Source organism: Eschrichtius robustus, chromosome 2 (genome assembly GCF_028021215.1).
Source record: "Eschrichtius robustus isolate mEscRob2 chromosome 2, mEscRob2.pri, whole genome shotgun sequence".
NCBI lineage: Eukaryota > Metazoa > Chordata > Mammalia > Artiodactyla > Eschrichtiidae > Eschrichtius > Eschrichtius robustus.
Window position 1 is genome coordinate 166,813,714 of NC_090825.1, and position 68,387 is coordinate 166,882,100.

The 68,387-nt window shown below is 56.2% G+C and overlaps 3 protein-coding genes and 1 non-coding gene across 9 annotated transcripts in view; 1 reads left to right on the forward strand and 3 right to left on the reverse strand.

Moving 5' to 3' along the window:
• Positions 1-14,225: 14,225 nt before the first annotated feature.
• ARRDC2 (arrestin domain containing 2) lies at positions 14,226-21,489 on the reverse strand. 3 transcript variants are annotated; one of them, XM_068536749.1, is made up of 8 exons: positions 20,971-21,489; positions 17,750-17,816; positions 17,376-17,523; positions 16,745-16,847; positions 16,400-16,656; positions 16,093-16,255; positions 15,667-15,824; positions 14,226-15,397 (listed from the first exon to the last, which is right to left on the reverse strand). In XM_068536749.1, the coding sequence occupies exons 1-8, from the start codon at positions 21,227-21,229 to the stop codon at positions 15,344-15,346; spliced, it is 1,209 nt and encodes a 402-aa protein (XP_068392850.1). In that variant the 5' UTR covers positions 21,230-21,489; the 3' UTR covers positions 14,226-15,343. The 3 variants fall into 3 exon arrangements, with proteins under 3 accessions (XP_068392850.1, XP_068392849.1, XP_068392848.1); XM_068536748.1 differs by lacking the exon at positions 20,971-21,489 and adding an exon at positions 17,908-18,624; XM_068536747.1 differs by lacking the exon at positions 20,971-21,489 and adding an exon at positions 17,908-18,624 and having other exon boundaries at positions 16,093-16,656.
• A 1,555-nt stretch (positions 21,490-23,044) lies between these two features.
• KCNN1 (potassium calcium-activated channel subfamily N member 1) lies at positions 23,045-47,822 on the reverse strand. Of its 3 annotated transcripts, none has more exons than XM_068534732.1 (10): positions 47,750-47,797; positions 42,836-43,318; positions 42,056-42,151; positions 39,349-39,767; positions 36,153-36,294; positions 32,014-32,124; positions 31,314-31,441; positions 26,674-26,682; positions 26,364-26,433; positions 23,045-23,494 (listed from the first exon to the last, which is right to left on the reverse strand). In XM_068534732.1, exons 2-10 carry the CDS (start codon positions 43,235-43,237, stop codon positions 23,240-23,242), a joined length of 1,632 nt encoding a protein of 543 aa, XP_068390833.1. In that variant the 5' UTR covers positions 43,238-43,318; positions 47,750-47,797; the 3' UTR covers positions 23,045-23,239. The 3 variants fall into 3 exon arrangements, with proteins under 3 accessions (XP_068390833.1, XP_068390832.1, XP_068390831.1); XM_068534731.1 differs by lacking the exon at positions 47,750-47,797 and adding an exon at positions 38,764-38,772 and having other exon boundaries at positions 42,836-43,290; XM_068534730.1 differs by lacking the exon at positions 26,674-26,682 and having other exon boundaries at positions 47,750-47,822.
• TRNAD-GUC (transfer RNA aspartic acid (anticodon GUC)) lies at positions 33,615-33,687 on the forward strand. Its single transcript has one exon. It is a non-coding gene; the product is annotated as a tRNA-Asp (tRNA).
• A 14,443-nt stretch (positions 47,823-62,265) lies between the features above and the next one.
• CCDC124 (coiled-coil domain containing 124) overlaps positions 62,266-68,387 on the reverse strand; it is a 10,290-nt gene continuing 4,168 nt past the window's right edge. For both annotated transcript variants that reach the window (XM_068536750.1, XM_068536751.1), the window contains exons 2-5: positions 67,386-67,555; positions 63,499-63,688; positions 62,838-62,952; positions 62,266-62,717 (exon numbers count right to left, since the gene is read on the reverse strand). In XM_068536750.1, coding sequence (XP_068392851.1) covers positions 62,510-62,717; positions 62,838-62,952; positions 63,499-63,688; positions 67,386-67,544 — 672 coding nt within the window. In that variant the 5' untranslated portion in view covers positions 67,545-67,555 and the 3' untranslated portion in view covers positions 62,266-62,509. The remainder of the gene's footprint in view (positions 62,718-62,837; positions 62,953-63,498; positions 63,689-67,385; positions 67,556-68,387) is intronic.

Here is a 68,387-nt window from a genome sequence, read left to right on the forward strand (position 1 = left end):
CACCAGGGAAGCCCCTGTGTTTTATTTTGAAAGGAGAAAAAGAATATTCACTGGCACGCCTGGACAGCTTGAGTATATAGTAAGATATTGAGTACAAACGCAGGTTACTGGAAATGCCTTTGAAATTAAGAGACCAGCAACTTAAAACAATCATGTATATATATAGACTGCTGTATCAAAATCACATGGTAACTGCAAATGAAAAAAAATCTAGAATAGATTTGCACACATAAAAGGAAAAAGAATCCAAACACAACACGAAAGATAGTCATCAAATCACAAGAGAAAACAATGACGAAAGAGGAAAGGAAGAAAAAAGACCTACAAAAACAAATCCAAAACATTTAACAAAATGGCAATAAGAACATACATATCGATAATTACCTTAAATGTAAACGGATTAAATGCTCCAACCAAAAGACACAGACTGGCAGAATAGAAACAAAAACAAGACCCGTATATATGCTGTCTACAAGAGACCCACTTCAGATCTAGAGACACATACAGACTGAAAGTGAGAGGATGGAAAAAGGTATTCCATGCAAGTGGAAATCAAAAGAAAGCTGGAGTAGCAATACTCATATCAGACAAAATAGACTTTAAAATAAAGACTGTTACAAGAGATATAATTAAGATATCACTTTTCTTCCTTGCACAAGTTTCCAAAACAGGGGACCTTGTATAATGCATTTAGATTTTGTTCTTATTTGCCTTTTCCCCGCAATCTCGAAATAAAATATCATATACCTATTTTTAAGGTCAGCTTGGTTAGGTTATAATTCACATACAATAGAGTACAGTTGGATGAGTTTTAACAAATGCATAGTCTTGGAACTGTCAATCTGGATATAGTATTTCCATCACCCCCAAAATTCCATCAGTCCCCCTTTACAGCCATTCCCTCCCGACTGCAGGTATGCAGTTAATGATAAATCCTGGGTGAGCACATTTGTTTTTTCCCACTGGATACAGTAAGTTAGAGTTACAGATTCAACTGGAGGGGAGATGGGGGTTCCTCCTGCCACAATCCCAATCCCCTTGAGCTGAGCCCAGAGTGGGCCCAGGGCCTGGCATGAAGGGTCTACCTGTGGACATCCACAGTTGGCCAAAGTCCCATTTTACAGCCAGTACTACTGAGGCTAGAGACAAATGGCCCAGTGGGTCCAGTGGCTTCAATTTTGGTCCTGGACGCTGGACTTTCATCTCCTCACCTCAAAAGTGAGGATTAAAAGGGAAGCTGGGTGTTGCTATAGACTGAATGTTTGTGTCCCCCCAAAATTCATAAACTGAAATCCCGATCCCCAGTGTGATGGTTTTAGGAGATGTGGCGTTTGGGAGGTGATCAGCTCATGAGGGTGGAGCCCCCACTGATGGGATTAGTGCTGTTATAAGAAGAGACATGAGAGAGCCTGTTTCGTCTCTCTGTTCTCTGCCACATGAGGACATAGCAAGAAGGCAGCCAACCAGGAAGTGGGATCTCACCAGACTCCAGATCTGCTGGCACCTTGGTCTTGGACTTCCCAGCCTCCCAAACTGTGAGAAATAAGTTTCTGCTGTTTAAGCTCCCCAGCCTTTAGTATTTTTGTCATAGCAACCGAAACTAAGACCTGCTGCATCCTGGGGTCACTACAAGTCCTCGGCCAGCAGCTTCTTCCTCCGGACCCTGTTTCCCTATGTGTAAAATGGGGATAGTTATGGAACCAGCCTAGTGGGACTTTTTTTTTTTGGAATTATAGTTGATTTACAATATTTTGTTAGTTTCAGGTATACAGCAAAGTGATTCAGTTATATATATGTATTTTTTTCAGATTATTTTCCATTATAGGTTATTGCAAGATATTGAGTATAGTTCCTTGTGCTATACAGTAAATCCTTGTTTCTTACCTATTTTATGTAGAGTAGTTTGTATCATAAAATCCCATACTCCTAATTTATCCCTCCCACCTTCCCTTTCCGATTTGGTAACCATAAGTTTGTTTTCTATGTCTGTGAGTCTGATTTCATTTTTTAAAAAATTAATTAATTAATTTGGCTGCACCGGGTCTTAGTTGTGGCACGTGGGATCTTCACTGAGGCGTGTGGGATCTTTAGTTATGGCATGTGGGCTCTTAGTTGTGGTATGCGGGATCTAGTTTCCTGACCAGGGATCAAACCCAGGCCCCCTGCATTGGGAGCACGGAGTCTTAACTGCTGGACCACCAGGGAAGTCCCTGATTTGTATATAGATTCATTTGTGTTATTTTTTAGATTCCACATGTAAGTGATATTATATAATATTTGTCTTTCTCTGACTTTCTTCACTAAGCGTAATATTCTCTAGGTCCATCCATGTTGCTGCAAATGGCAAGATTTCATTCTTTTTTATGGCTGAGTAATAGTCCACTGTGTATATATATCTTAAACCAATCGTCTGTTGATGGTCACTTAGGATGTTTCCATGTCTTGGTTATTGTAAACGGTGCTGCTGTGAACATTAGGGCACATGTGTCTTTTCAAATTAGTTTTCATCTTTTCTGGATATATACCCAGGAGTGGGATTGCTGGATCACATGGTAGCTCTATGTTTTGTTTTGTTTTGTTTATTTATTTATTTAAAATTTTTATTTATTTATTTATTTATTTATGGCTGTGTTGGGTCTTCGTTTCTGTGCGAGGGCTTTCGCTAGTTGCGGCAAGTGGGGGCCACTCTTCATCGCGGTGTGCGGGCCTCTCACTATCGCGGCCTCTCTTGTTGCGGAGCACAGGCTCCAGACGCGCAGGCTCAGTAATTGTGGCTCACGGGCCTAGTTGCTCCGCGGCATAGGGAAGCCTGTTTTGTTTTGTTTTAAGGAACCTCCATACTGTTTTCCACAGTGGCTGCACCAACTTACATTCCTGGTGGGGTTTTTGTGGCTGTTAAATGAGGTCTGTCTCAGCAAGGCCTGGCTGGGCACTCATAGGTGTTAGCTGCTACTATTACTATTAGAGTGGTTGCTATTGTTGCCACCCCAGCCCTGGTTCTTGACCTTGAGACTTCCCAGCTGGGCATCCTGAAGCTCTTCTCTCTGCCTCCTGACCCCACCCAGCAGCCTGTGGCCCTGTCCCATTCCTCCCGAGCCTGTCTCCTGAGGTGGCCAGGGCACCATGGAAGAGGACTGTATACCTGGGGTATCTGGGAGGCAGGCAACTCTGGAAATTCCAGGGCAGAGACGTTGCTGGGTACTGTTTGTCTCACCCCCGCCAGGGCTGAGGATGTGCTGGGGCTTTCATCCTTCTCTGTGTGGGCGATTCAGGACACAATGTCCTATCCTGTCCTGTCCTGTCCTGCCCTGCATCATAAACTTAGCTTTACCAACTATCCAATTTACAGTTGGAGACTGTAAATTGTCAAGAGGAGCTGGGCCTGGCATGAAAACAGCTCTTGAAATCATCATGTTCCCTCCCACCCTGGGACCTTTGCACATGCTGTACCCTCTGCCTGGAACTTTCTGTCCTCTGTTTATACTTACAGATCTCCCCCTCCAGGTCTCCATCACGTCCTCCAGAATGCCCTCCTAGACTCCATGCTGGGGGTCCAAGCACTGGGGGGAGGGGGGGTCTTCCTTTGGCAGGTCCTGTCCAAGTTATTATTTTGCATTTATGGTGATGACTGGGTTAATATCCATCTCCTTCGTTGATGGGGAGTCCTGGGCAGGCAAGAGCTGGGGTGCCTGGCATACAGTAAGTATTCAATAAAGAGTGATGGGATCAATCACTAAATTCGTAACTACTTATTGAATCTCATCTGCCATTCACTCAGTAACTCTTTACAGAGCCCTGCAGGGCACTGGGCCAGACTCTGGGTTCTGGGGACATACTGTGAATGAAGAAACTCAGACCCCCTGCCCTCCTGTGGAACCCCTGTGGTCCCGAGCCTCTTGCTAATGGTTCTAGTGAAAACTCTTGAATAAGGGCACTATTCTTGTTACCCAGGCTCTGGTCCTCAGAGACAGATGATGTATTTATGAGCCAATTGTCAGAACTTACCCATCCCCATGAGCTCCTGGGAGAGACAAGGATGGTGAACCGTCAGTGGTACCACTTTCTCTGTGCCTGGGATCCCCCTCAGGATCTTCGCAACCTCCTGTGGTTGAGGCTTCATCAAAGTGGGGTCAGGGAATTCCCTGGTGGTCCAGTGGTTCGGACTCGGCGCTTTCACTGCCATGGCCCTGTGTTCAATCACTGGTCGGGGAACAAAGATCCCACAAGCCATGTGGCACAGCCAAAAAAAAAAAAAAAGGGTGTGTGTGTGTCAGATTTAGCAAATAAACATCTAGGCACCCAGTTAACTTCAAATTTCAGATAAGCAACCAATACATTTTTTTAGCATAAGTATATCCCCAAATGATGCATGGTCTAAATTTATACAAAAAAAAATTTTTTTATTGTTTATCTGAAAGTCAAAGTTAACTGGATATCCTGTATTTTGTCGGGCAATGCTGATCCATCATTGTGGCCATTTTACTGATAAGGAAGCGGAGGCCCAGAGAGGTTAATCGATGTCCCTGAAGTGGCACAGCCAGGGATGGGCAGATGGAGAATCCAAGTGGTACCATGGGACCCACTGCCTTCAGTGCTCAATTCCTGCCTCCAAAGATCCCAGCCTGAGGCGTGGTGGGGCTTGAATGAGCAAAAGCCCCACCTCGCCTGGGTCAGAGGCACTTTCCTCACTCTCACTCCTGGTGCTGGAAGCAGCTGAAGGAGAGGAGTCCCCAGAACCAGGGCCCTCTGCAAGCAGGAGGAGCCCATCCCACTATCTGGATTCCGGTATCCGGAAGTAGGGTGGCTGGTCTCCTGTAAACAGCCAGTCTCATGTCACTGTAAACAGCTGGTGTCTAGAGTTGTCACAGTGCCCGAGTCTCAGTGTGACTGCCCTGTGACTCGATACCCTGCCGCCAGCCCTGTCACTGGATACTTGGTAAACAGTGTTCTGAGAATGGGTAGCAGTGCCCCATCTGGTCAGTACGGTGCTGGGACCAGTGGCTGGGTCCAAATTAAACCCAGATCCTGACACCCCATTAGCCACCCCGGCTGCTTTGTACTGATACTTTGTAAATATCCAGTCCTGATACCTGTTAACTTGTCAATGGTCAGACACTGTTAGTCATCAACCTGCCCTAATATTTCTTAGCTGGAGATCTGGAAGCACTTTAAACAGAGTTCTGATACTTTGTAAACAATGAATCCTGATACTTTGTTAACCATCTAGCTCCTCATCAAGGTGCTGGCAAACTGCAGCTCTGGCCAGACCTAGAAACAGCTTCCACACTTTTCCATGATTGAAAACATACCAAAAGAAGACCATGTTGTGACCCATGAAAACTACATGAAATTCAAATTTTAGTGTCCACAAATAAAGTTTTATTGGGTTACAGCCATGCTCACTCATTTGAGTATTGTTTGTGGCTGCTTTCAAGTGAGCTGAATTGACTAGTTGCAACAGACACTGTATGGCCTGCAGAGCTGAGAATATTTATAATCTGGCCACTTATAGAAAAAGTTTGTTGACTCCTGATCTAAACTCTCAGGCAGTGGCTGTTCCTTATGCTTGCTTAGTATCCTGTTAGTAGTCAGTGGTCCATGGTGTTCATATACTGGGCCAACAACGAGTTCAACATTTCCTGTTGTTCATATACTGTGCAAACAGCGAGTTCAATGGTCCACGATGTTTGTATACCATGCAAAGCATCTCTTTACTTTGTACAAGTCACTTTAAGCGTGATGTGATGACACTCTGGGTGCAGTGACTATTTGGTCTCTGACAGCAGTTAATGGTCTGTGTCAACAGTCAATACTGGGAAATGCAACCAAGATGAGACCAAAAGGGTGACTGAGAATTAGGCAAAGGAAAAAAGAAGGATCTTGGCACACTCGGGCAGGACCTTGAACCCTGCACCGAGGAGCTGGACTTCCTCTGGAAGGTGATGGTAAGGTATGGCCAGATTATGAGTAGAGGAGGGGCACACTCAGCCTGGACGTAGGGGCGGAACCTCTCCTGACCTGGATTTCCCACTTGTGCTATGGGCTGAGGAGGTCAAAATAAGGGCCTTGGGCTTCCCTGGTGGCGCAGTGGTTGAGAATCCGCCTGCCAATGCAGGGGACACGGGTTCGAGCCCTGGTCTGGGAAGATCCCACATGCCGCGGAGCAACTAGGCCCGTGAGCCACAACTACTGAGCCTGCGCGTCTGGAGCTGTGCTCTGTAACGAGAGGCCGTGACAGTGAGAGGCCCACGCACCGTGATGAAGAGTGGCCCCCACTCGCCACAACTGGAGAAAGCCCTCACACAGAAACGAAGAACCAACACAGCCATAAATAAATAAATAAATAAATAAATAAATGATGCAGTTTAAAAAAAAAAAAAATAAGGGCCTTTCTAGGCCTGGAGTCTGGAAGGAAAGGGGGCTCCGGATCATGATGGGGAGGGTTTTATGAGAGGCCAGTGTGTGAATAACTGAGCAGGACCTTCTGCTTCACTCCCCCCCACCGCCGCAAACACCAAGCAGGCTCTGCGGGGGGGCGGCAACAAGGATCTGGAGGCCAGGGTGAGGCTGGGGGCTCTCCTTTAGGAGGACATGCTCTAGGTTTCTGCACTCTCCTTTGTTACTGCGTGTTCACTGGACACTCACTGCATGCTGCAGCCCTGCCCTCTCAGAGCTCCCATTACAGAGGGGAGGCGGAAGATGACCATGAACTCACCAATACGTCATAATTATGAATTGTCAGAAGCACAAGGGAAGGGCTGAGAGAGGGAATGAGGCAGCGCAGCTTCGGTCAGGGAGGCCGAGGGGCCTGCGAGAAAGGGATGTTTGAACTTAGACCTGGAGGAGAAGGTGAGCATCTTGGGAGGAGTGAGGGAAGGGCTCTCTGGATAGAAGTAGCAGCAAGTGCAAAGGCCCTGAGGTGGGACTGAATCTGTTGTGATGGAGGCTGTGGGGGCCGGCCCACATGGGACGTCACAGGCTTTGGGGAGGGTGTATAAGGGACGGGATCTGAGCCTTGTTTCATAGCTCCCATGGCTGCCCTGGGGCTGGGGCACTGAGACACCAGCAAAAAACCCCCACTGCACTAACGTCTCGGGTCCATTTCACAGATAAATCAGCCTGGCGCGGAGCTGATGTGAGCCAAGGCCAGGGGGGTTGAAGGCCTGGGCAAGGGAGTTTCCAGAACACATGGGCCTCTGGGTGGAATGGAAAAGTCTTGCCTGCCCTTCTAAACCACAGAGTTTGGCAGGTCCTGAGAGTGATAAGCCAGCAGGAGGCACCTCCTGGAAATCAGGCATGGCAGGGGGGCCTGAGCCAGCTCCAGGAAGTTGGCATGTGAGAAACATGGTTCTGCATACCTGTCTGGGTGATGCTAGGCTCCTGAGAGGCCTCAGCCCTGACCTGTCTGGAGGGGATAGGCATGGCCAGACGTAAATGCCCTCAGCCTGTGAGGTCAGAACTGGGTTAGAGAAAAGGGGCATTGGAGATGGGGTTTTGAAGGATGAGTAGAAGTTTGAGAGCAAGAAAAAGGCATCCCAGGAACATGACCTGCAGGAGGCCCCAGTTTGGCCCCATTTGGTCCCTGTGGCTGAGTAACCCTAGGCTGTCCTGGACCCTCGGTTGTCTCCCACTTAATATGGGAAAGGACAAAGCCTCTGAGATCAGGCTAGCCCAGGTTTGAATCCAGGCTTTTCCACTTTCTGGGTGACTCTGGGTGAGTGAGGCCACACCAAGATTGGCCCCAGGCTACAGGAAAATAAACTGAGGCTTACAGAGTGAGGCCACTCATCCATCCTAAGATGCAGAGAAGTGGCCAAAGCTGGGGCCTGTGGTCAAGACTTAGGGAAGGAGAGGAAGACAGTTGCAACAGAATCAGGAGACGGGTGTCTTGCCCAAGGCCAGTGTCCTGAGGCCTGAGAGATGGAGAGGAGGGGAAGGAAGAGCAGGCTGGCAGTTGGCATAGCAGGTGCAAAGGCCCTGAGGCAGGAACATATTTGGCAGTCTCCAGGAACAGCAAGGAGGCAGGTGAGCCAGGAGCTGACGTGTGAGGGGCAGATGAAAGGGAAGGAGGGCGGAGCAGTCACAAGGGCTATGCAGGGCCTTGGGGACCAGGAGGAGCCACAGTGGGTTTGGAGCAGGGAAGAGATGGAATCTAGAGTGACCACTGGCAGCTGAATCAGGGCTTACCTGGGGATTCAGAGTCCTGGGGGTGTCGCATAGGCTCCTATCTGTCAGCCCGTACTGGCACAAGCCTGCACAAGCCAGTATATTCCAGTTAGTGCTTACCAGGGCACACCAGTACCCACTGCTGACAGACACCCAAGCCTAACACCTGGACCCAGACTTGCAAATGCACCAACCAGCCCGCATCTGCTTCCTGAATTGACTGAGATGTGTACCACCTTCAAGTACATAACACTTGTGTGCATGCGCCTCTGGGCAACTCCGCAGACAAGGCAGACACACAAACACATGCACACACTGGTGGCTCCACCTATTTCCAGGCCGCCTGCAAACACACATGTGTGTGAGTACACCCCCCAGACTGAGTCACTAGGAGGCTCAGGAAGCACTGCTGGGGGCTCCCTTGAGAGCTGGCTTCCTGTTTTCAAAGAGTCTGGGAACTGTTGATGGAATGTTCTGGACAGGCCCAGCCCTTCCCCTACTGCCTCAGCACCCCTCCCCCCATCTAGCCCCACAGATCCTGCACCCCCTCTGTACCCCAGTACTGACCCTGTCCTACAGTGAGGTCAGACTCCAGATCAGGAAACTGAGGTTCAGAGAGGTACAGCCACTAGCCCAAGTTCACACAGGAAGGAAGAGGTGGTGCCTGGAGTCCAGACCCTGAGCTCTAGCCTGCCTCCCTCTGGAGCACCATTCCCGGGGTCCAGGATTCACAGACAGGGAATTGCCCCTTTCTGCCTGGACTGTGGCCCAGCTCCTCCTGGCTCCTGGGGCCACGCCCATGCAACCCCAGGCTCTCCTGCCCCGTGAATCCAATCCCCCCATTCACCACCCACTCTACCCATCCCATCCTCTGTGTCTCCAAAAGGAGGGCCACCTACGTCACAAACATTAATGAAGCTTCAGCAGCTGACGAAGCAGAACTGGTCTCACCCTCTGGGGGTTGGTGAAGGTGGGGGAGGACCCAGCCCAGGAGCAAATAAACAAACACATCTGCAGCTGTCCCCTCTATGCTCCAGCCCCACAGAGCCACTGGGATGACTGAGGACATGCTTGGCTCTCCTTTGTCTGCTGGGTTGCACAGGCTGTTCCCTCTGCCTGGAATGCTCTTCTCTAGTTCCCCAGTGAACTCCTCTTCATCCATCAAAGCCCCAACTCCAGTGTCCTCTCCTCCTGGAAGCCCTCCCAGGACCCTTCAGCCCTCATCCTTCCCTCTGGCCCCACCCTGACTTCACAGGGTGGCGGGTATTTGTGGACTCCACCATAATGCCTCTGGCCTCTGTTCTGCTGTCCTTGTCATGGTGGCAAAGATGGTCGCTAACATCACCTCCAGGGAGTCCCCAAACTCCCACAGTGATTGGCCCAGCCAGAGTCACATGCCCATCCCTGAACCAGTCCCTGGGTCTGTGGTAAGAAAAAGGTCTAATTGGCCAGACCTGGTCCCATGTCCACATCTGGAAGCAGGAAGTGGACCTGGCTCCTTTTCTCTTCTTTTATGTATTTATTTATTTTTGGCTATGTTGGGTCTTCGTTGCTGCACGAGGGCTGTCTCTAGTTGCAGCGAGCCGGGGCCGCTCTTCATTGCGGTGCGCGGGCTTCTCACTGCGGTGGCTTCTCTTGTTGTGGAGCACGGGCTCTAGGCGCGTGAGCTTCAGTAGTTGTGGCTCATGGGCTTAGTTGCTCCACAGCATGTGGGATCCTCCCTGACCAGGGATCGAACCCGTGTCCCCTGCATTGGCAGGTGGATTCCTAACCACTGGCCACCGGGGAAGTCCGACCTGGTTCCTTTTGCCCACCAAAAGGTGTTCAGGGAGAGTAGGTGCCCTCAAGACCCTTTTACCAAGGACTTAGGGATCCCCTGCCTGCTCCATCCTGGCTGGGGGGCCTTGGGCCAAATCACCTGTTCTCTTTGCCTCAGTTTCCCCACCTGTGAATTGGGCTCAGCATGGCTGAGGTGTTGGAGCACAGAGGGGTCATCCAGGCACTCCCCACCCCCCCCACCATTCAGAGATCCTGTTTACCACGCACCTCCTTCCCCCATCTTTTCTTGTTGCTCTCTGTGATTCCCCCCGAGACGGGGCAGCACAACGTGGGCAGGCACTGATGGCCACCAGCTGAGTCACCACTTCCTCCTGGGCCCCTTGCCCAGCCTGATGCTTTCTGGGGGCTTTCCTGGCCTTCCCCGAACATCAAAAACAAGGTGGGGGATGACTCCCGGGTTGGGGGCGCGAGGGCAGAGGCTCGTGTGGACAAGACTGTGTACACCTTGGCATGGGTTCAAATCCCACGTCCTGTCCCCACCTGTAAAGAGGCCATAACCTCCTCAGAGTTGGGGGACTCCACACGTGAACACCCCACAGACCCTCAAGCCATGGGCGCCCAGCGCTGGGATGAGCACGGTCATTGCTGTCGTACCTGTTTGGACAGGTGTTAGAGGGCATGTGGGTCTGTGTTAGTGGTTTCTGGGTTGCGTGTGCCCGAGTTCGCGGGCCCGTTTCTGTGTCTCTGCACGTGTGTGTGCGTCATGGCTGGCCCTGTGTGTAGAGCCCAGCAGGCTTAAAAGACAGACCCAGCCCCTTGCTGGAAAAAGGTGCATCTGGTGGTGCAGGGAACTCCCTGGGCAAAGCTGGGAGGGCTGGGAGATTCCTGGTGGGGGGGGGTGAGGGCATGGGAAACAGCAGGGGGGGCGGCAGGGTCAGGAGGAGGCAGAGGCTGGGGTAGATCAGGCAGGCTGAGGGGTTGGGGAGCCGTGTGTGTGAGCCTGGGAGGCTCGGGCAGACTTCAATTCTAAAATAGTCACCAAGCACCTACTGCGTGTGCCCGGTGCTGCGGATATAGTGGGGCCCTGGGGTAACAGACATGTAAATCAAACGTATAAATATGGGACTTCCTGCTGGTTCAGTGGTTAAGACTCCACAAGCTTCCACTGCAGGGGGTACGGGTTCCATCCCTGGTCGGGGAACTAAGATCCGACTGAGGAGACTCTCTGGTCTAGGGACAGGGAGGTCTACAAGGGAGACGTCCTGGGGAGAAGAGCTCCAGGTGGAAGACTCAGCAGGTGCAAAGTTCCTGAGGTGGAGATGAGCTGGCAGAGGGTCCCATTCAGGAAGATCTAAGCCCAGAGCAAGGAGGGGAGGCGTCAGGGGGCAGCGCTGGTGGGGAGCAGGGCCACCAGGACAGGCTGTCCTGTAACTGGAGCCGGGCAGGAACACATCTGCCCGCCCGCTCGCCAGGCCCCAGCACTCCCTGCTCAGGACAGAATGTGCTGGGAGGAGAGGCTGGTGGTGGCTGAGCCTGGTGGCTGGAGCAGGGCGGCTAGAGGATTCCTGAACAGCAGCCCGGCTGGGCTTGCTGCCAGTGAGGGTAGAAAACAAGCAGCAGGCGCCCTGCCTGCCTGTCACCCGATGCCCCAGGCTTGGCCCGGCCAGGGCAGGAGACAGAGACGGTGAAAGAGTCAGAGACTGAGAGAGACAGAGAGATGGTGACCAAGAGAGATGGTGAGCGAGAGAGACAGAGATGCAGAGATGGTAAGTCAGAGACAGGAGGAGATAGAGGATACGAGAGACAGTGACAGAGAAACAGCTAAAGAGACAGTGAGAGAGCAACGTGAGGCGGAGATGGGGGAGGCAAAGATGGTGAGAGAGGCAGAGACAGAAAGACAGTGGTGAGAGACAGAGAACTGGCATTGACTCTGAACGGGTGACAGGTCTGATTCTAGGGGGTCCTGGGAAAAAGCGTGAGGCAGTGACACTCCCACCCCCATCAGAGTCTTTGTTCACACCAGAGTAGATGGGAAGTCCCCTCCAGTCACTCATACCTGCTGTGTGCTGGGTCCAGGGACACAGCCCTGACCCAGCCCCACCCTCAAGGTCTCAGACAAACAAGTGAATATCTAAATACGAATTTCAGAGACTGACGAAGGCTATGAAAACAGTAGGACAGGGGGATGGGGGAGGGAGTGATGAGGGGTGGTGACTTTAGGTTGGGGTGTCCCTGATAAGATAAGGCTGGTGGGTAAAGAGGAGCCAGCTATAGGGAAGAGCCTTTCAGCAGAGGGAACCGCATGTGCGAAGGCCCTGAGGTGGGAACCGGCTTGGGGTGTTTGAGTAGCAGCCAGGGATGGAGGGGGAGCTGGAGGGAGAGGTGGGTGGGTGGTCTTAGGGGACCAAGGAGGGGAGGGATTTTATCTTAGAAGAATATTTGGCCACCCTTCTCTATACTCTGTGGGCCCCTCTCTATGTTCAGGGAGTTCCCCAAATTCTGGGCTGCCTGGGCCAGCTCCATCCTGGTTGTCATTTATCTGAACCAGAAAATCTGCCTCCTTTAGGGATCAGGTTCCAGATAGTTGCAGACGCAGGAGTCCTGGGGTCATGAGGTGGCTTGTCCTCCCAAGCCCCCTGGGGGAACCTTTCATAGAACTGTACCCGCATCCGCTAATGCAATAAACACCTAAGACTCTTCTTAGTTTGGGAACATGGATCCGGAAACTGGGATCTTGTGTCTCCCACGATCCAGCTGAGGGGAAACTCAGCCCCTCCTGAGGCTGCCATCTTGGATCTGGGTGACTGTGTTAAGGGAACATCTCCTCTCTGCTGCCAGGCCCCAAGGAACCCCAAGTCTGAGAAGCTCCAAGCTTGATGGCGTATCAGCGGCCCAGGGTGGATGCTGCTGGACTGGGAAGGCTGGGTGAACCCCACGACTAGGAATCACTGGGAATCAGGGCCCACATTTAGACTGGTGGAGAGGAGGTGTTCCAGAGTCTCAGATGGAGAAACTGAGGCTCAGAAACAAGTGACCGGCCCATCATCACACAGAGAGCAAAGCCTGACCCCAGAGCTCCCAGTGTCCACCCCTTGTCCCTGCCCCTCAGCCCTGCCCATGGCCACTCTGGGCTGCTACCTTAATTTTCACTACCTTGGGCAGGCTGGTAGGCACAGCCAGGGTTATCAGAGGGTGGTATAATTGGGCCCCGCCCAAATGGGGTGTGGCCTAGGGTCTGGGGTGGAGCCCAGGCTGCCAGGGAGTGTCACATGGGTGTCACATGGCCTGTAGGGTATGGATTCCAGAGTTCCAGGGGCAGTTTTGAGTGGCAGCTCCATCAGTCCCTACTGTGAGACCCTGGGCGAGTTACCTCATTCCGTTGGTCTCACTTTCTCCACCTGCAACTCCAGAAAAATGACTACCTCCACGCCGCTAGGGCTGCCTTAAAGCCCTGTGAGTACTCAAACAAACCTTCGTACAAGCACGACCACAGCAGCATGAGTCACAACCACTAGGAGGTGGAAACAACCCAAATGTCCATCAACAGGGTGTGACTGGATAAATAAAATGTGGTTCATCTACACAATGGAATATTATTTGGCCATAAAAAGGATTGAAGCACTGAGTCATGCTGCAACAAAAGTGGTTGAACCTCCAAATATGCTAAGCGAAAGAAGCCGGACACAAAAAGCCGCGTATCCTATGATCCCATCTACATGAAATATCCAGAACAGGCAAATCCAGAGACAGAAAGCAGATTAGTGGTTGCCTGGCACTAAGGGACGGGGAATAGGGACTGCTAATGGGGACAGGATCTCCTTAGGGGCTGATGAAAATGTTCTAGAACTAGCTAGAGATGATGGTGCCCCAACACTGAAAAGGAATGCTAAGGAATTGTACACTTTCAAATGGTATATGAATTGAACCACAGTAAAAGCAAAACCAGCCCAGACTGCATAGACGGGCAGGCTCCTCCTGCCTTTGGCACCCCTCTGTCCCCTCATCTCCATTCTGTGAGGACAGGTGAGGCCCCTGCCTGCCCTCCACCGTCCACGCTCCCAACCTCTGCTACTGCACGAGGGGAAAGCATCCGGCGCCAGCCTGAGCTGTCTCCCTATGTGTCCCTGGGCCTCACCTTCACCTTCTGGACAATGGGCCCCTCAACCTTCCTCAGCCTGGAATTCCATCTGAGATCCAGACTCAAGACGGAGGACAAGGCCACCCCAGGTTCCTCAGCACCTGAAGGCAATAAACCACTAAGCCCAGTCTCTTCCTCCGTGCTTTTATTTTTAAAAAATAACTGTACAAAAGAGAACAATTTAAGGCTTAACGGAAATGTAGAGTCCCAGGTGAGGGTCCTGCCTCAGCCCGGGCTGGGACTCTGCACTTGGGGGCTTGTCCAGCTGCCCCATTATGTTTTGTCTCTCCAGGACACAGGGGGTGCCCAGAAGAAGCACACTGGCCCTGCTGTGTCACCCCAGGCTGACCTCTGTCCCCGCAGCCTGGTTTAATGTTCTGCTGTCACCATCTTGAAATTCTGAATTCTTGAACAAGGGGCCCCACATCTTCATTTTGCAAGTGATGGAGCCGGTCTTGTCTGTCCCACTCTGAACCTGGGTTTCTCGGGCCATACAATACCCAGGCAGCTCTCACGTCCTGCAGTGTGTGGAGGGGCCCCCAGGCAGCCTAGCCTGGGCCAGGAATCTCTGGCTTTCAAAGGTTTCAAAGGCTGGAGTCGCTGCCCCTGTTGCCCTGTTGCCCCACACAGCTCTGATGACCTGCTTCCCTGAATGCCTCATTCCTGGGCCCTCTCGCCTGCCGGACCTTGCAGTGTGGCCTCGACTGAGGCACTTGCTCTCTGAGCCCCAGTTCTAAGATGAAGGGGGCAGTCTCCAAACATCACTCAGCTCTGACCTTCTTCGACTTTTCCTTCCGCTTGCTTGCCTGCCCTCCGAGCTCTTATTCGTGCACCAAAGCCTCAGCTAAAATGCCCTTTCCTCCAGGAAGCCTTCCTGCTCCCCCTTTGGACTCTCCCAGCTCTTGGTCCCTTCCTCTGGTCCTATGGGCCTGGAAGTATTTATGTCTGGCTCTGTCTCTCCCAGACTGGAGGCTTCTGGGGGACCACAGGCTGGCACAGACAGGTTGAACAGTCTCTCGGATCTTATGGTGGGCATTTGATACCTTATGAGAACCAGTCCAGATATGTCAGACTCCAGACTGGGAGTCTCTTCCTCTGCTCTGTGTGATGTTGGAATGGCCCTGCCCCGTTCTGAGACTCGGTTTCCCCAACTTCAGCGCAGTCAGGCTGGTCTGCTCTCGATCCAGCCACTCCTCGCTCATGTCCACGCTGGCTGGAAGCACGTGTACAGCCTCATCCCTTGAAGTTTCCACTTGCCACTCAGCAGGTCATGCAGCGGGGCCTCATGGCCTCTGAGGGTGGGTTTGGATCCTCCTGCGGGGGGGAAATGATCCCATCAAGTCTCAGGAGGCCCTGGAGGCTCAGAAACACCCCTCCCCACCCTCCTCATCTCCACTCCCACACTTGGCCAGGGGTGACACCTAGGAACAGACTAAGGTGCAAGGTGGGTTCAGGCCCTTGCACCTGTATGGGGATGTATAGGAGTTCCATCATTACTTAAAACTCATCTGTGGCTCTCCACCCTCATCTTGGCTCTCAGGGCCTGGAGAGCCACAGGGGCTTCTTGAACCCCCTAAGCTCACCTCAGAGTACAGGGGTGGCGGGCGGTAGCGGAACTCCTGGATGTAGGCAAAGAAGGGGCCTTCAACACCCACGTCAGGGTCCTGCAGTAGTCGGAAGGGGCTCTGCTCCATGGCTGCCACCTCCTCGTCGGCCACCACATCTGAGTACTCGGGAGGTGCTGGAATCGAGAGACGGGGTGGGTGAGGCTGGTAAAGGAGGCGGGGAGCCCCAGAATTGGGGACGATGGCTGGGAGCTGGCTTGTGCCAGTTCTGGGGCTGCTGGGCTGTGTGCCCTTGGATTGGGATTCTGGGGGAATTCATACTCCCAACATGACTGTTACTGAGCACTTTCACAGATGGGGGCTTCGAGGCTGGGGGAGGGAGAGTCAGCCAGGCACCTGCCTCTCTGCCCACCCATGCCCCCCACAGCAGGATGGAGAGCTCACCTTCAGGTCGCTCTGGCAGGACCCCCAGTCCCCAGTCCAGCAGGAAGCTGGCATGGCTGCCCACGCTGGACGAGCGGCTGCCGAAAGGATGCAGAGGGATGGTGCCGATGACCAGCGGCAGCTCCAAGAGCAGCTTGGATGAGCCCGGGATGTCCACGCAGACCTGGAGGAAGGAGCCATGACAGAGGGTGCCCAGGCAGCCTCGGCCACACCCTCCTTCTACAGGAGGCCTTGATGGGGGGCGGGGGGACCCCCAGCCTGGAGGACAGAGCAGACGCAGCCACCCCAGCCCCCGAGGATACTCTACCTTGAGGGTGTAGTCCACATGTAGCACGCGGCAGTGCAGAATAGAGGGACCCACAGGAGGGATCCGCAGCGCCCGGCCCTGCCACAGTGCCCGCCGCCCGGGGCCCACAGGCTCCCCTGAGAGACTAGCCACCACTGCTCGTTTCTGTTTGCGGGCACCTCGCGCCATGAAGGTCTGTGTCTGGACCACGGCCGCCCGTGGCAGCACTGGGCGCGTGGAGCCGTTGTCGATCTCGGCGAAGACGGGGATCACCTCACCTGTAGGGTGGGATGGCAGGGCCTCAGTTTCCCCACCTGCAACCCTGACATGGGCCTTCTTCCCAATCCAGCCTCTCCCACCTGCTACCTGGTGTATAGCCCTTGCGGTCGATCTTGGCTGAGAGGGAGACAAGGCCACGGTTACTGTACCAGGATCGGGCGATCTTCTCCCGAGCTCCCGCTTGAGGGGCCTGGTGGCGTGGAGGGAAAGGACATGAAATGCATCCCACTGTGCCAACCACAGACCCCGTGAAGCTTCTAAACCACCCTCAGCTGAAGGAGGATTTGGGGCAGGGCCTAGTATCCTGGTTTCTTTTTAACATTCTAGAAACTATTTGTAAAATGGATCCAGGAATATGACCCATCTCATTAAGCTGAAAACAAGCAAACAAGCCAAGCACTTAGTGCGTAATGAGTGCTTAGTAAGCCATTATTATTGCAAGCTCTGACTGTGTCCCATTTCACGGAGGAGGCACAGGAGGCTCAGAGAAGGCGAGACACTCATCCAGAAACACACAGCCAACTGGTGCCCCTGGGACTTGCACCTGGCTCCACTGGACTCCACAGGCATTCCCATGCCTACCTCCCCCACTGCCTCCCTCCCTGCCAGGGCTCAGCTGTGACCCCCACTTTGAGAAGGGAGTGAGGAGCCAGTCACCAAATAGCCAGGACCCTGCCTGTGGTGCTCCCATCCCACCTCCCCAAGGGCAGCAGCTCACCAGCAGAGCTGGTGTGTTGATGTCCACAGGCTCGATAACAGTAAACACCTTCCTTGCCCGGCGGGCAGGGACCCAGGGCCGGTGCAGGGTGGCTTTGATGCAGTATCGGACGCTGCCATGTTTGCCTTCAAATGAAGTCACTAGCGTCCTGGGGGTGGAGGAAAGGGGCTTCAGTGGGTGAGATCCACAGACAACCGGGTGGGAGATTCCCAAAGACGTACAGGGATGAGAAACAAGAGGCACTCCTGGGGGGCCCCCCCGGGAGACAGTCTTGCGGCTCGGGGGTCCCCAGATACCGAGCAGTGGAGTCCCAAACCTGGAAGGGGCTGCAGACTTAGGGACTCCCCTGCAATCCTCCACCCCATTTGACTTACGGTGGCAGCTGGAAGCTGAATGGGAACTCATGGCGTCCAGGAGGCAGCGTTGTCATCTCTCCGGTGTCTGCAGGTAGGAGCAAGAAGGGGAGGCTCAGTGGCTGTGAGGGGCTCCCGGAGCGCGCAGCACGCGCCGTGCAGGGGTCCCCAGGTGGTACCTGGCGCGAGTAGTGTGGCACGGTGGCTCACAACCTCTACGCGCTCGCTGTAGCTCTGCGTGTACGCGGTGCTCGAGCCCGCGCTGCGCGACTCGGTCCAGTGTACGTGGGCGCGACCCCGCGCGCGCAGCTTCAGGGCGCCCACGCGCGCCGGGCCCGCCAGCTCCAGCAGCACCCGGCCGGCCACCGCCTGGCCGCCGCTGAACACGGGCTCGGCGCCCGCGTTCGCACCATCCAGTTGCACCACCAACGCCTTCACCTTGTCGAACAGCATCGCGGATGGGATACGAACTCGAGGCGCGCGGTCCCTGGCTTCGAACCCGCGACGCGGAGGCGCGAGGTGCGGACGCTGCAGCCTGAGAACGCGAACCCACCAGGCGCGCGCAGGCGCACTCGCTGATCAGGCCAGAAACTCCTCACTGCCTGCGCCGGCGCCGCATTTATACGGCAGGGAGGGGCGGGGCGAGACGCAGGTCCCGCCCCCGGAGAGGAATACGCCAATGGCGCGCCGAGAGGCGTGGCTCCGCCCACGCGTGGAGCAAAATAACAACAGCCCAGGCTCGCGACCCGTTGCCCTTTACCCTAGTGCACCCTGGGGTGAGACTAAAGCACTGCGGGACAGAGCAAGTATCTCTCAGACTCCGGGGGTCAAGAGGAAGAACTGAGGCCTGGAGGACTCGGGCCTGAGGTCATCCAGCAAGAGCATTCTGCCGTCGGTTTAATCATCAACCGGCCAGCCACTTGCAGACGTGACTCGATGCACGTCCAGCCCGAGCTGGAAGGGTGTGTTAACAGCCAGGCCCCAATCGAGGCCCTGAGAGCCTAGGACTAACTACCTCGGGCCTCAGTTTCCCGCGCCCTGTGCAATGGGGGAGGGAGGAAGAAGTGGATGGGGCCTCCCTCCACTCGGGCGCCTACTGCCCCCTCCTCTGATTTGAAACCCGCTCAGCTGGCTGACCCGGGCTAGTGACAACCATTTGGAGCCTGAGTCTCCACGTTTGTAGAGCCAGAAGAAAATCATTCCCGACCTCAGAGGGTTGTGCATGAATCACGGTGTAGCCCCTACTCGATCCCTCCCAGAGCCTCTCTCCCGAGTCATCAGCCCGCTCCTGACACTGCCAGTCGGCTGCGCCTCAGCGCTTTTGCCCCGACGTTCCTTTCCAAACCTTCAGCACCTGCCCTCCCTCCCCCGCCTCCGCAAACTCCTACTTGTCCTCTAGGCCTAACTCTTCCTCTCACAGACAGAGCCGAGTACCGGGGAAGCTCACGGAATCCCCGGATTCAAGGCTGCGGTGTGCCCTTGGGGCGGTAAACCGTCTGTGGACCTCAGTCTCCTCGGAGAAGAACCACATGCACGGTTTCCTAGTTGGGAGCTGACTGATCGCGATTTGCGGAGCGCCTGCGCCCTCTGGTGACAGAGGGATGCACTGCTGCTTGAACCCACCCCCTAGTTTGGCCATCCCCTTTGAGTCTGGCTCAGGCCACACCGGGACCCCCTGAGGCCAAGGCACACCCAGCGGGCGGCAGCCATAAACGGACACAACCAATCAGTGATAGGGGTAAGGGCAGGCCGGAAGAGAGGGGTAGAGGCTGTCCACTGAGTGATCACCCTGGGGGGGGGGTACCCGGAGGAGGGGGCTCTGGGGCTGAAATAAGGGGCCAAATAGAGCCTAGAAAGAGGACAGGAGGCTATAAGCCCAGGAGGAGGTGGGGAATGGAGTGACCCTGGGGGGATGGGAAGGCTCTTTTGGGTTTTTTGTTTTGTTTGGTTTTTTTTTGGCCACACCGCACTCGGCTCGAGGTATCTTAGTTCCCCAACCAGGGATGGAACCCACGCCCCCTGCAGTGGAAGCCCAGAGTCTTAACCACTGGACGGCCAGGGTAGTCCCAGGAAGGCTCATTCTGAGCCAGTGCCCTCAGTCCGTTTCACAGATGGGTCCCCAGAGGCCCAGAGAGGGGCAGGGCCTCACTAGAGGTCACAAAGCAACTCCACAAGCTTCACCCCTCCAGTATCTTAAGGAAGCTACCAGTGAGTGGGACCAGGAGGACTGTAGGGTGAGAGCAGCCCCAATTTCCCTCGAGTCACAGGGAAAGGGAAGTGACTACAGGGCCCCTTCCTGCCTCACCCCTTGCCGGCTATGCCTCGGTTTCCACAGCTGCTCAGGCCCCCACACCTGGGGGCCGTTGGGACAAGTTTGCAAGCCTGTAGGCAAAGCATCTAGTGTGTGCACTGCTGGAAAAAAGGGGGCTGCGGGGGGGAGCCAGGTTCGAGCTGCTTCCTGCTTCCGCCCATCTTGCAGATGGGTATGGTGAGGTCTGCCTTCCCCAAGAGGAGGTGGCCAGGGCAGCCCAGAGAGACCAACACCCTCCTCAGCCACATAGCACAGTGCTGGGGCACAGACTTACTCTTTCTGTTGGCCCTGTTCTGCTCCCGACTGGCTGTATGGCCTGAGGGTGGGGGACTGAGGTTCAGAGCAAGGTAGGGACATGCCCAACACCTAAGACTCCCAGCCTGATCTGACCCCACCCCAAGTCTTCTCCCTGCCTGGGATGCAGTCCCACCCGCTCACCTGCAAACACCACCAGAACCCCCAACCCAGCGAACAACCCTTCCTGTAAAAACTGGTAAGGGGCACTGGCAGGGCGTGAGACAGGGGCCTTCTCTGGGAATCAGAGACACCAGGCCTGGGGCTAACGTGGCATCCTAGAGTCCAGAGAGGAGGAACTCCCAGTTCCACCAAGGGATCCCCCAGACTCCATATGGGGGGGCTCCCCACAGCATAGCCTCTAGGTCGAGGGCGTCCCGGCTCTGAAGGGGGGGGCGCGCCCAGACCCTAGGAGGAGTTCCTGGAAAAGAGGGTTTTGGAGGGGGGTAGGTGGGTGGGTGTCCCACCCTGTAGGAGGGTCCACTCCCTGAGGAGGAGGTCTCCACCTCTTGAGAAGGGTCACCCGACCACACAGCCTCTAAGTCGAAAGGCTGGCTTTGGAGAGGGGCGCCCAGACCTGGGTAGAGGGTCCCGGGGGATCCTGGCTCGGGGTGGGGTGGGGGGATGAGCGGCTCACCTCGGAGCAGCAGCTGCCGCCGCCGCAGGTATGTCTCGGCGGCCGCGTAGTCGCTGGACACCGCATTTACACCCACGCTTCGGCCCTCGAGCCAGTGGGTGACCGCCCCGCCGCGCGCCGCCACCTCGAGAGCTGTCACCCGCAGCGGCGACGCCGTCTCCAGCAGCACCCGGCCGCACAGGCGCTCCCCACCGCGGTACGCGCCGCCCGGGTCCCGGGCCAGCTCCAGCGCGAAGCTGCGCACGCCCCCCGGGCGCATGGCTCGGGCCGGGGCGCACGGCGGGGCTGCCACACCTGGCGCGGGCCCGCCGGGCACCCGGCGACCAGGCGCACAGCTGGGGCGCGTCTGAAGCCCTCCCTGGTCTCAGCGTTGGTCTTCGCCGCGCCGGGCGCCCCCCGAGCGTTCTCTTGCTTCTGAGAACTTTGTGCGGGCGCCGCCGGGTCCCGGCCGGCGCGTAGCTGGCGGACTTCCTGGTCCTCCGCGTCAGCCCCGTGACGCGCTCGGGCCTCCGGGGACGTGCCGCCCGCGTGTCCGCGCGGCTGACTTTGCTACCCCCAGGGCGGGGCGGGCCCTGTTGTTTTGAGTCAGAGGCGGGCTGGGGCGGTTGTGGCTGGCGCGGAGCGGAGGCAGCCACCGGGCTCTGTCGTGTGGACTCATTCGTCCCGTACACGGCACCTTTGGACCAGGCGCCGCCCCAGCCTCCATCTGGTTGTTCCGCAAACACACCAAGTCTTGCTTCTTGGCCTTTGCACTGGCTGTCGCTGCTAGGAACGCCCTTCCCCACATCTGCTCTCCCACTCACCCACGCCCAAATGTCACTAGAGTCATGCTCTGGACTTATTTCTTTACGGCTCTGGTCGCTGTGTTTGTGACTGTTGTGTGTTTACTACGCCTCCTCCGTCAGACTGGGTGCTCCCAAGCGTGAGCACCGTGCCCTGTTTTCGGCACCCGATCCTACAGAAGAGGAAACTGCGGCCCCCAGAGGGGCAGCCACTGCCTACAGGCATCCACCGGTGTCAGAGTCAGGACTCGAACTCACGTCTGACCACAGCCCACTGACACCTCCCCAGACCCTTCTTGCTCTTGTGCCCCACCTATCACTTCCAGCCAGGTGGCCCATGGCCTTATCGGAGGCTGCCAGAGCCTGGGCTCTCAGCTGGACCCAGATTAGCCTCCCTCTCCACCCAGGGCCCAGCATCTGCCTGCCGCCCCCACCTGACTCCAGCACTCCGAGCTCAAGGCCTGGAGGGACCTTTTGATTCTACTTACGTCTAGAACCTTCCCCTCCATCCTGCCCCAGAGGGGCCCCTCAAACCCCAGGATCACACCACTCCCCTCCCCATGGAGTGCCCTCCACCAAGTCCATTCTTCCCTTTGGCCTATGGACCCCTGAGTTTAAATCCTGGCTCACCCCTCCTCACTCTGTAGCCCCAGGCAGGTGGCTTGACTTCTCTGAGTCTCCCCATCCTACCCTGGTCAGGTTCTGGTGAAGAGTCAGTGTGATAATTTACATTACATTGCCTGTATACAGCAGGTGCTCAATCCATGTCCGCCTAAGACTTAATGGCCCTCCTCACTCATGTCACTTCCCCCACTGGACCATGACCCACAGCTCCGCTGGCCCCTAGTGGGTGCTCCAGCAAAGCCAGCTGGAAGGACGTCCTGACTCTCCACTGCCTCCTGTAGGCCAGGGCTGGGCCATGCTCTCTGCAGGGTCCCTCAATCGGTGTCAGGTGGGACTGGCGCAGACGTCCTCAGGGAGGTGTCTCTGATTGAGTTCAGGCCCGGGAGACAACCTGCCTAGGATGGGGATGGGCTCACCTTGACCCCACATCCGGTCTGGACCCCCAGGGCTGGGTATCTACTTCCCATGTTGTGATTATGAGTGTCGCCCAGCCACGCACAACAGGCAGCAAGTGGGTGGGTCCTGCTTTATTTGGAACTGGCAAGGACCCCTCTCCTGGCTGCTCCGCACCCACCGGGAGCCTGGGGAGAGCCAGGGGTTGGGGGTGGCAGAGGACCAGAGGAAGCTCCGGGCTCTCCCAGCTCCAATCAGGGAGGAAGCCGGTGGTGGCCCGCCCCTGCCCTTGCCTGCCGTACGGCCCTGCCCTCTGCCCGGACAGTCTGGCGGGCCCCAGTTCAATCAGCCCAACTCGGTTTCAGCTCCTTGAACTCCAAGAGGCGCCACTGTACAGGGCTTCTTGGGTGGCGTGGAGGTGGCGGCCACACGATGGCCAAGATTGAGGAGTCTGGTGGCAGGCAGAGCCGTCACCCGCAGTCTGAAGGGGCCGTGGGTGGCCGTCGGTGTGGGGGACTCCGAGCCACCTGGTCCAGTGGGCCGGAGCCAGGCCGGGGAGGCAGGGGTGGTGGAGGCGGGCGTATGGCTTGGGCGATGAGACCCGGCAAGGCCTGCAGGGAGGCGCCCAATGCATCCAGGCGGCTTTCAAGGGCAGCCAGGCGGGCCTCAAGCTCCTCGTGCTGGGCGTGCAGCTCGGACATGAGGTTGTACATGACATTCTGGGTCTGTCAGAGACAGGGAGGGTGGGAGAGAGGAGAGGCCAGGTGAGAGAGAGTGAGGGGTGGTTGAAGAGAGATGGCAGACCAGCCCCGGTTGGGTGGGGGCCCACTAATTGGACCCAAATGAGGAGCAACTGTGAGCGCACCCCCAACCCAACCGAAGGTATCTTGCTGGGCCCCAGGGAGTGCTGGGAGAATAGGCGAGGGGAGCGGAGACACAGGTCTTGAGTGCCAGGCTCGGGGCCAGCAGTCCAGGGGAATGTCAAGGGAGGTCTTGGGGCCCAGCGGATGTGACCAGAGTTGCCATGAGGGGATGAACTAGCCGCATGGCCTGTAAAGCCAGACGGTGGTCTTGGGTGATTCTGGACTGGTGTTGCTCCAGGCTGGGGACACGGTCGAGGGGAGGAGGCTCGGTTGTGAACTATCCCTGCTTTCCACATTCGACTGGGGAGGGGATAGAAGTCTGGGTGGGGAGATGTGACCCCAAGAATCTGACCCTATCACAGACCGGGCAACACGACAGGCACAATAATTACATTACAGCAGGTGGTGGGGCATCCCTGCCACCTCGACTGATCCCCACAACCCAGCAAGCAGGGGCTGGTCCTGCCACAGTCCAGATGGGCCCGGGAGTTGCAGGGGGTAGGCGGGACACGCAAAACAGCCCTAGGTGCAAATGCCGCTCTAGCCACCAGGTGGCGCTAGACCACCGTTCCGAGTCTCAGCCCAGCTCCGCGCAGGCTAGACCCCCAGACGGACCGCAGCTCACCGCCCGTCGTGGGCGTCAGATGCGAGGGCTGAAGGGGCTGTGCCACACCCTACCCCACTCCAACCTCTCGATCTGTGGGAGGGAGACAGGTCATCCACCCCACAGCTCCTTCTTTCCGCACTGTACCTGCAGCCTCTCCCTTCCGGTCCGCAAGCCTTTACCTGAGCCGTGCCTTCCACCGTTTCCTGTTACTGGTAGGCCAACCCCATCCGAGGGTGAACAAATGCCTCTGCCCGCCCCCCACCCCCCACCCTCCACCCCCGTAGGGCCGCAGACCCTCACCCCAGCCCGCCTCAAGGGGTCACAAAGTCCCCCGGGCCAGAGAGTAACATCTGGAGGCACCAGCCCTTGGATGGTTCTTTTTTGGCCCTCTCTGAGGTTTAAATTTTTATTAGAATATATATTTTGTTTTTGTTGGAGAGATACAAATTAAATCAGCAACCTTGGAAAGCATTAAAATTTAATATTGGAAAACATTTTAACCTCGTTAAATTAAAAAAAATTAGAAACCCTGTAATCCAATCCAGTGAAAGGCTTACTTGGAAGAAGCCTTCATTAAATGTATTTTGAGAGGAGTATACTGCTGTAATTATAAGGTTTAAATAACTTTTATAAATTCACATTTTAATCATCTGTACTAATGAAGGAAGTGTGATATGGATAATCCAAACTATAATATCTAGTACCTGAATTTTTCAAAGGCATTCGATATGTATTTGGAGCTGTAATCTCATATGACATCAAATTAGTTGGCCAAGGATTTCTACATGCTCTTAGGATTATGTTCTTTCTACTAACGATTGAATTATTTCTTCAGGGTTCTAGAATATGTTTTTTCCTCTGTAATGTTCCCTTTCAAATTAAGTTTATGTAGGTTAGTATTAAATTATTATTATTATTATTTTGGTCACTCTGTGCAGCATGAGGGATCTTAGTTCCCCAACCAGGGATTGAACCCCTGCCCCCTGCAGTGGAAACGCAGAGTCCTAACCACTGTACCTCCAGGGAAGTCCCCCATTAGTATTTAATTAAATTGCATTCTCTTGCTAATGGTGAAGAGAGCGAGTCCAAAATGTGATGAGTATAAGTAGTAAAATAGGAGAGGGCTTAACATTTTCTAAAGATAATATTAAATTAGGCTCAGATTGATTAATTGATTAGGAGATGGAGCCAATTAGCATAGTTCACACATGAACTATTTATGAAAGGGCAAAAGGGAGTTCAGAAGAGTGTGACAAATATTCTAAGAGCTTGCCCAACTGAAGTTGAGTCAGTTGACGTATCTTCTAATGGATGAATAAAAAGCGGGAAATTGGATGGGACCTGACATTAGAACCAACAAATAGATCCATTTATAACACACACCGATCTTACAGAGCTCTTGCAATCAACTTTAATTTCCTGAAAGATGTTTAATTGCTATACAAATAAGCTTTCTCCTCCTGATGCTGTAATTTGAACTTATAACCCTAGCAAAAGAAATTTGTTTTTCTCTTAGATTTTAGAGCTTGTATGTAGATGACATTTCGAAATACGAAAGTACCACTTCACCAATTTAGCCCACTAATTACACATTCTTATTAAAACTTTTTATTAGCTATTAATTAAAATGTAAAATAGCTGCCAAAAAAAAAAAAAAGGCTGACAAAAATTGGGACTTCCCTGGTGGTCCAGTGGTTAAGACTCCACACTTCCACTGCAGGGGACGTGTGTTCGAACCCTGGTCAGGGAACTAAGATCCCACACGCCGCACGCTGTGGCCAAGAAATTAAAAAAAAAAAAAGGCTGATAAAGTAGCTGCCAATGTTAAAAAGTAAAGATTTTACACACAGATGTAGATTTCTGGCATCACTCTAACAACTGGAGCCTCTGGTCACAGTGGACCCCAGCAGACAGGGCTCGTATTCCCTGGTGGCTGGTCCCTGCCTGCCCTGCATCACTTGCCTGGGTCACCTGTCTATACTATGGGCACCAACCCTGTCCCTCCCTCCCTCCCTGGCAGGAGCTGGGCCTTGTCCTTTACTGAACATCCCTCATCCTCCTCTGAGGGCCTAACCAACTCCTTCTGGCCCAGGGGGCTGCCCCACCTCACCCTGCCCTGCTCACCTTGGCCAGGTCTGCGAGCGTGTTGGTCTGGTCATTCAGCTTCCCTTGCTCAATCTTCACACTCCGGAGCCTGGGGGACAGGTGGGCAGGTGGGGTTGTGCAGAGGCTGCAGTGGGGTCAGGGGTCCTCCATGCACCCACCCTACCCAGAGTCACCTTGTGGGATATGCAGTGGGGGATGAGGGGCAAGTTGGAGGTTAGCCCCCTTGCAGCCCGTTCCCTCCTGGCATGCAGGGGGCAGCAGGGCCTGGAGGGCGGTTCAGCCACCACCCACAGTGCCCACATGCACTAACCCCCAGGAAGAGACTTACTTCTGAGCTCTGGCAGGACCCGGCGGAGCAGGGAGAAACCACAAGGCAATTTTAATCTCAGCACACCTGGGCAGCCCATGCCCAATCCTCCCACGTGCGCCACCCCAGGGCCAGGCTGGGGGCCCTGGACGGCGGAGGGGCTGCTGCCCTTGCTCTAGGGAGAGGTCCAGCCTCTGAGGGGGTGGTACCAGCCCTCAGGGATGCGTCCTCCCTCTGCCCCCTCCCTCCAGCAGTGCCTCACAGCAAATGCAGCTGCCTCCAGCCCTGCAGCCCCACTGTATGCCAGCCTGTGCCAAGCTCAGGCCCTGGAGCTTGGCAAGCTCTGGCCCTGGAGGTGGCATTTAGTCCAGAAAACTATGCCCATACCATTTCCCGAAGGGGAAGTCAAGGCTCAGAGGGGCAAAGCCAGTGCCCATTGGCATCCTAGCAGGATTTGCACCTGCGTCTGCCACTCAGCCTCTGAGACCTTGGCCCCCTGGACAGCTGCCTATGGGGTTGGGGGGTGTTGTCCTCACCCCTTCTCTCCATCCCTTCTGTAGCTAAACCAGCCCAGGGAGACCTTTCCAGGTAGGACTCTCCTTTCCTCCTCACTGGTCCAAACTCAACCCTCTCCCATGGCCTCGCCCACATGTGATAGATGCTTGGAGAGGCCCCTTGGGGCCCACCCATGCTGGGTGTTGCCAGGGCCCCTGAGAGGACCCAGCCCTCGGTCTGGAGAAGTGGAAGGTGGATACAGACACCCCTAGCCCTGGAAGTTGGCGGAGGCTTGCAAAGGAGCCACTGACATGCCTGCCCTGGGCAAGTCATCCTTGGCACCTCTGGAACCTTCCTGTTACAGGTTGAATGGTGTCCCCCCAGAAGATATATTGAAGTCCTAACCCCCAGAACCTCAGAACGTGACCTTCTTTGGAAACAGGGTCTTTCCAAATTTAACTAGGTTAAGATAACTGGTGTCCTTATAAAAAGGGGGAAATTTGGACAGACACATACAGAGGGAGGACAATGTGAAGACACAGGGACAACATCATATGAAGATGGAGGATCGGAGCAATGCTTCTATAAGCCAAGGAGCATCTGAGGCTACCAAAAGCTAGGAGAGGGGCTTCCCTGGTGGCGCAGTGGTTGAGAGTCTGCCTGCCAATGCAGGGGACACGGGTTTGAGCCCTGGTCTGGGAAGATCCCACATGCCACGGAGCAACTGGGCCCGTGAGCCACAACTACTGAGCCTGCGCATCTGGAGCCTGTGCTCCGCAACAAGAGAGGCCGCGATAGTGAGAGGCCCGCGCACCGCGATGAAGAGTGGCCCCCGCTTGCCACAACTAGAGAAAGCCCTCGCACAGAAACGAAGACCCCACACAGCCATAAAAAAAAAAAAAAAAAAAAAACTAGGAGAGAGGCCTGGAACAGATCTTCCCCTAATGCCTTCAGAGGGAGAACGGCCCTGTCGACACCTTGATTTTGGACTTCTGGCCTCCAGATCAGTGAGATCATAAATTCTGTTTTAAACCGCCCAGTTTGTGGTACTTTTGTTAAAGTAGCCCTAGGAAATGTGTACACTTCCCAAACCTATGCTGTGTTCCTCAGTTTGTCCTCTCCAAGACCACTGTTTCCTTTTCACTGGCTGCTCATACTGCATTCCCGTCATGGGGACTCTCCAGCTCAAGAAGATGCCATGGCTCCCTCATACCTGCAGGTGGTACCTCTGGTCTCCCTGGCACTGTGCTCATTCCCACCTCCCCGCCTTTGCCCAAACTGTGCACATTCCCTGGTATGCCTGCCCACCTCTCGGTTTCCTACCCAAATCCCATCCACCCTTCAGGCCCTAGTTCAAACTTGCTTGATTTCATCAGCTGTTCTCATAAGGCCACTATTTTTTTGGAGGTGTTCAGGGGGACCTAAGGGTGAGCGGGATAGTCCTTCCCCAGAACAAAGGGACACGGGTAACTCACAGAGCAGGTGCCTTCTCCACAGACCTAACTCTCCTCAATTCCTACCCTCCGACTTCTCCCAAAGAACCTTCTGGGACATCCCTTGGGGCAAGGTCCAGAGCAGAGCCATGTCTGTGTCCCCCATGCCTGGCACACCAGCTGGTGCAGGAAATGCTTGTGGAATGACCAAATGAACATTTCGAGGGTGGTAATAACAGCAACAATAACAGTTCCCATTTTCAGAAAATACTGTGTGACAGGCAGGTGCAGGCAAATCACCTGGTCACCCCAATTGTTTGATCCACACTCCATTCCTGGAGAAGAGGCATGTCACCATTGTCTCCACTTTACAGATAAGAAAATGAAGCCTGGACTAGTGTAGTCACTTGCTTAGGCCCCACAGTTAGGTGGCAGAGACTAGATTGGGACCCAGTGGTCAGTAAACAACTGTTGAAGGGTCAACAAGGAGGGCCTTGGGGTCTTATGAGGAAATAGGACTAACACCTGGGCACAGTGAAGTCAAGCAGGTGGAGTACCAACTCCTCTCCCTGCTTCATAGGTGACAGTTGAAGCAGAGGTTGGGGGTACCATGTGTTACTGAGTGCTTGCTCTATGCCAGGAACTATGCCAGGCATTTCTGCACATCACTCCATTTAGACCTCCCCACAGTCCCATGAAATAGGGACTGTTATCATGAGAAATTCATCCAATCATAACAGTAAACACAATAAGTGTAAATGGACTAAACTGTCTAGCTAAAAGACAAGGATGATAGGGGCTCAAGGAGACTTTTAGGGCGATGAATCTGTTCATTATCTTGACTGTGGGGCTAGTTTCATGGATGTATACATATGTTAACACTGATCAAACTGTACACTCTAAATAGCTGCAGTTGAGTGTATGTCGATTATACCTTAATAAAGCTGTTCTTTTAAAAGAGGCAAAATTATTAAATAGGATTAAAAAATTAAAGTCAAACTGACTGAGCTTCCTCTCCCATGGCCTGATCTCGCTATGGTCACACTCTGTTACCCTCTTGTGCCCCAGGAGCTGACTGCCCCAGCCACACCCTGGGGTCTCCCCACAACAAGCTTCCTAGCTCTACCGCTCACACCGGGGTTCTCTGTGCTGCCTCTCATCTCTGTTCCCTATGGGTGACTTGGTTGCCTTCCTTTTGTACTAGTTCAGACCCTAACATTGTTTGCCTCGCTTTCTGATTCATCAGCCCCTGAGTCTGGCCTAAGAGTTCTTGGGGCAGGGATCCATCTGATTTTCCTAGGGAAGCCCAATTGTGAATGAGGTTTTCCAGGATGTAAGAGCTGGGAATGCATGGGCTCATTCTGAAAAGTGCCTAAAAACACATTTTTTTCGATTTTAAATCAGCTACTACGTGACTCAACTGTGATTTATATTTGAGTGCCCGATCCCAGAAGATTTGGAACTGTTTAAATTCTAGACTGTGTACTGTCCCATACATCCTATATGTAGCTACTGAGCATTGAAATGTGGCTGGTCTGAATAAAAACAGGCTGTAAGTGTAAAATACATACCAAACTGCAAAAATTTAGTATAAAAAACTTTCTAAAATATCTCATTAATGATTTTTATATTAATCACATATTAAAATGATAATATTTTGGATATATTAGATTGAATAAATATATTAAAATTAATTTCACTTCTTTTCACCTTTTTAAAATGTGGCTACTAGAAACTTTTAAATTATGTATGTGGCTCACATATTTCTTGTGGACAGTGATTGGTATACTATGGTCTATAGGCCAAATCTGGACAGCTGTTTGCTTTGGAAAATAAAGCTTTATCAGAGCATAATTACACCCATTCATCCTTGCTGTCTTCCTGCTACAACAGCAGAGTTGAGTAGCTGTGACAGAGACATTTTGGCCCACAAAGACTGAAATAATTAATATCTGGCCCTTTACAGAAAAAGTCTGCCAACTCTGGCTGCACATTGGACTCACCTGAGGAACTTAAACTTGAGCTCAGGTTGTATCCCACACTCTACTGTAACTGGTGTTGGGTATGGCCTGTGGGATTTTATTTTATTTTTTTCAATTTTCAGCCACGCTGTGCAGCTTCCGAGATCTTAGTTCCCCAACCAGGGATCAAACCAGCACCCTCAGCAGTGAAAGCATGGAGTCCTAACCACTGGACCACCAGGGAATTCCCAGCCTGTGGGATTTTAAAAAGCACCCCCACGTGACTCCAATGAGCAGCCAAGATGAGAACGACTTGATTAAATAATTCTCAGGAAAAAGGGACAACAGAGAAAGTTAAGTAATCTCTAATTATCCCAAATGATCACATGAATCAGGCCACAGATTTAATTCTGAGCTTCCTGGAAGCCAAAGCAAAAAGGGGAAATTGCTTTAGTGTCCAAGGGGAGAGTCATTTTGGCTATTCCAGAGAATAAAATATGCTACCTGCCACTATGTTGGGTGGTTTGCATTTATCAGAGGTGACTGTTCTGGACAAGTGCTGGGCCCATCACCTGCCTCCCTCCGACCAACCCACTATCCCACCCAGCACAGAAGCTGCAGGCCCCAACCAACTGACCACCTGGCATGGGAATGGCCATGATGTGGCCATGACGAGCTGTCTGGCCTAGTCTGCAGCCTCCTCCCCGTGGGCCAGGGCTGCCTCCGTGCCAGGTGGACACAGAAATGCAAGTGGGAAAGGTGTTGGACTTACTGATGGATGGCTTGGAGGAACTTACGCTGGTGTTTCCGAACCCGGGCGTGGTCTGGCTTTTTCACCAGCCTGGTGTGTTTGTAGATGAGCCACGTCTCCCTGAGAACGTTAGCAGCGGCGTTTTTTACCTGAGGCCAGAGAAAGAACAGTTCCTTAGAGTAGCACAAAACTATGGAAGGCTCTGGAACCCTCCAGAAACTCCTGGAAATGCCCCTCTGGGGTCCTGGGACTGTAGGTCAGTACCATGTTTACACATCCACATCTGTGCTGTGTGTGTGTGCGCGCATGTGTCTGCCTAACACACATCACTCACCATGGGCCGGACCCTTTCTGTACCCTTTCTATGCAAATGTTAACTCAGTGAATCTACACACGCCGGTTATCTCTCTCATTTTATATGTGAGGAAACAGAGACACAGAGAAGCTGACCTGCTGAGTTCATCCGGCTTATAAGTTGCATCTGGCTGCCTCACCACGAATCCCTGCCTCCTGCTGAGGGGCCCGTGACTGGGCTGTGACTGGGCACAGAAGTGGACACCTGTGCACAGCTTAAGGGTGCTCACGTGGTGGCACAGCCCAGGGCAGGCTGGGCACACACAGGCAGCGCGGCATGACCCGTGGGCACGTGTGCAGAAGGTGAGGAGGGTCTGCCCTTGAGGACCAGGAGGCGAGGTGGCTGTGACGGGGCTGGCGTCCTTACCCGCTTGGTGAGTTGAGTGTCCATCATGAAGTTGTGCACGTGTTTCTCTGCCTTGGTGAGCTCCAGCTTCCGGGCCACCACAGCCACCACGAGCGCCGTGCAGCCAGCCCCCTGCATGAAGAGGGCGAGGGGGCATGTCAGGGTCCACCTCGTATGGGTTGCAAGTAGGATACCCTCCTTCCTCCAGGAAGCCCTCCTGGTTCCTCCCCCTCACATTTGCCCTCCAATCCTGCAGGGTTGGCAAATCCCATCTTCTGAGTTCACTGACTCCCAACCCCACTTGCTTAATATCCATCAAACGTCCAGGGAGCCTGTGCCATAGATTAGTTCATTTGATCCCCAGCAACTGCGGGAGGTAGGACCACTCTTAACCCCATTGGGCAGACGGGGAAAGTGAGGCTCGGAGATAAGAAAAAGGACAAGAAACAGGCAGGATCTGCATGTACATTTGGGGCTGAGGCCCATGGAGGTGGGAGGATTTGGAAGCATTTCCATCCAGGCTTTGGGGTCTGGATGATGGGGACAGAGACCCAGCTGACATGTTGCTGACCAGTAATGGGGACTCAGCTGGTAGGGTCAGAAGGGTGGCGAGAAAGAAGGGTCAGGCCAGCTGCCTGCGGTGGGGCATCTGCAGGAGGAAAGAGGCAAAGTATTGGTCCCAGGATGCAGGGAAGTAAAGTGGGGGGACATCTCCCCCGTGATGGGTTCCCTGCTCTAGCAACCACCCTCCCCAGTATGTTCTGAATGGCAGCCAGTCTCCCGGCTAGGGAAGGAGGCCAGAGAGGATTTGCTTGCCCACTTGGGGGGCCACTTGAGAGACAAAAGGGCAGGAGTGAGGACCCGAGGGGGACAGCAAGGCTGAGAGGTAGGGGTGGGGGGCAGTGAAAAGTGATGCAGAAGGAGGGAGGGAAGGGGGACCTTCTGCCACTGAGAATCAGGAGCCGGGGAGCCCAGGACATCCAGGTGTCATCAGCCCCAGGAGTGGTGTGGAGCAGGTGGCAGGGGCCAATGAGGGGGCCAGAAGGCGGCTCCCCACCTGCGCTGGAGGCTGTCTTTGGCACCTCATCCACCTGCTGCTTCCTCCTGCAGCTACTGCATACAGGGTGGAAGGAAGGAAGAGACCTGGGCTCAGCCTCTGAGGGCCAGGGGAATGGCTAGTTTTTCTTCCGGCTGGAAGGAAACACTTATGCGGAAGGGTGGGCACAAAGTCGCCCCTGAGGAGACCCCATCATGTGTTCCTGGCCAGGACGAACGTCTTGGGAAGACTCAGGAGTCCGTGTTCAAGAAAAGCCCTGTCAACTGGGGCAAAGAAACATACTGGAAACCTCCATGTGGAATACTACGCCTCCAGGAAAAGGATCAGCCAATGACTCTGCACAATAGCATGGATGCCACGTCCAGCAAAAGACACTGAGTTCAGAGGAGGCCATGCTGGGATGCCTTGAAGTTCAAGAATGAGCAAATGTGTGCTTTATAAGCTATTGGAAGGGGGTGAGTCCGTGGGGCAGTGACTGGGAGGGGACACACTTGGGCAAGGGTAGAAGAGGAGAGGTCTAACAGAAGAATTAGAAAGTGGCTTAAAAGACCAACGTGTGGGGAATTCCCTGGTGGTCCAGTGGTTAGGACTCTGAGCTGTCACTGCCGAGGGCCCAGGTTCGATCCTTGGTCAGGGAACTAAGATCCCACAAGCCATGCGGTGCAGCCAAAAAAAAAAAAAGAGAGAGAGAGAGAGTAAAGACCAATGTGTGGCTTTGTGTGATACCTGGCTGTGTGGTGACAGAGAAAAGCAAAAACATCCCTGGGTGTCAACATTCCTGCACGTGCCGGGGCGAGGGCCTGGAATGAGCCACAGGGTAAACACGGAACTAATTTTCCAGAAGGAGGCTCATCCCAGAGAAGAGAACATGGCTTTTCTGTTTCGCTGCAGTTTTTCTGGGTTTAAAGCCATCATCTTATCTGAGAGCTCTTCTTTTGTCGTTTGTAAAGTTCATTTGCCGGGGGTGGGGGTGGGAGTAGGGGAGTGGATTGTGGCCGATCTTTAGTTTTTTTCCCTTCCAATCTCAAAAAATAACGTAAGCAAACAGGCATAATGCCTTTTAACTGAGAGAGGGTCTAGGTCAGCTTGGCCAGGAGAAGTGAGGCCCCGGTGGGGGCCGGAGGAGGACGTGGACCCCCAGCTTGTGTCCAAAGAGGAGGGGACAAGAAGGGGGGAGAGAGCCATGGGCCTCGGGAGATGGTGACAACGGGGTCAGTCTACATGCAGTGAAGGGGGCTGGGAGGAGCCAATGGAAAGACAGCCCTTCCCTCTGCAGGAGGAAAGGAAACCACGGTGGGGATGGCATAGTACTTTTGCAAGAACAAAAGCATCTCTCTACGAAGAAAAGGAAGTGGCCTGGGGCGGACGCTGGGGGGAATCGGGTTGGTTGACTTCCTTTGGCTTGTGGGTGTTCATTGATTTTTTTCACAAATTGAAACCGAGCAGGACCCTGTGGGGCTCCTGGGCAACAGAAGCCTTTCGAACAGTTGCTAATCAGGGAAGGGAAGGGAAGGGATGCAGAGACAAGGGAGGAGTAGCCAAGAAACCATAGTGCAGCCTTGGGGCAGGGTCCTGGTTCCACCTTAAGGGATACACATAAGAGTATCTTTGAGCTCTTCTGCAGAACTAAGGCCCCCAGCAAATGGAAGATGAACTATTTGATGAAGCAGTCTTCATTCCAGAGAGAAGGTCATAAGTTTGATAACCTCAAGAACCACAGAAGCTCATCAGGAGATCACCTGAGGCCAGATTAAAGGAATGCAGGCCCTGCACACACTCTGAGCCTTATCAGCATTTCCGTCCATGAACCATTGTATAAAAGTCCTCACCAGGGCTTCCCTGGTGGCGCAGTGGTTGAGAATCTGCCTGCTAATGCAGGGCACACGGGTTCGGGCCCTGGTCTGGAAGATCCCACATGCCGCGGAGCAACTAGGCCCGTGAGCCACAACTACTGAGCTTGCGCGTCTGGAGCCTGTGCTCCGCAACAAGAGAGGCCGCGATAGTGAGAGGCCCGCGCACAGCGATGAAGAGTGGCCCCCGCTTGCCACAACTAGAGAAAGCCCTCGCACAGAAACGAAGACCCAACACAGCCAAAAATAAATGAATAAATAAATAAATTTAAAACAAACAAACAAACAAAAACTCCTCACCAAATCCTCCTGGGTTGGGACACACAGTTTTGAGGGGCATGAGCCTGCTGTGTCCCCCTTTGCCTGGCAAAGCAATACAGCTATTTTTTCCTACTTCACCCCAAACTCTGACTCCAAGATTTGATTTAGCACCAGTGGACAGAGGCCGAGTTCTCGGCATCAAAATGAACTTGCTAATTGGGGGCTGGGGAGAGGAGTTCCCTACTGTATGTCGAACAATTCATAATTCAAAACATGGAAAAGCACTTGTGGAGATGAAAGAAACTTGGAGAGAAAGAAGGTTCCAGAAGGAGGGGATGGGCAGGGAATCTAATGATCAAATCAGGATAAAGAGAAGGCACCAGACGCCAAAGTTTGCCCATACAAGCAGGCGGACTTGAGAAGTCTTCAGGGAAGAAGGGGTGCTGCCTGGGCCCACAGGAGTCACAAGAGATAAACCTTACACCCCAGGGGCTCAGTGGGGTGCTCAGGACACCCCAGTAGTCAGGGAAGGATGGAGAATTGGGCTGTGATGGCAGGGCTCAGAGGGAATTGACTGGGCATCCGAGGCATTCATGGCTCTAGGCATTTCACATAAATTAACAGACTCAGTCCTTGCAACAAGCAGGGGGAGTGGCGGAAACCGAGGCACAGAGGCATCAAGCCCGTTGCCCTGGATCCAAGGGCTGTGAATTAAGCAGGCTGCGAAGCATAAAGAGGCAAAAATGACTCTTGGTTCAGAGTGGACCACAGGATCTGGACTGGACAATACAGTGGAAGCTACATATCTAGGGCTGGAAGAACCCAAGAGGAGATGTCCCCAGGAAGCCTGAGGGTGTCTTCTGTGTCACATCAGAGGGAAGGAGCAAGGTGGCGGAGGGGTGGGCTGACACAGGGAGGAACTCTGAGCAGGTCCACCTTGAGACGGCGTGAGCTCCCCATCAGTGGGGCTGTGCAAGGGCCCTCGCCCTTACCATGATGCCAGTGAGCAGGCACACGCCCTTCCCGCAGTAGGTGTGGGGCACCATGTCGCCATAGCCGATGGAGAGGAAGGTGATGGAGATGAGCCACATGGCTCCCAGGAAGTTGCTGGTCACTTCCTGCTTGTCGTGATACCTGGGGGATGGGGGGAGCCAGGGAGGGCCCAGTCAATCCACACTGGTCCCTCTGCCTTCATCACACCCCCAGGAAGGCAGGGCCCTGGGTCCACCTGGCTGCATGGGGGCCTTGACTGCAGGGAGCTGATCACTCTGGAGGCTCAAAGCGTCCAGGGCACTGCTATAGGGCAGGGTGGGGGGATGGTTAGTGCTGGGGGCAGCCCTGTGGTCCTCCTGAGGGTACCACAGGGCACAGGGCAACCACTCCTTCCCAGCATCCCTTCCAACCTTCTCCTTTCACCTGACCCCCAAGCTGCTGGTTATTGGGCAGAGAGGGGTCCACGTGTGGGTGACGCACATGAGCGTGCGCACATGAGGGGGCACGCACACGTGTTCACGCATGTGCACACAATCCCCCTCCCAAAGACAGACACACAGACAGATGCGAACGCGGGTGGCCACGGGCACCAGAAGCGGCAGGAAGTAGAGGCGAGGATTCAGGTCAGACACCAGGAAGAACTTCCCCAGCCAGCAAGGTCCCAAGGAGGGAGGAGGACTCTACGGGGAGACAGGAGCCTGGAGGACCACACCCTGGGGCTTGGGAGTATTAGGGAAGTCAATACGTGGAGGGCAGTTGCCCCAACTTCGGGCCTGGGGTTCTCCTGGCAGTCAGGAGGGAAGGGGCAGCTTGCTTGGCACTGGGGCAGAGGTCTGGGACTCCACTTTTGTTATTCAGGGGGACAGACCCCAAGGCTTTGCAAGGACATGATTTTGTCCCAATCAAAGCCGGGCCTGGGACCCTGGCCACACAGGCTATGAACTGGTTCTACCTATGGTCAGCCCAGGCTGGGGGACTAAGGGATTGGTTCTCTGGGTCTGGGGATGGCTCAAGGTTCTGCTCCAGCTCAGCCCCCTACCTGCAAAGCCCCTCCAGCTCTGGGAGGTCAGGAAGCCCTTTCCAGCTGACTCCCTCCTTCCTAGGCCGCAGGGGCAGGGCAGGGGGAGCTGGCGGGTAGGGCTGTTCCAGGCAGACGGGGCTGGGGTCAGGGGCTCAAGATAAGGAGGAGATGGAAACCCAAAAGGTGGGAAGGAGGGTTGGAGGCCTTCCCAGCAGGTCTGGGCTTTGAGAGTCCCTGCCCCACTGGAGGGTCGGGTGCCATCCAGGCCCCTTCAGCCTGGACTTCCGGGCTGCTTGCTGGACAAGGGGGACCAGGGACTGAACCCCATCTTTCACCGAGGCATGTGAGCCCCAAGCTGCACCAGCTTCTAGTGTCTCTCTCAGGAGACCAGGGCTCCACACCCAGGAGGCAGGAGGAGTGGGGAACCCATCAGCCATCGGGGGAGGCTCCAGGTCCAGCTGGAGCTATGGTGGGTGCTACAGGACCACCCAGGACCAGGGAGTGGGGGGCATGCAGGAGGTGGGGTGGGACAGAGCCACAGGGGTGGAGCGAGGCAGGCGAGAGGGCATCAAGCAGTGTCAGAGGGCTCAGAATTTAGGATTGGCTGCCCCCCCCGGGCCCTGCCCTATTCCCCACCCTTCCCAGGCACCCCTGCAGTGACCCAGCCTGGACCCCAGGGATGCCTGACGCAAGGCACCCTCTCCCACTCCCCAGATCTCAGTCCTGAGGTCTGTGGGAACTGGCACAGGGGCACATTAGGGGTCCAAGGAGCCCCTGTGTGATCCTCAGACAGTAAACCTTGATGACAGAAAGAGCTAGGCCCTCACCCCCATCAGCCCAACATCAGGCTGAGGCAGGGGTCATGGAGGGGGCGTTTGAAGGGGTGAGGACTGGGGATCTGGGGGCAGGTCCAGCCAAGGAACCTCCCAGAAAGCCCAGTCCCAGCCCCAGCTAGGGACAAGGCAGGAGAGACCCCTTCCCAGACAAGGCACCCCCATGCCCTGAGAGGTCCAGTGGGGCCCCTCCTTCTCCTGGAACCCCTGGGGGTTTCTGGAGACAATCAGGAATTAGGCCCTCAGGGATGTCCCTTTGCCCCTCAGAGCCTCAGTGTCCTCATATATAAGTCGGGTTGATGGCCCTGCACCTTCCAAGGCTGTTCAGAACAGACCCCTTACGGGGGTCTTAAAAGCTTGGACGGTTTTCTCGTTCACCCCAGACCCAGTTAACTCTCGGAAGGAGCTGTCTGAGCCCCCTGGGGCCAGCTGCCCTGACAAGACACCAGAGCTAAGTAAGCTCTTCTCCCCCCTTCTCCCCACCACTGCCCCCACCTTGGTGACAAGGACCCCAGGGATGCCAAGTGCACATAGCCCAAGAGTGGCCTGCCTCCCGCTATCCTGGGCTTGACCCCAGACCCACGTGCCTGGCTGCACTGGGACAGGCTCTCCCCAGGGCCCTGTGGGCTCTGGGCAGGTCCCAGCCACCCGCCTCACCTCCCCACTCCCTCCCCTGGTGGCAGCTGATCTTAAATTCCTGGCGGGCAGGGCAGCTGGCAGCTCTGCACACATAGCTCGGCTGAGGGTAGGACTCACATGTTTTCCCTACAGTCCGGTGGGGCGGGCAGAGGGGAGAAGGAGAGCAGGTTAAATTGTGCGGGGGGGGGAATAGGTGGATGGGGGGGGGTCCCTGTTCCTGCTGCCTCCGCCACCCTGGGCCAGAGGTCGGGCCAGTGGAGGGGCCCCTGGGGGAGGGGGAGGAGGAAGAGGGATGGGGTCCTAGAGGGGTGCGGGGTAGGGGCTGGAGGGGAGTGGGGACACAGGGCTGGAGTCCCAGGGATGAGGGAGCTGCACTTGAGGGACTGTCACTGAGGCCAGGAACTGGGTATGGGGGGCGGGGTGTCACCAGGGTCAGAATCGTGGGGACGGAGTGATGGCTGGGGGGAGGCCTCGGGTGTCTGAAGTCGTGGGTGGGCATGGGGTTCACCAGGGTCAGAAGTCGTGGGGACGGAGTGACGGCTGGGGGGAGGCCTCGGGTGTCTGAAGTCGTGGGTGGGCATGGGGTTCACCAGGGTCAGAAGTCGTGGGGACGGAGTGACGGCTGGGAGAGCCCTGGGGTCACTAAAGTCGTGGGTGGGCATGAGGGTCACTGGGATCAGGGGTCGGGGGTCAGGGGCGCACCTCTCACAGACCCGCACGGTCCAGGCGGCGACGATCCAGGAGGAGATGCTGAAGACAAGGAGCACGGTGCCCGGGCAGACGGTCATGAGCGTCTTCATGACGAAGCGCGTGTTGAAGGTGATCTTGTTGAGGGCGCCGATGCTGCGGCTGGAGGCGTCCGTGAAGATCCTGCTGTGCAGCAGCATGACGCGGCCCAGCAGGTAGAGACGCAGGAACATGGGCACAGACAGCAGCACGTCCACGTCGGCCTCGGCCGCTGCCGGCGCGTACGTGAAGGCTAGCCGCGCTGTCCACGTGAAGCGGTAGTGGCCGGGCACCGGGTGGATGGCGCACACGGCCAGCTCCAGGGAGATGAGGAAGACGCGCTCGCACGTCATGGCGATGCGCCAGTCGTCTGCCCCGTTGTCCACCATGAACAGCTGCGGAGGTCAGGCGGGCGGGATGAGGTGGGCCTCGGACACGAGACCAGGCCCCGGAACAAGATCCCGGCCGAAAACCCCGTCGGCTTTTACAAGAAATATGGCCTCAAAGGCAAAACTCCCTAGTTCTCAGGGTCGGCCACAATTCAAGCTAAACGTGGCACAGATGTTCCCCCAGAAGTCAAACACAGAGTTACCGATGACCCAGCCATCTCATTCATAGGTGTATAGGCGAGAGAGATGAAAACAGTCGTTCCAACACGTCCTTGTGTGCACGCAATCACAGCAGCAGTGTCCACAGGCACCCAAAGTGGAAGCAACCCAAGTGTCCATCAATGGATGAACGGATCAACAAAATGTGCTCCTTCCACACAATGCAACGTTACTCAGCCATAAAGAGGAATGAAGCATTGACACATGCTACAATGTAGACGAACCTTGAAAACATTAAGCTGAGTGAAAGAAGGCAGTCACAAAAGGCCACCACTCAGGGCCGACGAGGCAATGCTGCCGCCACAGTGGGCCTGGAAGGTGGGGCGTTGAGCCGAGGAAGGTCATTCTCCAGCCTTCAGATCTAACGGGATTTGCCTGGTTAGGTCTGAGAGAAGTGTAGGACCTGTCACCCCTTTCTTCTTTCATGTTTCTCCCTTCTGGAACAGGAATGTCTATCCTGTGCTTATTCCACCATTGTATTTTGGAAGCACACAACTTGTCTGGTCACAGTTGGAGGAAAATTTTGTCTCAGGAGGAACAGTACCTCGAATCTCACCCATGTCTGATTTAGACGATATCTAAATGAGACTTTGGACTTAGAGTTGACGCTGGAATGAGTTAAGACTTTGGGCGCTGTTGGGATGGGATGAGTGCATTTTTGCATGGGAGAAGGACAAGGATTTGCAAGGTGGGCCAGAGGGTGGAGTGTTATGGACTGAACTTTGTCCCCTCAAAATTCATCCGTTGAAGCCCTAGCCCCCAGTATGACTGTATTTGGAAATAGGGCCTTTAAAGACATAATTAAGATTAAATGAGGTTATAGGAGTGGGGTCCCAATCCTACAGGACTGGTTGTCATTTTATAAGAAGAGGAAGAGATACCAGGGATGTGTGAGCACAGAGCAAAGGCCATGTGAGGACACAATGAGAAGGTGGCCGTCTGCAAGCCAAGGACAGACCCTCAGGAGAAACCAACTCTGCCAGCACCTGATCGTGGACTTCCAGCCTCCAGAACTGTGAGAGAATACATTCCTGTTGTTTCAGCCACTCAGTTGTGGTGCTACAAACACACAGCGCTTCATTCTTTTTTCATTTGGCTGAATAGTATTCCATTGTACGGATGGACCACATTCTGTTTATCCATACATCAGTCAGTGGACATTTGGGTTGTTTCCACTTTTTGGCGATTGTGAATAATGCTGCTATGAACATACGCGTACAAGTTTTTGTGTGGATGTAGGTTGTTGTTCCTCTTGGGTGTGTAACTAGGAGGGGAATTGCTGGGTCATATGGTAACTCCATGTTTATCTGTTTAAGGAACTGCCAGACTGTTGTCCACAGCTGTATCTTCAGAACTGCTTCCTTTAGTTCAGGGGTCACTGTCCCCCTCCCCCAACCCCCAGCCAGAGCAAGGACCCCTCCTGTGTGCCAGACCCTGGGTGTCCCCTGACAGGTCTGCATACAGTGCGACCCAGGTAGGATTTTCCTACACCCATCTCCTGCCATACTGTGGCTCCTTGAGGTCAGGGGTCAAAGGCCAGACTCAAGAGCCACATCTGACACCTTTTGGTGTCCCCAGGCCTTGGTGCCAGCCTGCTGTGGTAACGCCTGCCTGACAAGCCCTGAACTGGGCTCTCCAGGAGCCTGACCAGGTTTTGATCAACCCCTGAAATAGGAGAATAAACTCTCTGGCACATGATAAATCTTTCAAACACAGGGTCCGATGGACTAGGAAAAGGAGCCTGGTGCTACAAACACTGGACCCCATGGCTGCAAAACCTCAGAAGACCCAGGGCTGTGAAAACAACCCACGTGCACCAGAACCCCAGCCCACCTCCTGCTCCTTCACTGTTGGTCTTCTTTACCAAAGAATCAATGAAAATTAAAATGAAGATATGCATTCCAAGGAAATTTAGAGTGATCTAAACAGTGTGTCTCCACAGAAGTCCTTTTTTTTTTTTTCGCTATAAAGAGGCTATTGATCCTTTTATGTCTTAGAGGGCTGGGGTCCCAGGTGGGCTGGGGTCCCAGGTGGCTGCGGGGAGGGGAGCTGCCCCAACCCCACTGGGCACTGACCTGGATCTCCCGGGCGTGGTAGAGGACGACCAGGCCCAGCAGGATGACCGTGGAGAGGCTGATGAGGCATTTGAGTGCAAATGAGTACAGGGACTCCTGGACAAAGAGAGAGGGCAGGACAGACACTGTCGGGGCAGGCAGCCCTCCTGACCCCCCCACCTGGTGGCTTCACTCAGAAAGTGAAGCTCTGGGCCTTACTCCTTAGGCCTGGGCTGAGGGCAAGGTGGGCCCAGCACTTCAGCTTATAATGCCTGGCTTCACATGGGTACAGCACTTTACAGTTTACAAAAACTGACCTCATGCAGACGTAGCACTTCCCAGTTTACAGGCTGACATGGCTCTCATCTCCCTCTGTCCTCACATCCACTTGGGGACCCATGTAACCTGGTCCTGACCGCTCTTGAAAAAGGGAAAGCTCTTTCCCTGCTCCTCGGCGCAGCCCTTCTCTGGGGCTCCCCCATCCCCCCCCCCCGACCTTGACCTTGGGAGGCAGCCCCATCCCCACCTTCAGCCAAGGTGCAGCCTCTTGTTGCAGGGCAGAGGGAATGGGCTGGAGCCTTCTGGGCCCACCTGCAGCCTTCCTGCTGCCCCCACAGGGTGGACACAACAGGAGGCCCAGGGCCCCCCACCTTCCCACCTCCAGGGACCCCTCAGCATCCCCCACCCCCCTCCCTCTCCTAGGGCTGATGTGGCCCCCCACCCCGTGCCCAAGGAGTCTCGGGGAGCCCAGTGGGACCAGCAGGGCCTCCCTGGGGTGCCAGGGGCAAGGGCCACGCCTACCTTGCTGTAGACCCCCCAGGACAGCTCCGTCTCCGTCACCATGACCACAATGCCGAACATGCCGAAGATGAGAGCGTAGTCACTGAGACGCTTCCGCTTCTCAAAGAGCGCCCGCCGGTGGCCCAGACGGTGGCCAACGCTGGGGGGCTTCCCTGAGCCCCTCTGCCTACCCGCCTCATCCTCCTCCTCATCTTCCTCTTCTTCCTGGTCCTGGGGCTGCCCCCGGGGGCTGCCGGGTGAGGGCTGGGCCGGCTCACTCTTGGCTACCACCACCTGGATGCCTGGGCCATTCGGAGGCTGCGGCGGGTGGCCGGCCTCGGGGTCCAGAGGGTCTCGGCCCAGGGCACCCAGCCCGCCACCCAGTGGCCGTCCCCCGAAGCCATTGTGTCTGTGGCTGTTCATGACTATGTGGGTGCTGGGGTTGGGCTTGCTGCCGGCCGCCCGGGGCCCGGCATGGCTCAGCAACTGGGCTCCCGCACTGACCTGCAGGGCATGGGGGACACGGTCATGTCAGGGCCTCAGCAACTGACCAGAGGGCTACGGACCCCACCCCAGCACATTCTGAGGCTGGAGGGGCCAGGAACCGATTGCAGCTGACACGTGGATTGGCCACTCCAGAAATCTGCAAGTCAGCCTATGTCCCTCCTCTGCTCCAAACCTCCCCATGGCTCTCCAGTGCCACTGCATAAAAACTCAACTTCTCACTGTGTCCAGGAGGCCTCCGTGGTCTGGCTCCCACCCACCTTATCCTTCTCACTTTCCCCAGAGTCACTCCCTTCCAGCCACGGTGGCCTCCCCATTACCAGATCCCAGCAAGCTTGGTCCTGCCTCAGGGCCTTTGCACCTGCTGTGCCCTCTGCCTGGAACACCCTCCTACCAGACCTTTGCCCACTGACTTTTCTGTGTCTCCAGGTACCTAGAACAATGCCTAGCACACAGATGACATTCAATAAACACTTCTGAATGCCTCAAGATGGAATCTGCTGGCTGGTTTGCCTGGGAGGACTAGAGGCCGTGTAAATGAGCAGCCGGGAGGTGGTTCCAATCCAGGCTTGTCTCCTTCTGACCTTCAGGCTCTTGGACAAGTTAATCTCACTCTACTCCAGTTCCTCCCGTAGAGCTGTCCAAAGGCCTGAACACACTTACATAGTCACGGGATACGGCCAGGGGGAAACTGGGGACCATGGCCGTGGCTATGAGACCCTCAGCTCCCTCCTGCTTAGATGGAGGGAGGTCTGTGATCTCCAAACACATTGCAGGACCAAAGCAGCAATCCAGGATTTAACTCTAAAATCCCAGAATTGATTCTACAGGGTCTTGGGAGGCGTGCTTGGCCCGGTCCTGTGACCTCGGGCCAGACTCAGCTTCCCCACCAAGGAAACTGGCTACCAAGGAGGAGACTGTCTGATCTGCCCCCTGCTCCTGCACAGGGCAGTGTCCCGTGGCGTCACATGAAAGAGCAAGGACCTTGAAGACGATGACACGCACACGATGAGGCTGCCTGGAGTCCAATCTTCTGGGTCCCAACTTGCCAGATCCTTCCCTGCCACCCGCCCCCGCCCCCCCAGCCCACTCTCTCACTCCCCACCCCTGCAGGCACCCCCTGCTGCCACCACAGCCTGCGTTTACTGAACACCTACTACACGCCAGGCTCTGTCCTTCGCACAGATTATTCTCCTTAATCCTCACAACACCCCCAAGAAGAGAGCCTTGGGATTTGGCCAGTTGTACAGATGGGGAAACTGAGGTACCATGTGGTGAAGGGACCATCTCCTTACAAGGCAGATTCTGGACCAGGCTGCCTTGTGGGATTCTCCCAAGAAGCCACGCAGTGGTGGGCTGTGGGCCAAGTGTTGTCCCCTTGGAAAAGGCCAAGCTGGCATGTGCTGGGGTCCCGGGAGAGGGGGCTGCATGCACAGACAGGACACCTCCCTGGCCCTGAAGCCATGTTCCTGGGGGTGACAGGCTCAGAAAGTGTCACATCAGGACACGCCAAGATGAGCCATGTTGCCAGGCGGGACATGGGTGACCTTGGCCAGGGCACCACCACATGCATTGCAGAACCACCTGTGCCTGTGTCCACGCCCTGCCCAAGGGAGTATCTGTCCCACTCACTACATGTCCCCAGACGAGGGTGCCAGCACATGGTAGGAACACAAGAAACATGAATCTTAGAATGTGTCCCACTTCCATCCATCTCACCAACCAGGCTGTGGCCACCTGTGACCTGACGCTTCACAGTTTATAAGAGCTGGCCCCATGTGGTCCCAGGATATCACAGATTATATGGGCTGATCTCCTGCAGGCCCAGCACTTCACAGTTTATAAGGCTGACCTTGGCCCTGATCTCTCTTTGTCCTCACAAGCACTCAGGTGCCACTCTCCTCTGGGCTAGAGCCCCTGCTTGCCACCTGAAGGGCTGTCAGCTGCTAGGCAGGGCTAAGAGCTTGCCACCAGGACACACACAGCGGCCCCAGACCCTGCCCTCGCCCAAGACACAAGGAAACCTCAGGCACCCCTCCCATCTTCCCTCCTGAAGGTGCAGAAGGTCCCTGCCCAGGGCTTGGGGAGCAAAGGCAGGAGAGGTGGTGGCCTGGCAGTCAGGACTGGAAGCGGGTGGGAGCGGTGCAAACGACCTTCCAAAATGCACCGATGAAGATGCAATTTGGTGATGTGACTCAGCCGCCCAACACACAGGCCAAATTCAGCCGTGTTTCCACCATGCTCCTCCTTGCCTGGCAGCCGTGTCCTAACGTGCCCTGGGCAGGGAGGGGGTGGGGTAGGGCATGTGAACAGGCGGCAGGTGGCTTCTGGGAGGCCCTTCTTAGTGCCTATGTTGTTAATGCGGACCTATTGCTTATTGCCGGCCAAGACCTTGATGAGAATTACCACATTTAATCCCTACTGCCACTCATCAAGGCATTCTTATTCCCATTCTACAGAGGGGAGACAAGGTTCAGAGAAGTTCAGCACTTTGCCCGAGGTCACACAGCCAGGAAAGGCAGGGACTAAGTTAGTGCAGTCTGGGGGCAGTGGATGGCAGGATCTGCCTGGGTCCCTCTTGATGAGCGGCTGTTTGGAAAGGGAGCCAGCCTGGCCCTGTCCTTGAGGGGCCACAGAGCTCAGGACACAGGCATGGTGACTGTCCCACCCCTCCCACGACCTCATAGGAAATGGAAGGACAGAGTGGCCTGCCTGCAATCCCGCAGGAGAAGGGGGCAGCCCATTTCTAAAGACTGGGTGGGACCATAGGGCCGTGGGGACAAGAGATCACACCCCTCCCCAGATTCACCTCCCCCTCCCTCAATGCAACCTGGGCCTAAAGCTGGGGTCCCCGGGACCCTCAGAGATTTCCCAAAGAACCAGAAGTCCCTGTGAAAAACCCCAGCCAAGGTTTGGATATCCATGAAAGGGTGTGTTTTTCTGGGTGAAGGCCCTGGGTTCTCCAAGGAGTTCCTCTAAAAAGCAACAAACATCCTATGGGCTGCATTTGGTTTTGAGGGTTCCTGGAATTCCCCAAATTGTCTAATATGTCTGGGGCACAAGACCTCTGTTCCTTGAATGCTGGGGTGAGGGGATGAGCAAAACCCCGCCTTCGTGTACCATCCCACGAGATGCTGTGGGAAACCTGTAGGCCGAGCAGGGCCGGGGGGACCCAGGAGGGCTCTTGAGGAGTGGGGGAAGGTGTGCAGAGAGCAGGGAGCAAGGAGGCCGACTCCTCCGAACTGTCCCACCCAACAGGAGGAGAAAGAAAATGGCCAGACCTGAAAGGCCCTCGAGTGAACTCTTTTACAAATGATGGGTTGATTGCAGAGGGACCTTTGGGTGTCCCAGCCAGGACGAAGTCACTGCCACTTCCTCATCTACCTCTTTAGTAAAGGGGTGTCTGGGTGCCATCCCAGCAGGGTCGGTGGCCACAATGGAGTGAGATCTCATGTGGAAAATGCTTAGCACTCAGCCATGGGTACGCCTGTTGTGGTGACACTACCGAACACCGTGATCTGTCCTTCAGAGCTGGACCAGGAGAACGTGACCCCTGCCCATCAGTCTCCAAGGAAGAGCCTCCTTGGGGCAAATGCCCACCCCGCTGCTCCCAGGAACCATGGCCAGAGCAGCACATGGTAGAACCTTCCAGGATATGTGGGTGAATTGTGGGTTGTGTGTCCCTGCGGAGGGTGGGGTAGGACCCTAGGACACACCTCCACCAGCACTCTTGGGGCCCTAGCTCTGCAGGGTGGACAGGATCTGTTCGTCCTTCCACCCCATGGGCTGCCCGACAGTGGGTGCAGCAAGTCGTTGGCTGACTGCCCCATCCCTTAGGCATTCCCCCCATCACCACCCGTCAGGAACCTGCCAGCAGCCAACAGGGTGCAATTAGCCTGCCCTAGCCTGCTGTCCCCAGTGCCCTCCACTCTGATGCATCTCCATCAGCATCTCTGGCTCACCCCCAGCCTTCAGCGCTCACATGTGTGGCCCCACCCTCCAGGACAGCCCAAGCAGTGCACTGTGCTGGGTACCCGACCTCTGTCCAGGGAGAGCTGGGGGACCCGGCTTTCCGACCCCTGCCGTGCTGCCCCTAATGGCTGGATACAGGGGCCAGTGGTGAGGGTCTCCTTCCTCCCATGACCGAGTCAGTCCTGGGTCACTGCCTCCACCCCGAGAGCTCCCCCACCGTATGTATGGAGTTTGGAGACTCACTGCTCTGCCCCCGCCAAAGTGAACCCAGTACCCTCCCCCTCCAGGATGGGGCTCCGTGAATCTTTACTCACTCGGGCAGTGCACATACACACATTGCCCCCGTCGCCGTATCCCCTGGGTTGCGGACCCCACGGAAACCCTCCTAGCCCCTGCCCCAAACCGCATCTCACTCCGGGACATGCCGCCCTGGGTGCCCCTGCCCATCCCACTCAGTACCTGGGGGGCTCGTCTTGGGCAGCCGGACGAGGCTGGAGGGGAGAGGGTCCCGCGCGGCCGCGGACCCCCAGGCAGGGGCCGGGGCCGGGGTCGCGGGCGGGGCCGGCAGCAGCGGGCGGGCGCGAGGCCCCGGGTCTGGGGGGCCGGGGGCGGTGGCAGCGTGCGCATCCCCCGCCGCCCTGCCCACGGGCCCGGCTGGGGGGCGAGCGCCCGCCCGGGCCGGGAGAGGAGGGGGCGGTGCGACGCCGGCGGCGCAGCCGATTGGCCGAGCCCGGGTTGGCACCGCCCCCGGCGACCCCGCAAGCCCCGCCTCTATTTAAAGATCCCTCATTTCCCCGGTTCCCCCTTCGCTCCCCAGCGAGCCTCCTCAAACTCACCCTTGCCCCGCGCCGTGGAGAGGACCTTAGCGAAACGAAAACTCCCGACCTCGACAGCCTTTGAGAACTAACCACCCCTTTTCCAAAATCAGGTCCCCAGACTCCAGCCACCTCTCAACATTTGCGAGCCTGGGGGCTGATCACACCACGCACTTGCTGAGGGGACAACTTTGTAAAGTGACTGGACATCTCCCTCCTGAAATGACCTCATCAAAGTCCTCTCCGTGTGGGGGAGTCTTGGGGTGGGAAGCAGGATGTTGGCAAGTAGAAGATGCCTCGGAGTTGGGTATGGGGGCTTCCAGGGGTGGAGGGGGTGCCTGCTGGGGCAAAGTTCGTCTTCTTTGGAAGGAGAGAGCCCACTCAGACTTAGAGCCCTCCCCCAGTCCTAACTCCCCAAACCAATGCCAGGATGGCAGAACAGCAGGAGACTATTTTGGGGGTCCCGCAAACGGTTCCCCTTTCCCCTGGCACTGAGGATGGCCTTGGGCAACATTCATTCAATGTTAATGGCAGCTCAGAGGAGCCGTGGGGACTGGAAAGTGGGGAGCCCTTACCTCCTCCTTTCCCAGGCAGCCTCACTACCTCAGCCTCACCCTGTCCCCACCCTGTCACCCTGTCACCTGGGTCACTGAGTCTGGCTCTGCCCTCCCCAGCCCAGGGGCTCCTGGGGGTAGCAGCTTCCCCCCATCTCTCTCCCAGTCCCCCATCTGTTTTATTCCTGGCCCTGAGCTTTGGACCAGGTCAGGAACATCTGATTGCTCATCACTGCCTGAGGGCAGCTGATCTGTTTTGTTTCTTCTGCGGTACCCAGAAAATAGCTGGGCTGAATGAATACATGAGCAGACAGCTGCTTGGGCAGGGGGTAGTGTCATGGGCCAGTGATGGTGGCGAGGCTGAGCACAGCCAGGTGATGGCCAGGGGTCAGCAGATGGGACTCCTGTTCCCTCCTCTCGAGAGCCTGTTCTTTAGCCCAGGCTGTCGGGGACACCCTGAAGAAGGCCTAGCCATGGTGACAGTGCACAGGTCTGTGATAGGTGGGAAGTAGAGGCCTGGGGACCACCCATACCCTGCTGTATCCACAGGGGCTCCAGGAGTGGGGTTGTGGGAACCCTAAAGGGACGCATTCTCAACCATGCTCCATCCTGCATCCCACTCATCCACTCACCAGCCCCCCCATCCCAGGCCTCCTCAGACTCCCCTCAGCTCATTCCAGGCCTTTGCACTTGCTGTTCCCTTGCCTGGGCCACTGGGGGCTCTTCCTAAAGCACAACAGTGATGGAGCCGCCCACATCTCTCTCGGGGTCTGGCACACATCCTTGTGCCGCATTCAATGCCCTGCCCCCTGACAGCCTGAGCCTGCCCCCGTATGGGTCCCTGCCCGACGAGAAGCATTCTCACCGTGCCTACGGGTTGACCCTGGCCTGCACAGACTGCTGTGGGGTCCCTGCAGCATCTGATGCTTTCTGAATTCAAGTCCAACAGGTAAACATCCAGAAATTCACAAAAGCATGGGCCACAGTCCCCAGAGGCTTCTCCAGCCCTCCCCCCCTACCCAGGCCCTGTAGGCTCTGCATCTACCTTCTCTCTCTGGAAACATCCCTATTTCCCTTTTGGGCTCACCTGCCCTGAGGGATCAGGGACCTTCTTCAAGGAGCTGATAGTCAATCTGGTGACCGATCACCTCCTGCCCAAGCTGGCCATGCTATCTGCTTGAATCTCACCCCTCTGAGACAAGGCTGGCATTGGTGGACAAAGGTAGGGGGTGGATGAAAGTGGAGCTCTGGGTGGGATATACCTGAGTCTCCATTCCAGACAGCCTCTCAACAGCCCACAGTCAGCTGGAAGGGACCCGAGGAACATGCAAATGAACTTCAGCTGGGAGGCCCTCAGGACTCAGCCCCAGAAAATGACCTACAGACCAGTGAGGGGGTGGAGGCTAAACACAAAGCCCCTCCTCCAGAGGCCCGAGGGCTGGGCCACAAGTTCAGGGCAGTTGCCATGGGTCTGGGTGCAGGAGACCTGGGAGAACCTCCCAGGAACTGAAGGACCCAGAGGCAGTGGCCTGAGGAGGGGCAGACTGGCCACCTCCCCCCTCACCCACAAGCTGCGCATTCACAGAAATCTCAGACCCATCCTGGGTCTAACCAATGACTGCCTGGAAGGAGGCGGGACCCTGAGTCCCCTTTGAGTGTGGGGATGGCAGAGTGGGGAAGGTATTCACTCACTCTCTCATTCATTCATTCATTCACCCACCCATTCATTCATTCATTCACATACCGACTGAGCTCCTTCTCTAAGTCTGGTGCTGGGGATGCAGAGTCTGAGACAGATACAAACCTGCTCCTCTTGGAGCTGATCTTCTAGAGAAACGGAACAAACCTCTCCACGTAAAGGACTACTGAGGCTTCCATACAAAAGCATTGGAAAAGGATCCCATGAAGTTGAGAAAAATAGGAACGGGGATGGGGAGCCTTTAACTACAATGGTCAGGGGAGGCCTCTCGGAAAAGAGAACATTTGAAAGGGGCCAAGGGGCCACCCCAGAAGAGCTGGAGAAGGGTACACCAGGCAGAGGGCACTGCAAGGGCAAAGGCACTGAGGTGAGACAGAGGAGGGTGTGTTGGAGGAAGAGAAGGGAGACCAGTGGGGCTGGAGAGAAGGAGTAAACAGGGTGGGGCGAGTCACAGAGGCGGGCAGGGGTCCCACTCACAGGGCTGTGTGTGGGAGGACTCCGAGCAGAGAGGAACTCATGGAGGGTTAAGCCCCCTAGTGTCCTGTGAACTATGAGGGCAGGAAGGGGACAGGAAGGTCGGGGGGGGGGGCGGTGGGGGGAGCTGGGGCAGGCATCACAGAGGGCTTGTTCCTGGGCTCTCCAGTATTCAGGGACCTGGAGAAGCTTCATTTATTCTATCGGCATTTACTGAGCACCTCCTGTAGGCAGGGTTTGCACCCCAAGCGGGGGATACTTGTGGACAAAGTCACACAAAATTCCCCAAACTCATGGTTTCAGGCCAGTGGGCAAGATAAGACCTTGAATCAATAAATATATACAACTGGCCCTTGCAGATGGTTCACAGCAGAAATGAGGCCAGGGAGGGGTGGAAAGGGACTGTGCCTGGCATCCCCTGGTCCTCGCCGCGGGCAGCCCAGTGAGGGGCCCTCAGTCCCTACTCTGAAGGAGGAGGTGGGAGCCTGGGGGTGACACGCAGGCAGGGAATCGGCTTTGTCATTAGCACGGAGTTCCCACAAGCAGCTGAGGTCTGGGAGACCCTGTCACATCCACCAGGGGACCTGCCCTGGGGCTGCCTTTTTCATTCAGCTGGCAGCGGCATCCCTGCTCCAGACACTTAACTTCTCCTCCCTCCCTCCTCACTCTCGATCTGGAAGGCTCCAGACTAACTCTTCCTCCCCAGAGTCCCCCACATCCAATGGGACCCCAGGCCTGTCCACCTAAATTCGCTCCAGGCCACCCCTCTGTCCCCATCCCTACAGCCCCTGCCTTGGCATAAGCCCTGGGGCAAAGGCTCGATGGTCAAGCACAGCGCCCTGCTGCATGGCTGTTCTGGTTTGAACAGTATCTCTCCCAGATTCCAGTTCATCCAGGACCTCAGAATGTGACCTTATTTGGCCACGTTATTGGTCTTTGAAGATGCAGATAAATTAAGGTGAGGGCATACTGGATTAGGGTGGGTGCTAATCCGATGACTGGTGTTCTTATAAGAAGACCAAGTGAGAAGACACAGACACACACACTGGGCAGAAGACCACATGAAGACAAAGGCAGAGACTGGAGTGATGCAGCCACAAGCCAAGGAACATCTGGTGCCACCAGAGGCTGGAAGAGACTTCTCCCAGAGCCTCCAGAGGGAGTGTGGCCCCGCCAACACCTGGATTTCAGACCGCTGGCCTCCAAAATGTGAGAGAATATATTCCTGTTGTTTTAAGCCACCCGGTTTGTAGTCATTTATTACAGCAGCCCCTGGAAACTCATACAGTGGTCATGGACAACCGACTGTCCCTCTCTGAACCTCAGTTTCCTCAGCAGGGCAACGAGGACCCTCCAAGGGCAGGGGGAGGGGCTAGGGAGCTAATCCCCATTAAACGTGCCAGGCATACTGTGATGGCTGACTGGATGCTCCCAGTTGCTACTGGCCTGATCATGACCTGGACCATTTCAAAAGCTCCTTCCTGACCTCTCGGGCTCCAGTCCAGTCTCTGCTAGGCCCCCGGAGGGGTCTTTCCTTGCTAAAATATGATCATGTTGCTGCTAATTCCTAGTGCTCAGTGGCTCCCCGTGGCCTGCACGGCGTCTGTATGAATAGATCCCGGACATGGCTCCAATTGGCCACTGGCAAACTCCTATTTACCCTTCAAGACCCAGCTCAAAGAGCAAGAACACCTCCTCCAGGATGCCTTCCTAGATTTCCCCAGGCACAGTGAATCCCTCCTTCCCTCCCCATGGTCCCTCAGCATGAGGCAGAAACCTGGCCACAAACAGTTCTTCCTCCATGGCCAGCTCAGTCCCAGAATCTGCCCACTCTTCTCCATCCCTGAGACCCCACCCTGGTCCTGGCCCAGCTGACTACTCAGATGCCCCTTTGGCCTCCCCTCTGGCCTTCTGTCACTTCCACTCCTGCCCCAATAGTCCCTGTTCTCCACGGAAGCCACAGGGGCTTTTGAGAATCATAAATCAGACTATATCTCTCCCCTGCTCAGACACACTCCATGGCTCCCCAGTGTTCTGCAGTCCACTCCTTCACCTCAGACCCTGCCTGCAGACACCCCTGCCCTCACTTTCCTCCTTGCTCATTCTGTTCCAGCCACACCAGCCTCCTCACTGTTCCTCAGACATGCCAAGCTTCTTTCCGCCTCAGGACCTTCGCACATGCTGTTCCCTCTGCCTGGTATGCTGCTCTCCCAGCTCTTGCCTGGCTGGCTACTCCTCCTCTTTCAGGTCTTAGCTCACGGTCAGCTCCCTGGAGAGGTCCCTCTGCCCAACTACAGGAGCCTCCCCTATGCCCCAGTCATTCTCTAATACATCTCCATGTTTTATTTTCCTCCCAGCACATATCACAAGGGCATATTTGGCCCTGCCTCAGTGCTTGCTGTGTTCCCAGTGCCCAGTCCCGGGCCCAGCATACCACAACTGCTTAGTCTTTGTTGCTTGACTAAATGATCCCACACATCTGGGACTGGCACTTCTGTCCTCTCCACATCGGCAGCTCACTGCCGACGCCAGAATGTCCATCAACATTTGCAGGAGAAAGAAGAAGCAAAGGAGGTGCTCCCCAAGGGTTGTCCCCAGGGAGTGAGGCCACGGGATCTGGGTGGTGGAGACTGTGGGGGTTAGGGTCCCTCCAACCCAGTTCAACTCCCTCCTTCTGGCTGTGTGACTCTGGGTGGATCACTGAGCCTCTCTGAGCAGGTTCCCCACCACCAGTGATCAAAGAAAGTGGATAGTGACTCTCTGGGGGGCTCTAGAACGCATAGTCATTATAATAATAATAATTATTAAATTAGTAGTATTGTTTCAAAGGCTGGCACTTTTATCTTAAGTCACCAGTTTTTCTATCCAACTCCTGGCCCCCTGCCCCCGACCCCCAAATGTGACCTGAGTTTGCGATTCACTCACCCTCCCTCGGGTGCAGGGGTCTTCCTGATGAGGCACCACCAAACGGCCTGTCCCCTTCAGTCCCGCTGGGCTACCACTTGGCTGGCAGGGGGTTGTGGCCGCTTTTCTTTCCCCCCTGACCTGTAAGGACCAGACATGGGTTGTGGGGTGGAGCAGGGCCCCAGGAGGGCAGGGGGCGGACAGCTCCCAGATGGCAATGGTCTTTAGAACAGATCTACACTCTGACAAGCTGGGTTACCTTGTAAGTTTTAGGGAAACTCAGGATCAGTGGCGTTGTCTGTCCAGTGGAGCCCTGTTGCCTCCCGCATGCCCCTTGGTGAACCTCTGCTGATACATTCCTCCCATACCAGGCCCCCTCCCTGGAGGCCCCCCTCCTTCCCCTGACACTGAAGGCTCTATCTGCCTTTCCTCAGGCTGCTCCCTGTCTTCCTCTCCCCACCTCGCACCCACCACTTCCTTCACCACAGGGAGAGCTGGGTGGGTGAGGCTAGGATGTGCTGGTGTGAGGATAAAGGAGTCAGGAACCTCTGGCTCTATTCTTGGCCGTCCCTAAATCCTCCCCTTTTTGCAGCTGCCCTGGGAACTGTAGCTCCCTCACAGTATTCGCTGTCTATACAGGGCTGTCTCCAGAATCCCCATATGACCACAGTACCCAGGTCTTGCCCTGGAGGAGAGGGCAGAAGGGGACACAGGGCAGCCCCATGGTGCAGAGGGGTGGGGGAGACCCCAGAATGGGACTGAAGGGAAAACTCAGCTGGCTGTGAACATCACAGCTGTCCTTTCTTTTGCCAGCGTCTGGGGTGGGAGCCAATGGCCGCCTGCATGGCTCAGGGGCTGCCTGTTCTAGCCAGGGGGACTTGGGAGTTGACTCTGGCCCTGGTAGGGCAGGGGGATGGTAGAAGGTCAACCAGCAGGTGGGTGAATCAGACTGGACATTATTCCACGGGCTCACGATGCTCGGCTTGCCCATCTGGAATCCCCCCCCACGCCCCAGGGATTTCCTTCAAGGTCTTGGTCAGGCTTGGGGAGGGGGGCTAGGGGGCATGAGGGACCTCGGAGCCAAAAGGAAGGAGCCAGGTGGTGGTGGTGGTGGGGCTTCTCCATTCACTCCTGTCTGGGCCTCTAGCAGGGCGGAGAGACTTGGGGAGAGTGAGAGAAACCCTCCTCCATTTCCAGGGTCCCCCAGACAGGGCCCTCACACCTGTGGTTAAATGCAGGGAGCGGAGGACCCTAGAGCTGACACCATCCGCTGGGTTCTGAGGTTAGTGAGCCACAAACCCGGCTCTGCTCCTGCCCAGCTGCATGACCTTGGCTAAGTGCTAGCCCTCTCTGGGCCTCTCTCCCTGTCAATGGGGGTGGGGGTAGGAGAAGAAGCTTAGGGAAGAGAGAAGAGCGTGAGCTCCAAAGAGCAAGCGCTCAGACGCACAGTAGGCTGGCAGGAGGGGGTTCCCTTCCACTCTGCAGCAAGGCCGGCCGGGGGAATCCCTGCCACACACTGGGAGAGAAAGGCCTTGGGGGAGGGGGAGGTAATGGGGAGGGGCAGTGGGACCAGTCCTCCCCCCCACACACACACACTGAGGGCGGCGCAGGAGGGTGCCCATGTCTCCACCCTCTCCTCCGTGGGAGGATGTCTCCGCATCCCAAATTCCGGGAGCGGGAGCCCCCTTCTCCAGGGGTTGGGGGCCCTGAAGCTGACTCGGGTCTTGGTGTTGGGGGAGAATGGAAGGGGTTTCCTTCCCTCCCGCAGCTCCCCCTTTGAATTCCCCGAGTCGGGCAAACCCAGACCTATACTCCCACCGAGGAGAAGGGGAGCGCCGCTGAGACCTCCACCCTGTAACCCACCCCTCTACTGCCTACTCACCGGCCGGAGTCGGCCGCAGCAGCTGGAGCCCCCGCGCCTGGCCCGAGCGCGAAGACAAGTGCACCGCCGGGCAAGGGCGTGTGAGCCGGGAGGGTGTGCGCGCGCCGCCGCAGAGCTGACCCCCTCCCCGCCGTTCTGGGCCCCGCCCTGCCGCCCGGGGAGGGGGCGCCGACAGCGCAGAGGGAGAGGCAGCCGGAGGCTGCCGCCGCGCGACCCCCTCCCCCGCCACGCTGCTCTAGAAGTGGGGGGCGGGAATCCCCGTTCTGGTCTCGCGCAAGCCCCCTCCTCGCAGGGGCGTGCCAGCAAATCTCCTAGGATGCTCAAAGAGCCGGGAGGACCCTCTGCCGCTGCTACCCCGCGGCGCTCATTTCATAGATGGGGAAACTGAGACCCAGACAGGGGGAGCCTCTGGCCAAGGCCCAGAGACCCAGCAGCACAGAATACGGCTGCCCCCCTCACTCTGGGGGCCGCTCCCGGGGTCCGGGGAAGGAGCAGAGGCCAGGGAGACAGAAGGCAATTAACCTCCCCCCACACACATACCCTGAGTGGGCCTGGAGTTACAGGGGGAACCCGGGGGTTTCGAGCAGCTGGTGATATTGCCCGGGCTGGAAGGTCCCAGTGAGGGAGGAGGGACCCGGGGTGGTCAGAAAACAAACCACAGAAAACTTCTCCGTGTTATTGTTGCATAGTGATATCCTGATATCCGCCCTCTTCCCGCACGATTCCGGGACCCCGCCGAACATGAACCGCAGAGGCCTGGATGGCAGGGTTTGTGAAGGTCAGTCTGCCAAATTAGAACAATGCGGCTCCCGAGGTCTGGGTCACTAGGGGATGGGAGACTGAGTCTAGGGCTCAGCCCCCCAATGACCTTGGCTCTGCCCAGGCCCCTCTCCGAGTCTGTTTGTCGGAGTGTCTGGATTGGACAGCGCCCACCTCTGGGGTCCCTACAGCTCTCGGGAGTCTGTAGGGCTGCCGGCTACGTCTTCCTGGTCTCCTCCAGCTCTCCCCCTTACCTCCAGGAAGCGCGGCGCCCTCCCAGACCACTGTCTTCTCCCTCTTCGCCTTCTGCCCCCGCTGCTCCGCCCGCCCCGTCTCTGAAACAGCCCCCACGCCTTTCTGCCTTGGCCTGGGGTGAGGGGGCTTTCCTCTTGGGAGCCAGAAGGCTTCTACAAGCCTCCATCCTTTTTTTTTGTTTTGATTTTTTCCCCTCTTTTCTTCCATTCATTCTAAAAATAGCCCTCCCCCTTCCCCACCCCGAGCATCTCGCGAAAGGTAATGCTCTCCCGGGCGGGGTCCTGAGGCGGGGATTCCGCGGTGCGGGCTGGGCTGGGGGAGGCGGACCGCGGGGGCGGATGCGGGGGCGACTGGGAACGCTTTCTCCCCCCTCCCATTATGTGTGTAAGCCGCGCTCAGAGGGAGCCGCCAGCGTGACCGTGACCATGTGTGGAGGGAAAGAGAACAAAGCGGCAGGGGGCCTCTGGGGTCTGCATTGTGGAGGCAGAGAGGGGGAGGGCTGCGGGAACAGCGGGGACTCGACAGAGGAGGGGCCTCACCCAACACCTCCCTGGGGGTGGCTTCCAGCCCTTGGTGGGAGGCTGAGGCCCGTGTGAGGGAGAGTCGCGAGCCAGTGGTGGCAGGGCACGCATCATTTGGGGTGTCCCCCGCCCTTGAACACCCACAATTGCCCTGTGGGTCCCCCAGAACGTCCCCTCCCAGTCCCGCAGCTCATGTGTCCCCAGCGTCTCCCCACAGTCCCTTCTCTGTGATGCAGCCACAGAATTCCATCCTCACCCATGTGACTGACTGGTCACGTCCTGCCCCACATTACAGGCAATCTCCTGCTTGAACCAAGAGGAGGATCCTGACTCGCCCCCTCCTGAAAGGGCCACGTGGTCCGGCCCCCACGTGGGGGCCCTTTACCCCAGCCTGTCAGCTGTCACCCTGTCCAGCCTCGGGGCGTTTGCATCTGCTGTTCCTTCTTCCAGGATCACCCTTTCCTGGCTCTCCTCAACTCTTACTGTCTTTCAGAAGCCCGGTCCAATGTCACCTCCTGCCTAGAGTCGTTCCTTATCTGGCAACATCATCCTAGGTTACTGTCCTCATTCCTGGTGGGAGCGGTCTGTTCACTTATTCACCTTCTGTTTCCCCCAGGGGAATGGGGGCCCCCGGTGCAACTTGGGCCTGGCTGATGAGAGGAGGGGGCCAACTCTGATCCAGCACCACCCCAGGAGCTACCCAGCTCCAAATAAAGGGATGGCATCACCCTCTGCCCAGTGAGCTGCCCCAGAAAGCACCCCTAGGACATGGCACAAAAGATGCAGGGCCTGATTCTGCAGGGGCGTCGCCTAGGACATTGAAACTAAAAGCACAATCGGGCTCAAATGTTCCCCATCTGAGGACTGCTTAGCCCGTTACCAGAATAACATGCTCCTGGGAAAAATGATCCATGGGGCCGAGTTTCTGGCCTGTTAAGCAGAAGCCAGGCGGGAGGTGCGACTTGTTCCAGTGGGAAATAAATATGAAGAGCAAAGATGAGAAGTGGGGAGAGGGGGAGGCAATGAGGGGCAGCCCAGCTCCAGGGGCTCTCAGGGGCTGACCTTTCCGTTATTAGCCTTCCCATAATGTTTTATTATCTTATACTTTTTGAAACCAAAGGGGAGGATAAGAGGAAAATTGCTTTGCTGGAGGGTACAAAAGCTCGGAGAGGGTGTGTGCCCCTAAGGGATGAAAAATGCAGCTGCCTGTGTTGAAAAATCAAGTACTCCCCACAGTACTTGCCTCCATAAAACTATCCTCCAATGTTTTTCCGAGTATCTACTATATGCTTATGTGCCCAGAGATTGAGGGGGAGTCTGGAGTAGGAGCTTCCTGGGTCGCAGGCTGAGAGTAAGGAGCCCAGGAAGTTCAGGGAGAAGGAGGTGATGGCAGCTGGCATGGGCGGAGACATTATGTCACCTCAGCAGGGCCAGGCCCCAAGGCAGAGGGTTTGGAGGGGCTATGGGGGGCGGGAGAGAGAGAGAGAGAGAGCGCGAGCGCCCGCAGGAGAACCTGAAGGTGCTGTGGGAGCCATGCCTTTGAGCATTTCACTGCCTGGCCAGGACTCCACCTCAAGGTGGTGTTCTTAGCCAGGAGGATGGGAGATGGCATGGGAGGGCACCAGTATGCAGGGCTGTGGGGCACCAGGGAGGTGAGAGACAAAGGCATCATCTGAGAGGTCCCAGCGGCTTTCAGAAAGGCTCAAGGGAGAGGCGGGGGGGGGGGGGGGGGGGCGGGGGAGGGCAGGGAGGAGAGGGAAGTGGTCCGACCAAGATTAGGGTTGCCAGTAAAAACAGTGCACGGAATGAGACATACTTAAAAATTATTCATTGCTTAACTGAAAGTCAAGTTTAACTGGTGTGTCCCGTACCTTTTTTTTTTTCTAAATCTGGAAATCTTAGACTTGGATTTCCTGGCTCAGCAAACCTGGGGTTTGCTTTGTCCTGAAGGTGTCCGTCCTCTCCCCCAGTCACCTCTACACCCCACCGTGTTCCCTTCAATAAACTTCTCTTTGTTTCCCTCATATTGTCCGTGTCCTTTAACTGCTCCCCAACTTCCTCCTCCCTTCCTTCCTTTTCCTCTATTGTCCCCCTCCCTCTACTCTCTCCCTCATTACCCCCTCCTCCGATCTCCTCCGGTACCCCTCTCCCCACCACCCCCACCCTTTCCCGTTTCCCCCTACCTTCTTCGGCACCCACTCCGCCTCCTCTTTCCACCACAATCCTCCCCTATCCCACAGCCCCTCTCTCCGCGCTCACCCCCTTCCCTGGCGCCCACCTTCTCCAGTCCTCCCCACACACCGCCCCTCGCATCGATCCCTCAGGCGCACGAAGGGAAACCCCAGCCTCAGGCGCGGAGCCCCACGCAGGCGCAGAGCCGCCCGGCTTCCCCGAGGCTGCCGCCGCCCCCGCACTGCGGCCGGCGCGCCCGGTTGCCAAGGCGACGGCGAGGGCCGGAGCGGGAACCTGGGGAAGACCCCGCGCTCGCTCCCTCCCCAGCCCAAGCCTCAGCGAACCCCACTCCAGTTTGAGCCGGTTTCCCCGCCCCGCCCCGCCCCCAGTGCGCACTGCGGCAGGTGAGGATTCCCTGGCCCACAGGGCGGGGGGTCGGGCGAGGGTCCACGCATGCGTGCCGGGCGCGGCTTTCCCTCCCCGACTCGCGCACGACGGGAAAGCCCTGGCGCCGTTGAGACAACCCCCGCGCAGGCGCAGTGAGCGTCCGGCGTCCCCACGGCACCGCCTGGTCGTCAGGGCAACGCGCGCGGGGAGGGCTGGGAGCGCACGGAACTCCCGTCTCACGCCCCCTCCCGCGCACTGCGGCGAAGCCGGGGATTCCCTGCTGCCCGCACGCATGCGCCAGCCTGGGATTCCGCGGGGATGAGGCCAGAAAGCGTCAGAAGAGGATTTTCTTTGAAACAGAACAGTCGTTATTACCGTCGTCTTTATGTGTGAGGAATGAAGGCGGCCCTCTCAGCACCTGTCCTGAGTTTTACCTTCATTCTCTGGCCTACCAGCCGTCCCCCTACAAGTCCCCAGCAGAGCTTGCCACGCGCAGCTCCGGTGCTCTTCCTACTCTCTGCTCACACACCTGCCATGGCTCCCCGTCGCCCTGGGGTGAAGTCCCATTCATCGCCCCATTCTTCAGCGTGGCGTCCAAGGCCCTGCACGCTCCGCTGGCTTCTTCCCTCCAGTTAATCACCATTGGTCCCCGACCTTCCCTAATCGCCGGCCACAAATACCCCAACGTGGCCATGCAGGAGGTTCCTTTGCCAAGCTCTTCTTCAGCATCTGCCCTTCCTAGGCACCATCTCGTTGATTCTCGAGATGGCCTAGGGTTAGATACTGTTTCAGTCCTGTTTTATATAGGCGGAAACAGGCTCAGACCCATTAAGGCCCTGGCCTAAGGCCCCCAGAGGTAAGAGGGGGAGCTCAAATGGCTCCACTTGTGGGGAGCCATCTGGGCTCCTCCACCCGTTATTCGGCTGACATCTCAAGCCCCAATTCCGGGCCCCACCTCCACCCCGCTGGCTCACCAACAGTCTGGGTGCTTCCTGGCTATGTGACACAGGGAGATGACTTAGTTTTCCCATCTAGAAAGAAGATCAGTATAACACAGGGCTCTCCCCAGGGCTCAGTGAAATGACATTACCATGTGCTAGGCCAGGGCCCAGCATCCAGTGGATGCTTCGCACAGCATCTCACAATGGATTCTTCCCACAGTCCTCCCAGGTGAGGGTTCAGCTCATTGGCACCCCCTGTAGGGCTCCTTCCGTCTGTCTCACTTCCCTCAACCCCTACTGGGTCTTCCTGGGGTCCATCCTAGATCCCTCACATGCCCCCTAGTCCTTGTCGCAGAGTTGGTTCCTGGGGAAATCCCCAAACTAAGCCAGTGCTCAATATATGTTGGTTAGTTTTTATGTCAGCTACCATTGTTTCAGGTACCTGCCATACTGTACTTCAGCTGTACCCAATTATTAATGGCACCCCCCCCCCCCCCCTTGAACAGGAGTTGTGACCTCCAGGCCTTTGCATGTGTGGTCCCTTCAGCCTTTTCTGTCCCTTGTCTGTGTGGAGAACTCCCATCCTTCAAGGCCCTCCCTCCATGAAGACTTTTACCTCCCTACTTCTGGGCAGAGCCTGGCTCCCTTAGGCTCAGCCGTGACCCCACAGAGTTGGGGACATCTGTGAGGATCTGCATCTGAGACTTGACACCTTGGAGAACAGAGTTCTTGGCATAGGCCTGAGAGGGAACAAGTCTGCTGTGTTGGAGAAGTTGGGAACAAGGAGATAGTGGGGCCAGAGCTGGCGGGCTGGTGGAGAGTGAGGGGGATAGGGGCCAGAGGTGCAGGGGCAGGCTTGTGAGTGCAGGCAGGGTGTCACTTGGATGGGAGCCCATAGCAGTGGCCTGGTAAATGCGTGGACCCCACCCCAGACACCTGGGCCCATCTCCCAGCTACCCTTCCTCTCTACTGACTCCCTGAGGCCAACTAAGCTCTAGGAAGCCAGAACCAAGTTGAGTTCTCACCCAGCCCTTCCCAGATATTCGGCCTCCGATGGGATACTCCTTTCTACCCGGATCCACCTGCCCACTCCAGCCTCCAGGCCCTTGCCTGCCCAGTGCCCTGCCTCTGCGATGGAAACTGACTCATCTTCCACTAAGGCCTGCTCTAAAGAAATCCTCCACCAGGAAGCCTGCCCTGTTATTCCAGATGCCTCCCGTGTTGGAATAACAGCAGAGCAGCCTGCATCTCCTGACCCCAAGCACAGTATGTGTGACCTGGCTGCTGACTCTGAACCAGAATCTCAGGGTGCCAACAACTCGCCTCCAGCTCTCCTCTAGTTCCGCCTCTGAAGTGCTGTGTGACCTGGAGCCAGTGCTTCAACCTCTCTGAGCTACCCCCAGCAAGGCTTCCGGGGATGATGGTACAGGTCTCTCACTGGATAACTGGCCCAGCCGGGAGCCGACCACAGCTCTCAGCTAGCCTGCTAGGATAGGAGCGCGGTTGGGGGCCCCTTCTCTGGCTGTGTTCTCTGGCTGTGGCCTGTGCGTTCCACCTCATTCCAGCCCTTCTTTCCCACCACCCACCCAGTCACGTAGACTTCACGGGCACACTCTGCCTCACCAACTGCCTTTATTGGGCACTCAGCCCCAGGACACTGGCGCGTGCGGGAAGGGCGAGGGGTGTCACTGGAGCAGGGACCCTCGGGCGGGAGGTGTGGCCAGTGATGCCTCCTAGCCCCCAGGACACGCGCCGTGGCCCCCAGACATCTCTGTAACCCTCGGAGCTGACCCAACGGAAGGGCGTGTGGGGTCGTGACCCTGACCGCCCACGGGGCGTCTCCCCCAGTTCCAGGCTCACTTGGGGGTGTTGAAGGGCACGGCGCGCTGATTCATGGGGTTGTCCGGCGAACGCAGCCACTCCTTCTTGAGCATCTGCTTCAGCTGTGACAGCCGCATGTTGGGGTTTTCTTGCTTGAGCCGCGGCAGCTGCGCCTCCTCGAAGGCAGTGTACGCCGCCCGCATTCTGCGCTCAGGATGTCTGTCTGCCGCCTCCTCCGCCACGCTGGTAAAGACGCAGGCGTCAAGGGGGCTGGGGCGTGGCCCGCCCCGCCCCGCCCCCAGAGGCTCAAGCTCCCCTCCGGGCCCCAAGCCCCACCCCAAAGACCTAGGCCTTGCCCCCTACCTGAGCACTGCGATGGCATCCTCGATGGTGCGCGCCTCCACGCTGCCCTCCTCCAGCAAGCGGCGGTTCACATTCTCCTCCAACGGCACTTCCAAGTGGCTCTTGGCTTTCTCGGCTGGGGGCGGGAGCGGCCGGGGGACAGAGACATACCAGAAACAGAGAGAAATAAGCAGAGACGCAGAGTTCCATGGAGATGAGAGACATCATAGGGGAAGAAGCAGGGGAGAAAGGGAGGGAGGCAGGCAGGCAGAGAAGGATGGGGGAGGATGGAAACGCAACTTGAGCTCCCCGCCCAGTCCTGCCTTTGGGATGGGCCAGTCCTGCCTGCCCAGTCCCCAAACTAACTTCCCTGCAGCCCACCACTCAGGAGACACCTCATACGTGGCTGCTGTCTCCTCACCTCGGGGCACCACATCAGCTGTGGGGACCCCGGGGAGACAAGCCAGGGTCAGGTGCAGAGTAATCACACACGTGTGTGCCTATGGCGACCGTGCTCAGAGCCAGGCCTGCCGAGACACCGCCCACCCACCCTTCACCTTGCAGAGCCCAGGCAGCTTCTCTGGAGGTGAGGAGGGGGGTCTGGACTCAGTCCAGGGGGTAGGCCCACTGCCTATTGCTTATCAGGTAAAAGGGCAGCTCCAGAGTGGGCCGAGGCCCCCACCTGTGTCCGGGGCTTCCTTGTGCTGATGGTCTCGGCGGAGCGTCTCCTCAATCTGGGCGCGGGTGACCTTGCTGGAGGTGGCCACTCGCGGGGCCTTGCTGCCCTTAAGCCTCGAGTCCTCCTCCTCCAGCAGCCGCTGTGCCTCCTTCTTGCGCTCCAGCTGCTCCAGGCGCCGCTTCTCCTTCTCCTCCTGGGGGATTGGGAGACAGGAGTGGACCCCGTCCCACCGGCATGGGGTCCAGTTTGCATCTCAACCAGTGTGGATGGAGGCCTTGCTGTGTGCTAGACCCCGTGATGGGCGTAGGGGACACGGATGGGAGCACGATGAGCCTACCTGGGGGCTCCGATCCTATATGACTAGGGAACAACAGGGAACCTTGGCCAAGGCAGTGGGTGGGTGGCTCTTGAAGAAAAAGTGATACCTGGGCTGGAGGAGGAGCCAGCCAGGAAAAGAGCTGGGGAAGAGGAGAGTCCTTAGTGGTGGGAACGGTGGGTGTAAAGGTCCTGAGGCAGGAACCACCTAGCATGACAGAGGAACAGCACAGAGGCTGGTGTGGCTGGAGGGAGGAGGGGAAGTGTGGGGGACAAAGACGTGGGGAGGGCAGAGGCGGTACCACGGGGAGCCTCAAGGGCATGCGGAGGGGTTTGTACTGGATTCCAAAGGCGACAGGAGCCACCGGGGTCTGGACCCGTTTGCCAGCTGGGACAGTGCTTCTGCCTTTATGAGCCAGGAGACCTTGGGAGGCACCATCGAAGTGTTCCCATCTGAGCATCACAGGGGCTGGGACTGATCCCACCTTGGTTCCCCAGGGAGGCCCGGATGCCAGCTGGTCGAGGGGACATGTGGCCTGTAGGACTTGTCCTTGGCCGCTGCCCCTCCACTGCTCCAGGGACAGAGCGAGGCTCTGGTTCCTTTGTAGTGCAGTGTGGCTGTGCGGCCGTAGGCTTGGAATATTCTGCCGCCTCCCGCCCAGCACCCCCAAAGGGCCCTGCACTGCAGGCACTCCCACCTGCCCACTCACTGCCTGCAACTCTGCCATCTGCCCGCCAGGCCTCAGGGGCGGTCCCTATGCCTGCAGTGCCCCCCGTGACAGGGCTAAGTGCCCCAGAAAAGGGGTTCCTGAGGACACGTACTGGGCCTCTGACCTCCAACCTGCCTGCATGATAGGAAAGAAGCCGGTGGGGGGGGGGGTTGGTGGGCGGCAGGGATGGTGGCGGTTAAAGATCAAGGCTGTTTGGGCACAGCTGCTAGGATCCCATGTCTGTGGTCAGAGGCCTGGGGTAGCGCCATCGTGCTCTGAGTCTCAGTTACCCCATCGGTCAGAAGTAATGTCCTCCTGAGGCTCCCCGACCACTGCATGGTGCGTGTACAGCCCACGTTCACCCTGTCCACAGCACGGCCTTGCCTCACGGCCTTTGCACTAGCTGTTCTACCCTGCTGGAGCACCACTGCCGGCCTCCTTTCCTGATTAACTCTGGCTCATCATGAGCTCCTGGCTCCCTGTCCTGCTCTACCACGCGGCTCTTTCCTGTGTTCCACAAATCCCTGTTTTCTAGTCTTCCGATTAGCTGGTTAGTCCCTGAGGCAGGAGGCAGGCCCTGGCCCAGCACACAGTAGATGCTTAAGTAAAAGTGTGCTGGATGAATGAGTGAATGAATTCCAGAAGGCTCCAATCTCAGGAAGGACATGCAGAATGGGGCCATTAGTCTCTAGGGACATGGGACTGAGGCGGGAACATGAGCATTTATACTTTGACATTCAGCAGACTTTTCTGAAAAAGACGCTCGCAGTTTTTAAAAAGGCCAATTAGCAATTGGCAGCATCTGGTGATGGGTGAAGGATGAGGCTGCGGACGGAATATTCTGGAGCCATCAAAAATGAGCCTCCTAAATAATTGAGATGGAACCCAGAGAGTCAGGTGCTCATTGCCGAGTTGCTTAATATGGAACAAAGGGAAATGAAATGCCAACCTCTGGGCGAGGCGATGAATTATGGCCCAGCCCAAGGCTGATGCCTGGCGGCTGGCAGAAATCTGGCTGTGCGATCCCATTTAACGGAGGACGTGGCCTTTAGGGTATGGCATTGGGTGAGAAGAGCCTTTGGTGTCACATGGGTGGGAGGTGCTGGGTTTTTTTTTAGTGTTTTGGAACAAATGTGGATTTGTTTCTTTTTCATAAAAACAGTATCTTTTTAAAGCAGCTGTCACATAAGGAAAGAAAGAGGGACCGGGTATGCTGTGTAGACTGTGGGCCCCCCTCACCCATCAGCAGGAAGAGCGATAAACAAAACCCAGAAAACCACCCCATGGGGAAGGAGAACCATCAATAGCTCCAGGTAAAACACTCAGGAGGGGGGACTGCCTGGGAGGGGCACGGGGGCTGGGAATGTTCTAGAGAGCAGGGGTTGGCAAACTCTGGCCCTCCACCTGTTTTGGTAAAGTTTTAGCCTATTTGCACATGGTGGCTTTGTGCTACAGCGACAGGGTCGAGTAGCTTTGAGACCCTGTCTGGCCCCTATTGCCTGTCGGACCTCTGCCCTGTGCATTCTTCCAGGTGTGTGCTACACAGGTGAGTGGACAGGCAAATGCTCCCTGGGCCACACCCCTGGGGCACGGACGCTTGCAAGGCTATTAGTCAAACCTCATCACAAACCAGAAGGCAGATCCCTGGCTTCAGCTAGCGCCAGCCTGGCTCCAGCCCCTCCTCACAGCCCTGTGACCTGGACTTCCTGCCTTGTCTGTGCCTTGGTTTCCTCATTTAGAGGATGGGGATGACACCGAGGCCCAAGATGCAGGCCTGGGGAGGGCTCCTGGGGCCCTGGGCTGGGCTGCTGCCTCTGGGACTGTGGAAAAGTCTCTGGCTTTTCTGTCTAGATAATGGATCCCTGGCAGACATTAGTTTTCCTTTTGGGTTTTCAACCTTCCTATATTGTCAAAATGTTGGCAGTCAAAAAGAAAATTTAAAGACCTCCATGGACCCAGTGCAACATTGGGGGCGCTGAGGGGAGGGAACCAGGGATATTCAATTCCAACTAAAAACAAGGCAGGATCCAGCCCTGCACAGAAAGACAATGGGAGAAACTCACAAAAGTGCCCAGGCGCCCCCTGAACTGCGCATGCAGGGGTGGTGTGTCACCACTGCTATTCCAGAACCTTTAACAGTCCCAGCTGGAGCCTCCCACCAGCCCAGGGGACTAGAAGAGGCTAAGAATGGTTTCTGGTGCCACCTACTGGGCCAAGAGGGTCAGCATCAGCCCTGAACCACTCCCGGACACCAATTAAGCACCCACTGTGTGTGTGGCGCTGCGGCCCCGCAGGAGACAGTCAACCATCCTAGCCCTCTTTTGTGTTTTTATAAACACCCGGAAATGCCTGCAGGCCCCAGGTCAGCAGGTCAGAAACAGGATCTATCAGCACGTGTCAGCCTCGGCACTGCTGAAGCCGGGCTGGCTCACTCTGCTGTGGGGCCATCCTGTGTGCTGCCAGGTGTTGAGCAGTATCCTGGGCCTCTGCCCACCAGCTGCCCAGTAGCACCCTCCAGCTGCCAGTTGTGACAACCAAAAATGTCTCCAGATGTTGTCAAGTGTCCCCTGGGTGCAGAATCGCTCCAGAGTGAGGTCCTGCCAGTCTAGACCAACCCTGGCATCACACGAAGGAGAGAAACAAGCTCGTGGAGGGCTTGCCGTTCCCTAAATGTGGCAAGTCCTGGCCACCCCAGGGCCTTTGCACGAGGCTCTGCCTCTGTTTCTGTCTCCCTCCTTGCCCTTGCTCCATGTCCAATGACTCCTCACCCTTCAGGCCAAAGACCCAGGGGCCTCTCACCACCTTCTACCGTGTTGCCCAGCCACCTTGCCCACGGGTGGGGCGCGGAGCCCAGGGCGCACCCACCTTGCGCTGCTCCTTCCTCATGACGTGTTTGTCCTCATCCTTCCAGTAGGCATCCTCCAACTCCTTCTGCTTCCTGGCATCAGCTGCTGCCTTGGCCTCAGCCCTCCGTGCCCGGGCCGCTGCCGATTTAGTGTTCTCGCCCTGGAACTTCTTGGGCATCCCTCAGAACGCTGTGAGTGGAGGGCAGGGACCAGTGACTCTGGGGCATCCACCCTCGGCAGCCCCAGACTCACACCTGTGCAGCTACGACCCCCTTGGGGCCTCAATAGCTCTGTCTATAAAACAAGGGCTTTGGATTTATTCATCTCTCTTTTAAAAAAAAAAATCTACTGAGGTGAATTTTACATAATACAAAATGAACCATCTTAAAGTGCACAGTTCAGTGGTATTTAGCACATTCACAATGTTGTGCAACCATTACCTCTATCTAGTTCCAGAACATTTCCATCACCCACAAAGGAGACCCGTCCCCATGAGCAGTCCCTCCCCACCTCCCCTCCCCCAGCAACCACTAATCTAATTTCTGTCTCTATGGATTTGCCTATTCTGGACTTCTTTCACTCAGCATCATGTTTTCGAGGTTCATCCGCGTTTGAACATCTGTCAGTGCTTCATTCCTTTTTATGTCTGAATAATATTCCATTGTAGGGATAGGCCACATTTTGTTTATCCATCTGTCCATGATGGACACGTGGGTTGTTTCTACTTTTCAGCTCTTACAAGTCATGTTGCTCTAGATCCCTGCGGGCCAGTCTGTGTGTGGACCCTCCCACTCTGCCGCCTATGAGGCCTCAGTGTCCCGGCCCCACAGCCCTGAGGCCGAATCCCCCTCCCCCTGGGTAAGCAGCTGCCATGAACTGTTCCCAATGATCCAGCCCACGCTCGCACAGCCAGGAGATTTTATAACAATCGTAAAGCTGCTGTCCAGTGGACACCTGGTCTGTGTGAGTCCCATACTGGGTGCTGGGGAAATGATGACACCAAATGGGAGAAATGGGAGGT

Coding starts and splice junctions, on each gene's coding strand:
- ARRDC2 (XM_068536747.1), bottom strand. CDS start 18,181: ATGCTGTTCGACAAGGTGAAGGCGTTGGTGGTGCAACTGGATGGTGCG. Junction 17,524..17,749: donor TTCAGCTTCCAGCTGCCACC/GTAAGTCAAATG, acceptor CTCCACCCCCAG/GACGCTAGTGACTTCATTTG. Junction 15,825..16,092: donor CCTGCCAGAGCGACCTGAAG/GTGAGCTCTCCA, acceptor TCTCGATTCCAG/CACCTCCCGAGTACTCAGAT.
- KCNN1 (XM_068534731.1), bottom strand. CDS start 43,237: ATGAACAGCCACAGACACAATGGCTTCGGGGGACGGCCACTGGGTGGC. Junction 31,442..32,013: donor ACACTCAACTCACCAAGCGG/GTAAGGACGCCA, acceptor CTCTGGCCTCAG/GTAAAAAACGCCGCTGCTAA. Junction 23,495..26,363: donor CGCTCGCAGACCTGGCCAAG/GTGAGCAGGGCA, acceptor TGTCTCTGACAG/ACCCAGAATGTCATGTACAA.